This window comes from Cupressus sempervirens, chromosome 4 (genome assembly GCF_028749045.1).
Source record: "Cupressus sempervirens isolate cs-2001-9-10 chromosome 4, ASM2874904v1, whole genome shotgun sequence".
NCBI classification, from domain to species: domain Eukaryota; kingdom Viridiplantae; phylum Streptophyta; class Pinopsida; order Cupressales; family Cupressaceae; genus Cupressus; species Cupressus sempervirens.
Window position 1 is genome coordinate 93645238 of NC_143121.1, and position 72089 is coordinate 93717326.

Sequence of the window (72089 nt, forward strand, 5' to 3'; positions counted from 1 at the left end):
TCAGTGATCCTCCTTTACAATGCTTGATACATTTTAAGAGCAACCATATAGATGACAAATCAAAAGAAAAAAGATATCAAAATTTCACACGAATCCAACAAAAATGAGAGACCTGACTTGAACAGAATAGTCATGAAAGTGAAGACACAACAAACCAGTGGCCTGAGTAACATCCCTCTTAAGTTAAAAAATGATTCTTTTATGCATAATGGATTCTAGTTTGAGACAACTTCTATTGTAAAGCATCCGTGCAAGTCCACTTACCAAACGAGGGCCTACATTTAAGGGTAAAATATTGTCTCTTCCAGCTGAAGCAAGTGACATGGATAGAAAAAGATCATGTTTACACACTCTTCGCTCCCACCCAACTCTACCGTTTCATACCATGTAAAGTTTCCCTAGCTTAAGACTCCCAGATTTTTCGAACAATCTAGTTAAAGTCTTTCAAGGAGAATAACCTATCGACTTAAGAAGTATGCTTGCGATTAGGTTTCTGAAATGATTGCATCTGCATGAGAACTAAATAGATTGGTATCATTTCAATGCTAGTATGAGGTTTCTATCACAGGATCAATCCTAAGAGTAAGAATGCCATGGGCATTGTGATCAGATAAGAAAGACGGCCTCTCTCATTTTGGATTAGAGGTTATTAGATTCTATCGGCTATGTACTAGCCAGTTATGTGCAAAAACCTATATAACCTTGAAAGTAAAGAAAATTGTATAATAAAAATGCTATTTAATGACTCTAACCATATTGATTTATATTTATAACTAAATGGAAATATTAATGCTTATATTTCATTTAGAAACTACCTTATGGAAAATAATTCCCCCCAATTGATCAAATTCACCAAAAAAAGTTATTACATTTATTTAATCTAATATAAATATATTCTATACTAATATTCAAACTCAAACATTTCAATCTTATTACATTAATTTGAACAAGAGTGGAACACTGCAACACTTTTGGTCCTACATCATTGATGAGTTAAATTTAGTTTTGATGGTGCATCAATTGGGAAATTTTATAAATTGTGAGAAATTGTTCTAATTAGATATAGATAAGGAAAAATCCTTTATACTATATGATTGAGTTGGGGTGACTAATTTCCCATATAGAAGAGTTAACAACGTATTGTATTGACATTAAGTTGTTAGTTAATCATGGTCCCAAAAAATAAAAAATAAAAATCTTTGATGATTGTGCCCTCAATGCCATCATGAAACACCTAGAAGCAATTCCAATGAGATGTGAAATGTGAGATTTAGTTATCAAATGTGAAGCCTTTATGTACACATCATATACTATCATATGCCAACACACTTATGAGAAAGGTAATGAAGTGACTATTAGGTTACATACCATGAGTTTTTTAATGATACCTTACCTCCTTTTATTTTAGTATCTTCTACCATTTTCATTTCAATTTATGCTATCTCTATCAAGAATTGATACAATGAAGGTAGTGGAGGAGACTTCATTCGCAGAAATACATATAACTATGGAATGCTCACTTTCTATGAAAATCACATTTTGAACTTGACAAGTTAAATCAAAGAGTGAAAATAGTTCAACCACACATTCTCATTTCAAATAGTTTGACCACATTTCTGATATTTCATGAATAATTCAAGAAAACATGCTTTTCTATATTGCAAGTTGTTTCTATCTCATATCAAGTGGGTCAATTTATTTTGGGATAAGACGTAACACTTTCTCATGATCATCAATATCGAGCCTCTACCTACACATTCTAGGTCCTTTGACTAGATAAAGAGTTAGACAAGTGACAATTACATGGCTACTATATTGATAAACCTTGTTTTTAGGTTGATAATTGGTGAAATGTATCCCATTTTAAGAACTCTTCTTTGCTTCAAATATGTTCCCTATACAACAAGAGAACCTGCATACACATTTAAAAATGTCATAGGTTAACTACTGACTAAATATATGTATACATATCCATGTACATCAATAAAACAAGTCAATCAATTTTTAATAATAAGAAACATAGATGTATATATTCAACTACACTAACCTAAAAAAAGCATAATTCCATTCATTATTTTAGTCTTTGTTAGCTTCTCTCTTTCCATTGTGTAATGTAATATATAATAGGCAACACCTTCTACATTGTCAGACTCTTCCATGACCGCAAAAACATTGCCTACACAAAGCATATGTATAAAATCCATGAACATGAGTACGAATCAATAAATTAAAAAAATTTATGAAAAAAATATTTATATGTACATACTAAGTCTAATCAATCCTAAAATATGCTTATAATCACTAGAAATCAATGGAATATCATCAAAGTTTTCATCCTTAAACCCATTCATATTAATAACATCTACTTGCACCAAAGTACATTCACCCACATATGCACATTCTTTATTAATGCAACCACCATAGTTTTTTTCAACACAACCAAGACAAAAATGTAAGTATTTTCTATCATACAATGACCACACATTACTTTCTATACTTATAACTGAATGCAAAGATCATGTCTTATGTACTCTATTGTATGAATTTTCAATGATCTTATATTGACACCTAAATATAAAGTCCATCTATATACATATTAAAAGTAATTTATTCACCTAAAATTTTAAATTCAAAATTCTAACATGTCTTACATCTATACCTAATACCTCCCAAAACACTTTGAACAATATGACTTGATCTGCTCATCATGATGTGTTATTTGTATTTTCCAACATAAAATGTATTTTTCACCACTCAACCACACCATGAGCATTATTAATGTGATATCCTTTATAGTCAATTTGATACTTTCTTAAAGAATGTTTGATACAAGCTCTTGAACCATCATTCTCACCCTTTCCAATACCATTCTAAAAAAAACTCCAAATATGTGATATATTTTTGTATCGAGGATGTCTACATAATGCATAAAATAGCCTAGATAACTTTAAATTGTGTTGTAGATCTATTTGAGCCTACAAACTAGTTTTCTATTTTTATGCCTTTGTTTTTCAAATATAAAAAAAATGTCTAAAAATAATATTCCACAACATGTGTGGCATGCTCTTTATCATCACTAATGTAGAAATAGTACTATTTTTTAATAAATTGTGCTTGATGTATAATTTCAGCAGCATCCAAATCAAAATTTGCATGTCAATAAGACAGATGGACCATAATATAACCTTCTATGTAAACTAGTATTCTGCTTGATTTTTTTTTTGTGAGATAAAAGAGTAATTCTCTGCTATGTCAACAATACATAAAATGGTTCCAACTGGAAAGGTTTCTCTTAGTGTTTGAAACTTATTTTCTTATCACAAGGGAAAAAAAGGCATGAGGTATATATGGTTGAAATAATTTACAAAAATTTGACGTAATTCCTTCAATAGTTATCTCATCCTCTACTTATGCCGACCTTGCTAATGCTTTTCCAAGTTTTGTTTTAGACTTTATGTACTTATATCTCTTACATTTGATCATCCTCATCATATTAGTATTTTCATTTCTCAAAGAAAAATTTGTCAAGTTACTACATATTTCACAAGTTCCTCTAATGCAATATATTTCACCTATTGCACAATCATCTGATTTATCACATAAGATAGACATTATGAATTGGCTTTATCATTTGGGAAAAGCATTTGGGGAACCACCACTTTCTTCTATCATCTTTGAAAACTCTTGATAGTATAGATAAAATTAAGCATGATATCAGCAACAAAAAGTGTCAAAATAAATTTTTATCCTTACAAAATTGGACTTTAATCTTTCAAATATTGTTTGTCCAATCTTTATGACACAATTTAAATTACAGAATGAAATATACAATTGATGTCATGTGACATCCAATGAATGTTTTCTGTGTTGCACATATTCCAAGCTAGGCTCAATCCTCTTCTTTATGACGTCCCCTCTATTTCGTAAAGGATGAGTATTATCAACCCGAAGTTGAATAACCAAGTTATTAACCATTTCCTCAATCCTATTAGATAGAGAACCTCTACACATTAGTGCCCAATTGCTTTGTAATGCACTATCATCCAAATTGTTTCTCCCTTTTAGATAATGTAATATTTTCTTCTAGATACATACCCTATATCAGATGTAAGTGAACATATCTTTGTTGGGGGGACATTGTCTTTTTTAAAATAGATTTTATTATCACTCCTCCTGTAATGAATCTATTTGCAGATCTAGTTATTTTCTCAATGGAATGCAATATTTCCTTAAGGCTCTCAAGAGTATTTTTTTGTAGTTGAGAAGTCCTCATCTTTTTCATACTTTTATCTATACCCAACAGTTTTAATGCCTCTATTAATTCATCTTTAAGAAGTGAAATTAATAACAATTAAGTTTTCTCCATTGTATCAAGATTATCATATTATCCAAGTATTTCCTTATACTTTTTATTCAATTTCCTCTTCGTAGTATGTGTAGGTTGAATAGAAAGTTCTCTAATTTTTTCCACAACCATTTCAACTAAATGATATATGTTTCTATGATTAATTTTCCTCTTCAATCTTTAAGATAGACTAACATTCTCATCTATTGATTGATCTTGGGCTACAAGATTTCTTTATTTTAAATGCCTTAAGATACAATCTTCTTCGCAAACATATGTGTACACATACCTAACTTGAAATATTATATCATTTTATCTAAATACAACATAGATACAAATATAATAAATTTAACTTTTAATGAACTAAAGAGCTCAATGAACATCATTCTTTGACCTTGTGATGGACCTTCTTCAATATGCATTTCTTCAACTTGAATTTCCTATTGTCCAACATTTACATCATTGACTAATGCACACACTATAACAAATAAAATCAAGTACTTATAAGGGGGAAGTTCTTTAAAAAAATTATACTTGGAAGAGATGATTGTACTTGTTTGAGCTTAGGATGACCATTCTCAAACCTTGAGAATTTGTCCTTGTTGAGAACATTTTAAACATGTTCATGTTTAAATATAAGTATACTAGCCATTAAATAGCTTTTAATCTTAACTCTATACATTGAATTAAACTATGACCTAACATTTTTAATCAAATTATCTACCCTCACATAAATTATGTGGACCCCTAACCATCACTCTTAGGTCATTTACTACAAATATAATTAAACATATATATCTAAAATAATAAACTTGTGATAATTATTTAGATTAACTAAGAGGGGTAGCAGGTGCCATGTGGGGGAGGGATGGGTTAATCAATTATCCTTAGGTCTAGATGTACCAATTTAAATTTTAATCACTTCAAAAAAATTTAGGGCTTGAGAGCTAAGAAATTAGGATCACTCTGTATAGTTTTTGTGGTCTAATTTCCACATCTTGTATGCTTTACCAAATCTTTAGAAATTGGTAATTTTTGAAGTTGTGAGATCCTCTTTCTATATCTAGCCAATATATCATGGCAATTTTATCTTAAAGTGAAGTTGAATTTTTTTTCAAATTTCCATATTTGATTGGTTTGTTAGAAGGGCTTGGAAAAACTTATCATTATGTATCATAAGAGCAATAGATTTTTTTTTCACATCTTCCTTCATTTCATATAGTACTGCGTAGTTACTTTAATCTTTTTTCTCTTCCCATCTTTCTCCATTTTTCTTTGATGGAGACTTACTATGCTCATGAAGTTATGGATCATTGTAATGAAATTTCATTATTGAACTATAGATTAGATGAATGAATTTTGGATTTTGATTCAAGTTTGAGCGAATGGTCTTTTTGGAGAAACCCATTTGTTCAAGACAATATATCACTGATACCACAACTTGTAATTGTGGATGGGAACTTCACTAACCACAAAGAGCTTCCAAGTACCAATCAGTCTAAATTCAAGGCAATGGTCCTTTTTCACTTGAATACTCTTTAGTGCAAGAGGATTTAATGGAGAGACTAATGAGTCAGGAGATATTTAGAAGCACTCAAGGCAGCTGTTGTTATGATAAGTATGTTATGAGAATTGGAGCTGAAAAATTCTATAATGTAGATCACTACCCTCCAATGGTATTTTCATGATAATGAAAATAATGATGAGCTCTTAATGTGTACAAGTAAACAAATTGGAAAAATGTTGTCTGAGGATGCAGCCTCTCTAGAGATTCCATTTTCTTAAGAGCAGACAATTGTGGAGAATTTGAAGAGGGACAATGATGAGGTTTTTATAGCTGTGAATTGTATGTGGGAATTTTCGTATATGTGTGAGAGAAGAAAAATCTCCAATTTCACTAAGGGGAGATGCTAGCTTGATCCAATGATCCTAATCATTAGAGCAAGACCTCCTGATGGGCCCAATCAAAACAATAAATTCTTGGACAATTTTGATGAATGTCTATAAAATCTTTGATTTTTCTAAAGTAGGTTTTCCTAAACAATATGCCTTTTCTTGAATAAAGGTGGAGTTTCTATTTTTGGCTCCAATGATTTGTGGACCATTAAATTATACTAGGTAATCATAGTCAATCATTAAAGTTCTAGAGATCCCACCCAAATGCGGCTTCATTGAAGGAGAGATTAGCAAGAAGAATGTGATGTATGTGAATTAGATGCTTGTCCATTTAGGGTTTCCAATGTAGTATAAAGTGAAATGCGTGGATTCTCAGCTGCTGCTTCTCCAGTTGCATTCAACAATTTTGTCTCGCCTCTGCATTTTGAAACTACTTACCTACTACAACAATATTATTCAGGATGTTTACTTTTGGCAATTAAAATTGTAAGATTATATTGTCAATATATCCAAAAGACAAGTTTGGTGTAATACTATCTGAGTATAGTATGTAGTGTTATATATATACAAAACAAAACGGTTGAAGTCAATTGATTTCCCTTTTTTTATATGAATATGAAGTATGGTTTAAAATATTGGAGATTCACAATTTAAAAGTTATTAGTCATAAGGATAGATTGTACATTATTTATATTTTTTTTTATTAAAAATATAAATTCAAGATTTGAGAAATTATTATAATAATTAATTTAGTTAATGTTAAGGTGGGTGGAAAGCCACTAGCTAAACATCATAAATTTTCATAAGGGGATGTAGATATCAAATTGGAATATAAAAAAGAGCTAAGAACCTTGTAATGCTCAAAGCTTGTAATGACTTTGGTGTTTTTCATACTTTTCAAGAAAGGAATAGGTCCACAAATTTTTTATTTTTTTTTAACCAAATCTTGGTCTCTATTAACTTAACATTTTTTTTGGGGGGATCAATGACCATGCTCATTTGAAAATTAAAAAACTTATTAATGATGACATATGTACATGTTGAAGGGAGACATTTTGGTCTGATGATGATTTCTCTGTCAAAATTCTAAGATTGATTTTGTGTAGAGGCCATTATGAGATGTAAAGTTCAGAAATACAAGTGGAAGATTTATTGTGAAAGCATTCAAGGCCAACCTTGTGATGACACAATTTTTGAGCATTTTCTCCTTCACTTTTCCCTAGTTCTTTACTGACTTTGTGTTTTCATTTGGCATCTATTACCATTTTAGTAGGAGGAGACAAGATTGGTAACTTTCTCATTTCTTTTAAAAAATTTACAAAGTTTGAATTTTCCTATTGGCATATATGTTTCTACCAGTTAGGATAAATTTTTGACTCTAGGTCTTTGTTTTCTACATGGTTGTGCAATATCCAATGCTCAATAGGTGAAAGCCTTAATTTCTACCACTGAAAATAAATTTTTGACTCTAGGTCTATGTTTTCCACACGCTGAATAAGTGAAAGCCTTAAGTAAATATTTAATCAAGAATAAATATTTTCATGATTCACATCTTTTGGTTATTTTTCAAGGTAGGTTGTCATCTCCAATTAGATTATCAATCTTCTCTACTTATGACATTGATGTTGTCCAATATTTTTTATAGTCCAAAACCAATGAGCAAACTTTACTCGAGTTTTATGAGAATTTTTTGTGACCCCTAAATTCTTCTAAGCATATGTTCAGACTTAATTTCACTATTATTTAATTTTTAAAAATTTCAAATATTTATTTTTTAGATTAAGAATGCAATTAGAGTTGTAGACAAACAAGGTTGTTTAAAATAGTTGCAGATTTATAAGGTTGTTTAATTGATTTTTTAAGAGAAATTTAATAAGGTTATTTATTTATTTTTTAAGAGAAGATTAATGTATAATGCCTCTATGCTAGTTTTCATTTAATTTTTATTTCTTGAATTCATAAGATAGACTGATGCTTTTCCACTTGATTGCAACCCTTTTATATGTCAAATTGACAGAACTTGTGCTAAGACATCTATATCTTCCTCCTACCCCACCATAGGTAGGGACTCGAGTTGCACGCAACACTTGTTGGTACTATAGTTTTTTTAATAGATTTTGATGTACTTGAAATTAGTGAGATGTAAATATGTGATCTTCTCAATGGAATAATCAAATAAAAAGAAATAAGAAAATGATTTTTCTTCCATGCCTTTTCATTTAATCATTTTTTTATTATATGAGTAATATTTTATCAATGTTATTTTATTATAAATAATATTTATCAGACTACATAAAGTATTCCATAATAAAATAAATGATACAATTATTATTTAATTATTTGTAATTAAATTTTTCACTTCACTAAGAACAACCAAACATAATTTTGCAATCTTATATCTTCATAACAATCTTATAATCATATAATTTGAATTCTCTCCTATGGTTTATATTTGTCGCTTGCATTTCTTAATTTTATGCCTCTTATTTTGGTTAAAGAACTATTATTTTATTTTATTTTATTTGGAATATCATTCACCATAGAATATCTTTGATCATTTTTCAATACAATTTAGAAGCACAGATAGGATGAGATTTTAAAAAAAAATAGGAATATGAGTTAAACTAAAAAATTAGAACATGATAGCTTCATAGTTTTTATAACAAGATAGATTAATATAATCTCAAGACACATTTAACCTTTACGGACTTTTTGATTTTTCAACGTTTTAAAACGGGTGAGGCTTTATCGTTGAATGTTCCAGACAATTCCACGTATACATCTCAATTATTTGCATAAGTATCTTCTTCATATTTGTCGTAAGCTATTCGACTTCGTCATATTCGGTTGAGCCATTGTATAACGTAATTCCTTGAATAGATATATAACAAGGCCCGCAAACCTTGACTATTGACTATGAGGAGCAATAGAGGCATCTCTCCCTACATATAAATAGAAGCCCGCGAGCAGAGGAGTATTCAAAGAAAAGCTTGTGTGTGTGCGTGTCTGCTAAGTTCAGTTCACAATGGCAGCTTCCTTTGAATTTCTAGAACAACTTTGTGGCCAAATGATCACTGCTCTAGGGTTGGCATTTGTAGTCCTCGTGTGGGTATTATTCAAGCAGTTGAAGAGGGATCCTAAGTTGCCTCCGGGGCCATCCCCATTGCCCATCATAGGAAACATCCATCAGCTTGGGAAGCTTCCACACCGTAGTTTTCATGAGCTCTCAAAGAAATATGGGCCTGTGATGTACTTGAGATTGGGTTTTCTGCCCTGCGTGGTGGTCTCTTCATCTGAGATGGCGAGGGAGTTTCTGAAGACACACGATTTAGTGTTCGCCAACAGACCCTCTACTGCTGCTGGAAAACACATCGCTTACAACAACAAGAACATGGGCCTGGCTTCTTATGGTCCTTACTGGAGAAACATGAGAAAGGTCTGTGTCATGGAGTTGCTCAGTGCAAAGAGAGTTGTGTCCTTTCGGTCCCTCAGAGCAGAGGAGGTTTCTCTCGCTATGAAATCCATGTGGGAGAGAAGCGAGCAGGGGACTGTTGCTGTGAATGTCAGCAAGTCTCTGCTGGATATCACCTCGGCCATTATTTGGAGGATGCTGACTGGGACGAGATTCGACGTTGATGATGTGACTGGGAAAGGGGGTGAGCTCAAAGACATGGTGAGGGAGATTATCAGCACCCTTTCTGCTGTTAACATTGGGGACTTCTTTCCTTCCATAGATTGGATGGACCTGCAGGGCCTCAAGAAACGCATGGTGAATGCCCACAACTTCTTCGACAGGATTGTTGGGAGAATTATTTACGACCATATTGAGCACAAGAGAAGGGCTCTGGAGGAGAAAAAGGAGTGGAGTAAGGACATTCTGGATGTGCTGCTCGACGTGGAAGAATCCCAGTCTCTCGACGTGGAGTTCACTAAAGATAATATCAAAGCATTGCTCTTCGTACGTCGCTTTCTCCGCCCCCTCTCTCTTGATCTTTGCTCGATTCTGTTTTAGGGTAGAAGTTTTGTAAAATAGTTTGTCTAGATAAGATGATGATCTCAACCCAACTGGAGAATAGGAAAAATAGATCATAGAGTTAATGTCAAGAATCAAGTGAATATTCATTTTATTTGTACTTTCTTAGATTTGTTTAAAGTTCTTCTAACAATTTAGTCCTACAATATATGTTTGAACAGGATCTGTTCATTGGTGGGATGGAGACAACGGCAACTATGATGGAATGGACAATCACTGCTCTGCTCAGGCATCCCCGGGTGGCCAAGAAACTGCAGGAGGAAATTGACTCTATTGTAGGTGAAGATCGCATGGTAACTGAATCTGACCTTCCCAAGATGCACTATCTGCAATGTGTGATTAAAGAGTCGCTGAGGCTATACATGCCAGGACCGTTGTTGCTCCCCCATGAGAATAGCGAAGCTGTGACTGTAGGACCGCAGGGCTATGTCATACCCAAGAAAACAAAGCTCTTTGTGAATGCGTGGGGCATTTCAAGAGACCCAAATGTGTGGGAAGATCCGGAGGAGTTCAAGCCCGAGAGATTCGAGGGAAACAAGAGCTTTGAGTACCAGGGGAAGGAGTATGATATGCTGCCGTTTGGGACAGGGAGAAGGGGCTGCCCGGGTTGGCACATGGCAATCGGGCAGATGTCCTTTGTTTTGGCTCAGTTCTGGCACTGCTTTGACTGGAGGGTCGAATAGAACATAAAAATGCAAACACATCTCTCATGCATAAACATACACATATCCTTTGAAATTTCCCATCTCCTCCATGTGTGTCTAGTTACCCTTTCAATGGTGTACCCTAGCTTCCTTTCCTATAGAAGTCCACATCTTTCCTAAGTGTATCCAACACCTTGTCAAGTGTTGCAATAATAATCTCTCCTCTACTACAAATAACAACTACGAACATATGCACATGGGAAGACCTTTATTTTAGGATTCCAAATCTTCTCCAAATATAACGAATATATCTTCAGGTGTGCAAAAAAATCTTCATCCTTGCTCTTTGAATGGATAAATATAGTTTCCTACACCACATTTTCTTTTCCCATGCAAAATAAGTTCTTTTACTTGCAATGAATCCTCCTTGAAGAAGAATCTAACTTGGAATTATAACCATTCTCCTTCCTCTATTGGCCCCAATTTTTAACGATCATATTATTCCTTGCACGTTAAAAATAGTATGAAAAGAAATAACAAACTTTTCTGACCAAAATTCTTACATTCTTCTTGTCAATGAGAATACCTTATGCTCTATGCTCAAATTGGCTTTGATCTACTTTGATACATAAGAAAATCAATCTATATGCCAAAATTTCATCTTTCCTTTTAAGAAACATTTATAAAATATCTAAATATTATATTTGTGTTAGGATTAACAAGCTAATTTATTATTTAGTAATAGCATTCAACTCAAACAATATCAATATCTCTTAAGGTTGTTGAATGCTATTTAAAGAAGCATCTTTGGCCATTTTCACCGAGGCATAATGCCCACTTTCAAAAATAAGGACCCAACATTTGCCATAATAGCTCTCACATAAACAAATTCAACATTGAACATTATAATCTTTGTCAAAGAGTGTCATGAGCCAAATTAATAGCTTGAATAACTAGTGTTGGTAGTGAAATAATCATTAATAAATTTTGTTTAGAATAACTAATACACTATCCACGTTACTTGTCAAAGTAGAAATTCCTTGAACAACTCAACTTTGACCATGTGTTGCCTATCCACTTCAATTATCTATATTGTTGCATATAAAAAATGATCACCTATTGAAGATAAAAATGTCTCTATCACAAGGTTTGTGTTAGAAAACTATGGGTTAGTATTTTTTTGTGTTTATTTTTATTGTAATTAATAGCAATGACTTCAAACATTCATTACACAAAAAATTCTCCCAATAAACTATGCTTGACTAGCCATTGTATCTGTTTTATTTATCCACTTACCATTCACATCCAATTTACAACCACATACATTGCTGTTGGCCTCTCATGTATCTTTTCTTAAAGGCAAAAGTGGACTGGCCACAATATATTTTATTAATAAACCCTGATTCAAAGTCTTAACTAGGAAAGAATGAGGAAAGAAAACCCAACATCATTGATTTTACATAAAATGAGTTAGAAAGTATTCATCTATTACAATATTGGCTACAAGAAAGCCAACAACAACATCTCAAAACAAAATCCCCCAGACCTATACACCAATGCCCTTTTAATATAGTCATACACCATTATAAATTCATGTTTTTTGAGAAGAAAATGACAGGAAAACAAACCCCCTACAAAACAATTCCCATGCCATAAATCATACTTATGAACCTCAAGCATTAATTTATTATCCGCAATGAACTGAGAGGGAAAAACCTCATTTGCAATTAAAAGGAGTAACTCCACGGATTGCAGCAAGTCCATAACATTAGATAGGAAAATAGAGACCATATACAAGGGGAAAAAAATTTGTTTTGATCTTGTTGAGAGGATATAATCACCAATTAATCTCTAGATTCTCATGTATCTTACAATCGTAAGTCACAAGAAATTATGAGTACATCTCTCCTAGTTGTGTAGAATACAACCTTACTATCTTCCACACTATTTGTGTTCCCTACACCACATTTCCCAAGTATCTCAAGTGCATTTAAAATCACACTAGTCACAATCCAAACTACTTCATTGTAAGCTATATTTACTTTGACAAGACTCTTCATAGACAATTTAGTTTTCCACTCTCTTTTCCCTCCCTTGTAGCCATATTTTTCAATCAAGAGAATAAAAATAATTAGGGTTTTGATATTATTTGTGAATGCTAAAGCTAAATTAAAAAAACCATGAAGCATAGGAAATGATAAAAAAAATTAAAAGTGTTCAATGTTACTACATACACTAATAGAATTGGCATTGATTTGCAACAGCTATGTGTTGCAATTACGACAGCAATGTGTCGCCACTACGACAGACATAAACATCATAGTTATTTAGTCATAGATTACGACGTCTATTCTTTGCCATCATAATTACGATGCCTATCCGTCGCTATGCAGCCACTTATATTGACATCAATCCCATCACAATTCTTGTGCTTCCCATCGCAATTGCGACGGGGTTGCCATCGCATCTACAACAACCCTGTCACAATACTTGACCAAGTCATTGCCTTTGCGACACCAACCCCAACAATTGCGACGGGGTTACTATGGATGTGATGACAATCGCGTCGTAATTTATGGGATTGGCGTCGCAATTGCGATGGTAAGAGAAGTAAAACAAAAAAAAAGATTCCATTTCTCATTAAGCCCACACCACTCCTTCCATTGGTCTTGATCTTCTATTCACTCCTTCTCTCTTCCCTAGGTCACTGTATTGATGATGGATCATGGTGTATAATTAGGAAGCAAAGAGTGCACATACTTATTCAAATAGGTTTCTAAACTTACATGCCAGTCTATATGGAAAATATTAATAGCATTTACACCTCAAAATTGGGCTTGATGACAAATCATCATATTTTAGGAGGCCAAGGTAGGCTAGGCAATTGATGTTAGCTAATGTAAATGTTCCTCAAGGAACCAATCAAATACATTCTTCAAGCTCTAGAGGTGCACAATTATTGTCAGGTTGTATGATTCAAATACGCACTCCTAATTTTTGGGCCATTTCATTGGAAGGGAACCACGAGATATCTATAGATGACTAGGTATTTTGTTCGAATACTATTAAATTAGTAGCATTTATGTGTATGCCTAGAAAAAAAGATGGAAGATAGCCTTAGTGATGCTTCTGATGTTAAACTAAGATTATTGAGAACATTAACAGGAAACCCAACAACTAAATTAGTCACTGTCGGAAATCTAAATTGCCTTCAATAAAAATAAAGAACTACTGTAATGTAAAAAATAGTACAATTATAGCACTGCCACCCTAGTTGACAATAGAATTACAATTTAACAACTCCATCTGACAGAATATTTACTGGAAGACCTAAAAATGTTTCACACTCTAAAATAACCTTTAGAAAGGTGAGTATGCAATCTTTGCATGAAAAGTGAAAATGCATGTTGAGAGATCTACCTCTAAATTCCCTAGCAGTATGCTATGCGTACAAAGTACAGATGTTGAATCATATGATCTTAACAAAGTAGATCTAGTTGAAGGTGTAGACTATAATAATTGCTGATAGGAAAATATAGTGATAAAATAGAATATGTCAAACGCAATCTTGCAGATCTAACTCCCAAAGTTTCACTTTTGAAATATAAGCTCTTCACAGCTACAAAAATACACAGAATCATGGACACATCTACCAGATATTTAAATGCATGTAGTTCCACAAATGGATAAAAGTGGCAACACATAATATCCATGTAAAGATCTCATGGTGTGTACATGTAGACAAGCTTGCTCAAAAATGAACGCCACGAAAAATGATAGGCAATACCCCAAGTACAGGATGTGAAAATTGAGCTTAATTCAGCAAAATATTTAATTAGAGCATAGAGCTCATGAACCAAATCTAAACCAACTTAAAGTATGAATAAAAATGAGGGTATAGAATATGATGAATGTGTGCATGTTTGCTGACAAATAACATAAACACAATTAAATAATCCCATGTTTAAAAATGATTTACCTGTAAGAAAACATATACACCAAACAAATAGGTAATTGAACCAAGTTATATATAATAGTAAAGTGGATTACAATCTCACCAGGACAGATGTCATCAGACCAAGAGATCCGAATCCTAAAAACAGAAAATCTAGTCAGGTTTGCTTCTAAAGAAAGTAATCATGTTTCCTTCCTTACAAAAACAATAGATATGTGTAAGATTAGATATAATGATCAGTTCAAAGCCAGATTCAATGAAAAATAGTATTTTGCACCACTAACCTTGCGCAAGGAAATCACTTTGCACATCACCATCATAATTTTTGCATGCCCAAACATAGGAACCATCACTCTTCAAAGAATAGGCTACCATGTCATCAATAAGCCTATGCTCATACCTGTTCATGAATCAATCATTGAAAAAAGTTATTGTGTGCCCAACTGAGTCAAGATAATCAACATTGCAATCTTCATATTATTGTGCCAAGAAACAAAACTAACTAGATTCTTGTTGTGTCATATTTAGCTTTCCAACTGGCCTCATATACCTCATGGAGGAAATCTTTAAACCTACCAATTTAAGTCACATATAAGAAGAATCTCTGAGAATATGAGGATCCTTAAGCTAGAGAATCATAAAGAATGATAACATGGGAAGGTGTGTTAGAGAAAAAGGTAAAAATAAGATCATCAATACTTGTATTGATTTGAAAACATACCTTCCATCATATTTTTTTAAAATTGTGTTTTTAGTACTTAGGTAAAGTGGCCATTTCTTCTCATAAGTTGTTGCCATTGATGCATCAACAAATGCACAAATAGAATGCACATAAATAATTAATCATAATTAAATATTTGAGATTTTCTCAATTAGAATTAGAATAGGAAATTATATTTTTCTTAAAAGAGAGGACTACATACCTCATTAGTATTGTACATAGCTAATGCTATTCCTCCATCTCCTTTAAAGTCATATACCTCCAACTCTGTAGTTTCACCTTCATTCTCTAGAACTACATCAATTGATAGAAATCACTGTTGCATGCTACAAAGAATACTAATGAAACAAAAAATAGATGTTTTCCAATCTCTGAGAGTGAAACCACAATGATAGTCACTAAGTCAAAAGACAATAATATTATAATTCAATGTGTTCACAAATTGTCTAATATGGAAATAATCCAAGTATCCTTAGAAGTGAAGTTCAAAATGAAACAAGCTCTTCACTTGTAGTGATAAAAACCTCATTACCTTTTTTAACATCATTACCTTTGATTATCTTTTGTGACCTTTTCTCGGCTAAAGACTTATGACAACTATAATTTCATTCCTAAATGACTCTAAAAGACCTTTTAAAACACTCTTCACACACCTATAACCTTAACTAACCCCATTCAAGCCTAAGTTGGCTTATGTTGCCAATGTTGGCAATTTTATGAGATCTTGCACTTTGAGTGCATTTAACATCATTTAGGGGCTTTAATAGCCTATTACATCATGTAAACACTACCATCCACCCATGACTCTTCCTAGGACACCCTAGGACTTCAAATGACCCCTTACATCATATTGACTCCCTATTTGTGCCAATTTGAGCTTCACTTACATCTTATTGAACTTCACTTTGTTTCGAGAATAGTTTAATATTCTCTACTAAATAGGGCCAACCACATGAAGGTGGAAGATCATTTGGCCCCACCCCTCTCCCTGTAACATCACTCTACATTCCCCGTTAACATCTAACATTCATTCATTCTTTCAACTATTAATAAAATGTAACATTCAATCAATATCACATGATACCATTCATTAACACATTAGATTTATAAAGATGCAATATTAATCAATATTTTGCATTAAGACATAATTCATGAACATTCATTAGCACAAAATTAAATTCATTGAGACATGAAATTTAGTCATTATCAATTAAGGTATGTAGATGACAATCATTTCTTTTTTTTCTTTCTATTTATTTTTTCTATGTAAGCTCTAAGAGGAGCATCGGTGTCATCATCAATTCCCCCCTCATCAGTTCTTTTCTTTGTTCTTGATGATCTCAAATTCCTATGCTCTTGCAAAGGGGGGTCCTCTACAATAACAAATAAAAGAGTTAAATTAAAAATAATTTATTATAATTGTTACAAGTATTTAATTATTTTAAATAACATAACTATGGCACTCTTTACCTAATCTGACCACATCATTTTGTCTAGACTCAACGTCAACATGCTCATGAACATCAACCCCTCAATCCTCTACAGCTGCTATACAAAATGTTATGTTAATCCGAACACCAATTGCAATTACATATTAGATAATTTAATAGCAAATGTATACCTCCAGCACTGGGATGCACATCATGTGAACCTTCAGCATTCACAGATTGTGTAGAAGGATTGTCAGGTTGCATTCCAACATCCTACGCATTGTTATCATTGCTTGCTTAAAAAAGATATACTCACTTTATATTGGAACTTAACATCAAATAGACTAATTGGTAAAGTATTCAATTTGAAATAAATTTCATTTAGCTTATTTACCTGTGGCTTAGATGCATCATTATTAGAACCTTCCACACTGATTTCAGCTCATAGCCATTTAGCCACAGCTCTATAGCCTTGTTGGAAGCCAAGTCTCTTATCCTCTTCTATGAGGCATCTCTTGAACTTTGAGCCCTGTATTTTTGCATGGTATGGTGAATTTTACTTGCATTGTTTCATCAACCAATGGAGGGTAGTTAAAATATCAAAAGGAAATACAAAAGTTGCAAAAGTTGAGGATCAGGAATACTTACAACTTGTGCTTGAAGAAGTTTCGAAAAACCACTAGAGCCGATCTTGTGTGTCCCGTGCTTTTCTAGTCTTGCCTTTGTTGCCTTTGATGTGTCAGGCAATCTATGAAAAGTTTGAAATATGTTAGATAGTATAAATATAGAGGTTAATTAGTACATAATTACATTCTCAACAGTATCACATACCTTGGTGTACTCTCTACTGGTGTAATTGTATTTTTCTTGTCAGCTTTATACTTTCCATCCAAAATCAGAGCCTTCCACTCAACCTCAGGAACATAGGACGGACACTCGTACCTAGGGTTATCCCGTAAATTTTTTCTATACTGGTCCATAATATACTTCAAACATAAACCAACTTTTTCAAGGAGCTTGTTTCTCTCAAATGCAAAAGGTCCAAAGAGTTGGGTCATGCTCTCTATAAGATCATCCTTCAACTTTTTGTCTTGGAGATTCCACCTTTTAAGTAAAAAAAAAAATGTTAGACTCATAAATGAAGTGAAGCTACCTTTAATATGGTTCAAGAAATTGATGAAAAGGAAAACTATTCTAGCAATGATATGAAATCAAAATAGTGGTTTGGGGTTTTCGTTAGGATATGATGTTCCACCAAGTACGCACGGTGGGCCTGAATATTCGCAAACACTCATCACCAAGGTTTTTCCAAAAACATCATTCTCTACAAAACAATCATGGGATCATTAGTCGATGAAGAGTGATCAAAAACTAAATTACTATTATATCACTATAGAGTAATAACTTTAAAGTACCTGGAACTTTGGCTACTTTTAATGGAATGCCTTCATTGTCGTTGATGATCAATATGACATCCTTCACTGTTCCTGTACTAGGAACATAGGAACATCCAGGGAATGATATTGCAGCTCCTATTGCAAAAAGTTTCATAATTTTCATAAGTTCATATAAATTAACCTATTTTAGATAATTTAACAGTTCGGTATGCTCTGTTTAGAGGAAACTGCCATTAGCATTTTTGTACAGGCATATATTGGCAAATTAGAGATGCATCTAAGAATTGTAGAGACTAAGGATAATAGATCAGACATGGCATCCATCATTGATTGCATGTAATAGATAGACATCCAAAATAGCATCAAATTAACTTTACAAGAATATATATATCCATATTTGACACTACAACTCAATCTCTATATTAGACATTGCAAGTACAAAACTCTGTATCTAAAAGAGCAATATCATTATTATAAGCAACATATCACACTCCATTGCATAAACTATAAAGATAAGATAAGATATAGAAATTGTATCACCATAGGCAACATCATCTTATCAATTGTTGGGTATATACTTTGTCCTATCAGATATCACAGCCATTGTTGAAAGCAATAAATCATTTGCATAAGATTGTTAGCTACATGAGATACAGTAGCACATTCATATCAATAAAGTGGTAAACCATATCCATAAGGATAAAACACTTTTATATTAGTTATCGCATTTATTTCAATTTGTATATAGAAGTTTATCTAAGCGTAACTTTCATTACTTGCTTCTTTTGCATTTATTTGACATAGTGAAAAAGGAAGTAGAGGTAATTATGCCTATTTCCTTGCTTATCCAAAAATGGGATATTACATCTATAATTAATCAATAAATATGAGTGTCCATATTTTTAGAATTCCCAAAAAATCTTTGCATAATGTGTCCAGTGCCTATTTCAGGCCACTATGTTGGTGTCCATATGTGCATTCATCCTCTTTTGATGAATAATTTTTGCAGGCATAGTGGTTAGTGTAAATCTATTCAGGCTACATTGAAAAAGTATAATTTGTGCAGGCTTGGTGTACTCATTGAAATAGCAACTAAATAGGAGTCGGCAATTGTAACAGTCAAAAGAAGGTGATGATTCATGCAAGAACATGTGAAAAATACATGAAAAAGTAATGTTTGAGTTCAAAGACAATAGACATGTGAGTCTAGTTAATCATTCACATGAATTATAAAAACCAAAGGCATATCAAATAAATAGTTGTAAAAAAATTGTGAAAATTTTTAAACGTTGAGTGACTACCGAAGGGGGGTCATTACAATCTACATCGTAAACACATAACAAAAGAGAGGAAAAGAGGGATTTGTGTACCGATAGATGTTGCAACAGTTGATGCTTGTAAGTTGTGTGTTGTCGACTCAGCACTCAGAAAGAGATTTGTGGTTGTCCTGGATGGAGGCGGTATCATCATAGGATCTAAAGCTAAAGAATAAAATTGTTAGAGCATGCATAAATATAGAACGCATGCATAAATTCAGTCTTAATTGCATGTATTGTCAATGATTATGATAATTCCTATCTATATTCAATGGAAAACACAAGTGGGGAATGTCACATTTGATCTACTTGAACCACCTGCAGCACCCTCATCATGGGAATGGGGCTCAAAATCACACAAAAAACTCTGTAAAGACAACGCATCCATATTTTAAATAATGTCGTAAAAGAGCATAACATAAAAACCATTATTGAACTCTTGTTATAATTAAAAATTTCATTAATACTTACTTTTAAGGTTTCAGAGGTGTGCAACAATTCAAATGCCCTATTTTTTATTTCTTGAGTAGTAGGCTTAATGGTTGCCAAACGTATAATTTCTCTGCCAATTTTCTTTAGTAACTTTTTAATTGAACCGATTGGGTCATCGGTCTCTACTAAATCAATATAAAATGGGTCCTCCTCAGGGGCTAACTGCTAAGGGAGTGCTGGTTCCTTTCCCTCCGTCCGACCACTAGCCCTCTGTGACAACAATAGTATTAGTATTATCAAAATTACTCCAAAAAAATGAAGAAAACAACATTAAACAACATTAAAAAAATAACATTTTTCTTGTATCTAGTTTGCACAATTACATTGAGTCTTACCTGCTCATGTGTAGATGAGTTGGGAACATCGCCAACATCCCCTCTAGGTGGTTGCTCCATATTGTGCCCCTGTGTCAAAGATCAAGTATAAAAATGTTAGCCAAAAATTTATTGACTAAATCGTATGTTGGAATCATTGATTAGAAGTTGGTTTAATATTATGTACCACCCCGTGATAGTAGCCTCGTTTGTATCTATGCGGTTCAAATTGTAATCAATAAGAAGCTCTTCCCCTGTATGTATTGATTTTATCGCACAGATGAATACACAATTTCCCTCGCGTGCCTCAAATATACAATTGGGTTTCTTTATAGTTGACCTGGGTCATGTACTATTTATAAAAACTGCAATATTCCTTGTTGCTTTTGGCCTTCCATCAATATATATAGCCACACTTTTACTTTGATTATTGTCTTGTTGTTGTATATAATTTTTTGAGAGGGCATACCTACACATACTTTTTTTATATTGAACAATATGCATCCAACTTTTGTAATCATAACATGGTCCAACATACTCCATCAATTTAGAAACTTTTTTGTAAGACACCTTTATGTTGTCCATAGAAAATAGGCCCAAACCATCTAATGATGATGGTGCTATGCGATATATCCTCTTGTTAACACAAAAATTAGTGTTTATTGGAGGAAGTTCCTTGGGTACCCAATGTTTTTGTAGATGTTGGTACCTCAAGGGCACCTCGATGTCGCCTTTTGTCTCATCATCATAAGAACATGACCCCCCTTGAGAAAGGAAAAATTTCATGCATTTATTGAATTTCCTTCTAGTCCTTTGACCTCTAGTTAATCTCCCTATTCTAGATAAACTGCATGTGTCACTTTCCTCTTCTATTTCTATATTTCCCTCACTTGAGGAAGAGACTTCTGAAAAATACCTATTTGCTGCTACCTACAAATGGGAGAGATCTGAGAAGACATCAATCTTACTATTGATAAGTGTATTAAATAGACAGTCTATAAGGAGTATTAACTTATACCTGTCGATCCATGAGACTATGCGAGATGCTCCTGAAAGGGGTTCAGTTTCTTGCAAATGTAATTCAATTATCATGAGTATAATCACATCATAACCATAATCACATCCATCATAAGCATGACATAAAAATTAAAAACATTAAAAGGTACACAATATAACACTTAAATCAAACTCACATTATAAGCCTACTAGGGAAGTAAGCGTAGTGAAGGGCTAAGTACTTATATTATGTTTTCCCTATGAATTTTATTCTAGGTACAACTCCCTTTTATAGATATTTAATGAATTCCCTTTTCTAAACTAAACACTTACAAATGCTTTTGACCTGAAAGAAAATAAGGCTCAATACATTCACACATCAATATGTATTTTAAATAGTTTTATTTAATTAATTTAGATTAATAGTTAATTTAGATTAGCAGTATTCTATTTCTAGTTGAAATTTGTAGCTTTTAAATAGATAATGAATAAACTATGTAACCATATAAGACAAATATATTTCTATCAAAAAATGAATATTAAATAGATTAAGGATTGATGGCATACCTCTAAATTTCGTCAACATCCTCGTCGTCGTCATCATCATCATCATCATCCTCACCATCATCATTGTCGTTGTCATTGTTGTCATCATCAACATCATCATCATCAACATCAACATCAACATCAACATCAACATCAACATCATCTTCATCATCATCAGTAGTAGCATCTACATCATCTTCTACTTCTTTGGTATGTTCTACTTGCATCACATTATACTTTATTGGCCTTCCTCTCGGTTCATGTCTAACAAAAAATGACCAACCCAATTTATGTGGAACCTCTGAGTAAAATACCTGCTCACATTGGTTTGGAAGAACATAGGGCTCATCCCCAACTGGCTCAAATGACCTTGTATTAACCATTGTAAATCCATTATCATGTTCAATCATAGTTTTGTCAGGATCATTTGGATTAAGCCATAGCCTATACCATTTGACAACAAAGAGTACTAATTTGAAGGAACTAAAGTCACACTCTAGTATATCATCCGAAATGCCATAGTATCAATTTTTAGACTCTCGAGGATGTAATTCATTTCTAGATGAAATATTAGTCACTTGAAAGACTGTAGTTATTCCTGAATCACAAGTTTTCTTCATGTCATCCAACACTTTGACAAAAAATTTATGACAATTACATAACATAACCTTGTGGTGTTTAACCTGCAATAATATGTAAAACATGTAAAAATTATTGTATCATGAGTTGATAAACATATGGGTGATTAATAAATTTGTACGTACCTAGAAACCTCTTAAACCACGTGCTAAATCTATTTCCCTTTGCCTAACATTGGAATCTCCATTATGATGAGCTTCTTTAACCAATCAAGATACACCTCCCCATGTTAATGTCTGACTAGAATGTTGACATCGTTCAATCCATACCGTCATCCAATCAAGATTGTTTGCAATATACAAATGTAGTGCATCCCACTCTTGAGCACCTATACAAAAAAAAATAGACAAACTACAACCGATTTATTTTGAAAATTAAGAAATAATTTATTACAATAACAGCTTATAATTTATTACCTCTCACTTTCCTCAATGTACCTTTCCCCATCAAGTACTCCCCTTCTAATTTTTTAAAAGGCTTGAGATTCTTAATGCGATCTACATGGTTATTTGATGTAAACTTAGGAAAATATTCAGTAATGTACACCATAGTCTGGTATACCATATATCCCTCTACCATAGAACCCTTAGGATGTGCTCTTTGTTGAACCAAAGCTTTCAAAAATTTCAAGTGCTTCTCAACCATCCACATTGACCTAGTGTGTATAGGTCCACACAATTCAATCTCCTCAACTAGGTATATGAGGTAGTGTTCCTGTGCATTGAAAAAAGTTGAAGGTAGACACTTTTGCATTTTACACAGTAAACGAGTAATTTTTCTCTTCCAATAGTTTATATCTTCTTTATGGATTTCTTTAGATGACAACCACCTACATTAAGAGATTCAAGTCACAAAAAATATATAGATACGAGACTTTACAAAATAATATACAATAGATTACATAGCAAGAAAAAAAAATCACGAATATAATAAATATATAAAATAAATTGAACAAATATTATTGCTTACCTCATGTATTTTCCAAGATCGTATCACTTTTTTGATTTTATTGTTGAAGGGCTCTGGGAGAGATAGAGGAAGCATGTACTACAGTAATTATAAACCAATCATTTCATTGTTTTCTAACATAACATAACGAATAGTACACATAGTTTATGAATATATTGTAAATATAGAAGAACATAACTTACCTTGATGAAAGTATGCCAATCATGCATTTTGAGCACTGGCCCAAATTCACTTTTTTTTGATATGACATTGTTTATGTTCGTAGCAAATCCTATGAGAATTCAAATTTTTTGTATGACTTCTTTTATGGCATCACTTTGGTGCTCCATTAATAACCAAGGAAGGGCACTTATATTAATCTGATCTCTGTTGCTATTTGAGTGAATGAAATTCTTCAATGCATGGTTGGATTCATGAATGTCATTACAAATTTTGACAATTTTTTCTTTGTCATGCCTTCCATCCAATATTTTCACAATGTCTCTGTTATATTCTTTCCAATATGCATAAAATCAAACAAATGCACAATTTGTAAGTGCTCGTAGTAGGGCAACCTGCTAAATTGTCTGGGATAGCTTTTTAGTCCCTTTGGAAGGTTGTCAGTACTGCCTTGACAACCTTCATAATCATCAATTACACAATTAGTAAACAAAAAGCACAATAGAAATATATAAATTACAAACATAAACCATTAGGTGGAACGATATTACCTTGACGATTAATTCTATTATATTCCAACTTCCATAGGCGAGATGTAATTCTTCGTGGCTTTGATGTAGTCTCTTCTTTCCCATTGAAAAGATGTTTTTGCATACTCCAATACTTATGATTCCTATGGAGGAAGTGTCTACACTCATCAAAGACCTGCTTTCCTAAAATTTTTGAATGACAAGATTTCATTTTTCTACCACAAACTGGACATGCAAATTTTCCCTTTGTTTGAAGACCTACAAAATAATGATATAATTGGATTATTAAATATGTTGATTTTTATAATTATAATTATCATGCCCAACTTGAATTCACTATAACATACCACAAAAATGTGTTAGCCCTGGGGCATCATGTATTGTCCATGCAAGTATTGCATGGAATTGAAATTGTCTTTGTCCTATTGGTCTAGACACATCATACATAGTGACACCATTTCATAACTCCACCAACTCATCGATAAGAGGCTCAATATATACATTCATATCTTTAACTTGATATTTACCTACTTGAATGAATAGCAACATTATATAATTATTGTGACCATTTTACTGCAAGATTTGTAAGTACATGTAAATTAATAACTATCAAATGATAAGATACCTAGAACAATCATTGCCAACATTATGTGCTCCCTCTTTATTGACATCTACGGAGGAATGTTATTGTTGATAACAAAAACAGGCCACACTGAGTAAACAGATCTCATCTCTCCAAATGGATTGACAACATCCACTGCCAATGAAAGCTTGAGATTACAAGATTCTTCGTTGAAGTGTTGCCACTTTTCCTCTATGTGCATAAATGTCGAACCATCCGTAGGGATTCAAATAATGTCATCTCTACTTCTATTGTGTGCATGATAATTCATAAATTGAGCCAAGCTACTGCACCTGAATAATTGTCGCATCCGTGGAATAATGGGGTTGTAACGAAGAACCTTTTGAGGCACCTTTTTTGTTAGTCAATTTGTTTGATATCATATGACATACAGGGCATTGTGTTCCTAATTGATGTTCTTTATAATATATAATATGATCATTGGGACAAGCATGTATTGCTTGATACTCCATTGCAATATCTTTCATAACAGTAGATAATTCTCGATATGAACGAGGTAGAATATTTGATGATGGTAACAAAAACTCGCCTATCAATCTACAACAAAAAATATAAGTTGTTAATATAAACAATATTAGTGGTACATTATTCACTCTTTGTTAACTATAAAGACATATATGACATACCTTAACATACATGACATTGTTATGTTTGATAAACCATTCATAACCTTCAAGTTCAACAACAACAATACAACAGAGAGAAGAGTTGTTTGGGAGTCTTTATATAGGGGCGCGTATGCCTTCTCAAGTAGAGGTACATCAAGGCTATCATCATCATCATGATAAGATATGCTTGGACTAAATGTGTCATGGATCAATGTATTTATACCATCATCTTCAATTGTTTTTTCTGGCACATGATCATCATCTTCCATGGGATCATTATCTTCACCTTGGATATTCGCACCTCCATGTTCCTCCACTTTGAAAACCATATTCTTTAGATTGTTGTGGTTCATATCATGTGCTTCCTTGGGGAGATCAACCTATATAAAATTGATCAACATAAATAAACCATGATCATCAACTCATCATCAAGTGATTTCATATGCATATAAATTGTTAAAATGATATAATGTATGACTTACCAGTGGATGATAGTCATGCCCCCCCTCAATGTGACCATTCTCCCTACAATGTCTCTTAGCTGTTTTGATTAGCAGTCTTCTACGATTTAATCCCTTACAAATTTTGCAAGGACAGTAACATTTTCCATGATCGTTCTTTGCAGAAAGCAAAAATCAAGCTATGAAAAATTCGGTCTAGAACTTTCACTATCTAAGAAAAACTATCAAAAGTACACAAATCTTCTTAGACCTAGCTAAATAATTTAATATTTAAAAAATACTTTCTATGACTTTATTCCTAAGACATTTAATCCAATCACCTTTTATAACATTCAGTCAATTGCTCTAGGCAAATTTCTGGATAAGATTATTTGTAAAACTTTGACCAACCACTTGAAGGTCTTATTTAAACAGACTTTACAACATTAAGCCACTAAAAGCAATTTCAAAACATATAAGCTAAAAGTCTAGTTAAAATATACATTAGATTAAAAAATATTCAATTTTCATACCCGAGCGCACGGCTATATAACTCATGCAACGGTCTTCTTGCTTAGCTATAGAAGCACTCCAGCAATCAAATCATACAAGCTACAAGGCCTAACAACAATTTCAAAAAATATAAGCTAAAAGTATAGTTAAATTATACATTAGATTAAAAAAATACAATTTTCATACCCGAGCGCGTGGCTATATAACTCATGCAAAGGCCTTCTTGCTTAGCTGTAGAAGCTCTCCAGCAATGAAATCAAATAAGCTACAAGGCCTAACAGAAATTTCAAAACATATAAGTTAAAAGTCTAGTTAAAATATACATTAGATTAAAAAGTATGCAATTTTCATTCCCGAGCGCGCAGCTATATAACTCGTGCAATGGCCTTCTTGCTTAGCTATAGAAGCTCTCTAGCAATCAAATCATACAAGCTACACGAATTAATAGCAATTTCAAAACATATAAGCTACAAATCTAGTTAAAATATACATTAGATAAAAAAAAATATACAATTTTTATACCGTCTAAGTGTGCGACTATAACTCGTGCAACAACCTTTTTTCTTAGCTGTAGAAGCTCTCCAGCAGTCAAATTATACAAGCTACAAGGCCTAAAAACAATTTCAAAACATATAAGCTACAAGGAAAGACATATTACATGACATGGAAAAGGGAAAAAAATTTACAAGCTTTAGCAAGACATATTAAATGACATCATAGTGCTAGAGAGATCACAATTATATGAGTCAAACATAGTCATGAAAAAGCACATAAATTAGTTATTATATGCAATTAAAAGATATATAGGTAGATAGGGACATCCATAGGGCATATTGAAGAAATTAAATGGTCATATAGATTTCATATGGGATTTTGAAGATGTTAGTGTTCTAAGGCAAAGAATCCATTCATATAACCATAATGACTCTATTAAGGTTGATTCTAGTGAAAAAAGACTTGAAAATTTTGAAACTCTCGTGCAACAAGATATAACTGAAGAGGTTGAGATGCACCTGGTGGAAAAGAAGGAAACACATACCTAACCCCAATAAAATAAAAATTGAACCCTTAAAAACAAAAAACATTTTGAAGTTTGATCCCATGCCAAATCAAGATTTTTTTTTTTATGGTAAATAGCTGAAGTTGTGTTGTAGGCTCTTGCTGCCAAATCAAGAACCTAACATTAAACCACATTAAACTTGAAAACCAAATGAAACAATAAACTAGATTGAACCCTAATATCACCACCAAGTCTAATTGAATGCTGAATCATATTGAACTCTACACTTACAACTTAACCAATATGAACTTTAACCATAAATCCTGTATTGAAACTTCACTAACTATATATCAATAATATTTTAAATAATTTACAATATTAATTATTATCTTATCAAATGATTACATATACATCTTTATTTATTTATTTTTCACAATAATTAATATACATCCTTATTACATATAAACCTTACACCAAATCAAATCTCAACCCTAACACTAAACTCAATTCTATATTTAAGTTGAACACTTAAAATAAAGATTAAGACAAATAGAACCACCATATGCCAAATTGAACTTTAAAATAAATTTCAGCCTAAACCTTACAACCATCATCATCAAGCTTATCTACTATAAGGTTTAGAGTATTTGGCATTCTTAAATTTGTGATATTGCTATCAGGATTTAACTATGTGATTTTGAGTCAAACTCATTGACCCGTGTTTCATGAGTAGTGATTCAACATGAATCCATCTCTCATGAGAATAAATGGAACACTTATCACTCATTGGAACAAGTATTTTTCGAAAGGTTTTAACTCATTTCATCAAAAATCTCTTGATTTCAATTCCATATCCTTGATTAGTTTAGCCCAACTCTTGGTCACACCTTCACACCCTAGAAAAACTCAACTACTTAGTAGGGAAAAGTTGCCCAAACTCATCTTTTCAACTTGGAGATTTGGAAATTGCCACTGAGACCATCTAAGATCAATTAAGAGCACTAGCTCCACTGCTAAAGCAAAAAGAGGGTGGTTTCCATTTGCAATGTGGCAATGATGTGTAAATCTCACAACAGGGGTATTACATACATTATGATTATATTATTATTATCAAATTGATTGGAGGTTCCAAGAAAAGCTTATTTCATCTTTTTTTTAGGTTAGAGATATATCTCTGACTATAATTTGTTTATTATCTAATTTGGATTTGTGAATTTAGGGCGAACTATAAGGCAAACTAGGAAAAGGATATTACACATTGCAAAGGGGGAAAACTTGATGAAGAGGTGCGACTCTCCCTCACATGCAAGGTATAAAAAAGAGAATGTTTCATTTGAAGAGTACACCCAAGGGAGATCAATTTGGGGGATAATATATTACTCTCAAAGGAAAAATTGAAACATAGTAACTCAATTAATTAAAGGTGGTGATCCTTTATTCCTTATACCAATAAAGCACAAAGGACAATTCATTCCAAGCTTGGAAGGGTGACTTATCAATCATCGCTCATGGCTCCATTGAAAGAAATCCTTAATTGATCCATCAATCATTAATCCCTCAAGAAATCAAGCATCAATCAATCAGCAAGATCAACCAAAATATCATCAAATCACATCAATCACAACTTCATCTTGGGACTACAAAATAAAATAATTCAGCAATTAAGCATCTCTCTATCAAATTAGCATTCATTCAATCATTACTAAAAAATGTATCAGACCAGAATTTATTACATCATCACACATCAATAATCTAATCAACAATCGCTTAAATCATCACTCAGTAATAGCTCAAATGATAGAATCAAGTAATTGGATTAGATCAGTACTAGATAGAGCAGGGATTATGTGTTCTAGAAATTATTAAGATATGTATGATGAAGATGCAGTCTAACTTATAATATCTTATGGATTTGGTATAGTTAATGATGTGAAATACTAAACAACTTAGATTCTTTATTTGTTTATCAAATTTTGATATTCTCCAACAAAAAAATCATGTATAGGTTAGCAAAGAAATACAAGGGGGGAGGGCAGATATAGGTTCCCCTTTTAAATAGACCACCCCATGTTGGATGGACGTATTCTTGCCACTCATGAACCAATGGGAATTGTATCATGCCCTTGGGCTTTGTTGTGGCAAAAGTTCCAGAGCAACCTATTGTTCTTTCCTTTCTAGTGTCTACAATGGTTGCTTGTAGAAGTTAACTAAAGGTTGGAATTTATCATATATGGCTTAATAAGGAGGCATGAGTAGTGAGGGCAGAGATAGATTCCCCTTGTAAGTAGACCACACCATGTTGGTGGATGTGTTCTTGCCACTTGTGGGCCTAGAGGTGTTGTATTCTACCTTTGGTATTAGTTGTGGCAAATGTTCTAGGGCACCCTATTCAAACCCTAATATGGTTGGCTATTCTAAATAAAACTATAAATTATGTCTACATATGAAATGTTAGTAATTTAGTTGTTTATTTACTTTAAGTTTCAACAGCTATCATATGTTTAATTATAGAGAACAATTTGTATACAAAGTTTGTTTTAAAATTCCTACTTTGGGTAAAAATCAGTAGGGGACACCATTACACTTTTAACATGATAGTTTTTAAATATTGCATGGGAGGATATTGCAATTACATCCAATCATCCTTACCTAACAGAGAGCTACTACGTACACTTGTGTGCCTGTGCACACAATTATGTGTGTATGGAAATATAGGTTTTGGTACTCTGGATCTTAATATCAAAGCTAAATTTATGTTGTTAACAGCGTTATCAAAAAAAATTATAGGAATTTTATGAAGATGAGCTATCTATCTTATGTGAAAAGTGTCTTAAATGCTATGCCATATTGCTTCTTTATATTTTCCCATAACAGATTAGTTGTGATTGTATTGCAAGTGAATTAAAATATTTTCAGTGAGTTACTCATTTTGGAAAGCTAATTCTAGTTGCTTTTCTTAGGTTTGGTCCATACTTTTGTCAACCAGTGATTGCTAGATTAGGGGATGCCAACAAACCATTTATCTGCACAATGGATTCTATTGGAGCTAAGTATGTATTCTTTTTCTTGTATAAAGTTCATTTAATTGTTATGGAAGCTGTATTTTGCACATTATTCATGCATAATGGAATTTTTTTTTGAATAATGTTATATTTTAAAAGGTTGCATGAGCAAGATCATATGTTGGAATGTAATCTATTATATTATTGCTTTGTATGCACAAGTGTTAATGGTGACCTCCTAACATCCAACTTTCACTGTCATCAGATAGAGAACTTGTAACATTTTAGGGTCAGGAGATACTTTGTGAAAAATGAACACTATTTTGCTATGTCTGGGGACATGGTGGGGATCAAAGCTCAATTTTTGATTCAGCGAAGGCTTATTAGGTCAAGATTGATTAGATTTAGAACTTTGTAAAATATTTTTTAGAGTTGGGTTTGTTTATTACTTGAAAGAGATATATAAGAGAGCTGAGATAGAATTTTTTTTTTTTACCCAGGTCAAGGCTCATTTGACTAAAATTGAATGGGGCAGTATACCTTGTATTTTCTAGAAGTGTAGTTTGATTTGATCTTTCTTTTTATAGAGGATGTCCTGAAAGAGGTATATGTAGAAAGGCAAGCTAAATAGGGGTTTGCAACACAAATAGTTTATGGGAGAAATCAAATAGTTTATGGGGTTTTCCCTCATATATCTAATCTATATAGGGGTGCACCATATAAAGAAGTGAGAGATCGAAGGTGCCAAGATCCTCCATTTGATCTGTTGACCTATGAAAAATATGCAAAATTCAACACAAATTTCAAAAGATTTAAACAACCTAACCTTTTTCAGATGCATGACAGAGGCTTTACGCACTTTAATTGGCTGTAGGTGAGTAGACAAAGATTTGAATACTTAATTTTTTATACTGCTGCTAGATTTTGAAGAATAGCTTTTACTTCTAAGACGATTCCTTGTAGCCCACTTGCCATGGTCAACAGATGTTTTTTAGATTACGAATGAAACTGAGGTAGCCATAAGCTAGTCCAATTTAGGTCTTGAATCACATCTTACCTAGGATACATACTTGTACAACCACTTCAAGTGAATTCCTTGGAAAATCTTTGTAAGTTTGTGAGTCTCCATTTGTTAGAACACAGATAGCTAGGTATGCTCGGCTACTAGAGCGTGCTGGTCGTAGATAACGTGATGAAAATGTTTGAAATGCACGCATATATTGTATGGCGCATATATATGTTTTTGTTTTTCAATTAGAGCCCAACACCATCGTAATTACAACACCTAAGTTGCCTGACATCGCAATTGTGATGTTGTCAGGCTATATTTGAAAAAAAGAAGCCAAAAAACACATTGGTGTCACAAATTGGCCCCTAATGTATTAGTGATATGTTTACATTGGTATCTAAATGACTTTATATTTCCTTGTATAAACTATTTGATAATATACAATCATTCTTAACTAATTACAACCAATTGAGTAACTTCTTGGAAACAAAAATTTTGCAAAAAATTAGAGTTCCAAATGGTATGCCAAAGGAAGAACATCACTATGAGACAGGTCTTTATACATAGAAAAGGTACTTGATGTCTAGGTACATATGTGTTCATAATAACTTTAAGTACAATCTCTTGGAACCCTTTATATTTCACTATAATTCTTGCATATTTTCTCAAAATATCATTTGCCTTATTCAAAGCTTTGTCAAAGTGATCATCAATATATTTTCCCAATCGATCTTATCCTTTATGAACAAATCTAACAATATCCCATTTATTTATGGAAAGAATATTAGTAAGGATACATAGTATACTATTTGATTATTAATGCATTCATGACTTAGAAGTACACTTATTTAGTACTGTGGGCATAGTACTATTGTAATCAATTTCCTATAACTAGTGATTAAAATTTATGATTTCAACAAATCAAAATTAAGTAATTTTAAATATTACTATATTGTAAATATTTTTTTATAGTTAAAATGTACATTTCATACATTTCTAAATTAAGAAAACTAATTTTGAGCTGTCTCATTGGCTTGAACAATTTGGTATTATAGATGAACTTTCAGCATTCCTCTTCAAATTTTTAGCCAACTTTTGAGGATACGTTGTCCAATATTTATGTAAAGTAAGACATACAATAATAAAATTATACAAAATTATAAAACTTATTTATTTCTATTTCTTAAATTAATTGCAAATTTTCTCTTCATACCAAAATTCTTAATGTGGGAACACTTTCAATTGATGAAGGAGTATAAGGCCTTATATTCTATACAATTGTAAAGTTACCTTTCTACTATTAATAAAATGGTTATATTTTCATGCATGAACATAGTTTTGTCTAGTGAAAAAATATAAATCAATATGAAAATTATATGAATTTGTTCTAACAAATATTTGTTTCTTTTTCTCTTCTAAGTTTCCATACAAGGAATTATTAATAAGAAATTATTTTCATATCATTAAAAGTATTATAAAAATCTAATTAAATTTTCTAATTAATATAAATATTTCAAAATCACTTCAATATTCTATGTGATTGTTTAATTTTAGATCTAATTCTTAACATTAATCTAAAATCTAGATTAGCAATATAAATTTATTAATAATTATGTTCCTTCACTTCTTGTTTGTGTCTTTTTATTGGCTTTCATGTTTACTTTTCTAATTGTAAATTAAAATGGTGTTCTTAAAATTTTCTTCTACCTTTTCTTTTTTATCACCTCTACACTAATAAAATAAATTATTAAAAATTATTATTATACCTTCTATAACAAGGAACCACTATACCTTCTATAACAAGGAAGTACTAGCCACTACGTGGCACTTGTTGGTGATGCATTATGTATTTCAAAATATATCTAAACTATATTAAAGGGTTTTTATAAATGGTTGAAAGTAAATGAATTAGAAATAGTGCATCTCTCTCATAAAATATTTTCAAAAAGGAAATATATTTGTAACGCAAAAATATAAAATCAAATTTCCACTAAAGAAGCCACGAGCTTATTCAAATCAAATTTTTATTTATGACTATATCTATTCCTCAATTTTATGATTTTAGATGCATATGAAATAAATGCCAAAATTCATCAATTATATCATCGATAGGTTCCAAATCTTTTCTAAACCTCAATATATTAATATCACTATTTTGCAATGACTTTAAATTTGGCCAAGGAAATAGAAAATCAGGTCAAGCATTTAGATACTGAACAAATCTAAGGATCTTATAATAAGAAAAAAATGATCCAATGCATGAGAAGATCACTGCACATGACACTCAAAGACTTGAACTAAACAACAGATTAGATGGAGCTTATCAAAGATCATTGGATGATTGTTATGAAAGCTAGAGAGTATGATAACAATCTGGATTAGTAGTTCACTGTAGTAATAAAATTTTAATCAGGATTGGATTAAAGTGCCAATACCGATGATGAGAATGTGGAGAGTCCCTTTGACATTTCTTCAAACATGTTAGGAAAATAGCTTAAGGAAAAATCCTAGATTGTGTGTTCTAAATATTTTTTGTTCAAATCGGATGAAAAAGAAATGAACATGTGTAATGATCAGAACACACCTTCTGTGGATTCAATTTCAATGTTATATTTATTGAATTATTAAATGTGATTGAGGAAATTTATAGTACAGTTCAAGTATGTGGGCGATTAGGTTTATTGACTTACCAAGTGTAACAATCACATTTAACAATTATAATTTTGGTCACATTGTACTAGTGTCATGGAAAGTTTTCTTATAACATTTTGTGTACACAATAAAATAACGTAAAGATAATTTTTATTCTTATTATTTTCTCTTTCTTGGCACCCATTAAATACACTTTGTTAGACTCTTTCTTTGTCAAAGTTTATTGTAACCTTTGAGAAAGTTATCTTCTTCCCAAGTTCTACAAGTATTGTTGCACCCTTTTACATCTATAATGAGCTTTATAGGCTCTTGGTTAGAATGAGTTGTAGTTTGATTATCCCCCTCCAACAAAATGGGTCCTACAAAAACATTGACATTGTTATGAATGAAGTACAAACTATTGTAGTGGTTTTCATCATGATATGAGACATGGTGTGTGGGAGTATTTGAGCTATCAAAATTGAAGATTTGGAATACTTGGCCATTCAAGTGGTGCACATGAATGTTAGGTTCAAGTCACCATAGAGGCTACATAAATTTTGAAAATTTTTGCAAAAATTAAAACTTTTTTATATTTTCTCATAGTATTCTTCAAAATTCATGTCATCTTTTGGAGAAAAAAAGAACTCAAAGTCTGCACAATGCTTCATAAAGTACTCTACTATGATACTATGATACTTTTAATATTCATCTTGGTTACCTTCAACTTGATATGTTACAACCCTAAAAATCTATTTCTATCTAGTAGCATTTACACCATTCTTAGCTGCAGTACATTATGTTAAGCCTTAATTTCTTCTTGTCTCTACTCCTATATTGTGCGTCACCCATAGGGATGCTTAATTGAGAATGCTTTTCTTCTTCTTTGATGGGCATTTCAAACTAAGGAACAAATGGTTTTCGAAAATGAGTTGTTTAACATGCAATTCAAGTAGATAATGATATGTATAATTAAAAATGACATATAAATCATAAGAATTTTATTTCAAAACAACATAATTTTATATGTTCAAGAATTTTGTAATGGTCTCAACCTCTACATAAATTATCAAATTCATTCATTTGTAATCTAAGAAAACATCAAGATTACATATAGTGAATTCATTTCAATCCAACCCTACATAATATAAATTATATACATTTAAGGTCATGAACATGTAGACCACCTATAAAGGTGTAGGAGATAAATAGTAACAACCATAAGTTATGGGAGAACAAAAGCTAAGGATCTTACATTATTGTAAAATGTGAGAATCAAGTAACAACTTATCTTCATTATATACAAACCACTTATATGTCCTTGGAATAGAGTGAGGAGCATTTAATTTCATGTCTATGATATGTAGACATGATTTTACTTGAGACACATATAGATACTATTTTTGAGCTTTATCATGTTCACGTGCATAGTTGGTTAAATGGATGCATTGCCACATTTATTATCCTTGTCATGAGATTTTACCAGACAATGTTATTGATGCATTGTAAAAGACCACCAAACCTTTGAGAACTACAATTTTAATTAATTAAAACATATATGATTTAGACCTTAGGTTCTCAAAATATTCCCACATACAAAAATAATATTATCAACAATTAATTCTATGCTCTTTTTAATTCAATATTGGTTAATGAACTAAAAGGATTTATGTAATATGAAGAATAAAAATAAAATTAATAATAATTACAACATATTTTATAACATTATAGATAAATTTAAAAATTCGGATGAAAAAATAATCACATCTATAACACAATGTTTACAACAATCAATTTTTTTTAATAGAAACAATATAAATAGAAAATATAAATATAACTATTAAGATACATTTGGTATTCTTTAAAATATATTATAATTTTAGATCTTAATTAAATAAATAAACAACACAACATCATATAGACACTCGAGTTATATAAGACAACAATAGTTAGGCCAAAACCAACAAGATAAAAAAAAATGAAGTTCTCATACTCAAGAATTTCAAGAAGAGGATAATCTTTTAAAATTGGTTAACAAGATATCCATTAATACATTTTAAAATCTCACCAATCTTTTAAGATCCATACATATTCATAAAGTCAACCCAACGCTACAATTTTTTTTTAACATAAATCATCTAATTTCCTTTTTATTAGAGCGACGCTCTTTTAAGATTGATTCCAAGATATTCAATCATGCATTGTAAAAGGTCACAAAATCTTTAAGAACTATAAATTTGACTAAATAAATAAATCTAATTCTGACTCATCAATAATCTTAATTAAGTTTAAAATAAAAATACTTTAAACTTGTGTTAAAAAATAATTCACACTTCGAACAATATTATTAATATACTTAATTTCATAATTACTATGTTCTTCTTTTAATTTTTTTCATTTCATAAATGTGTGTCTAGAAAAGATTGCAAAATTGGAGATCTCTAATCCTTTGTACACACAATTTATACATACATTTTTTAAATCATTGATATTCTTGTTTGTCCACCTACTTAATTACATGAAAATACTATTTTTTTCCCATTCAAGTCAAGATCACCTCACCCTTAACAACTGAAGAAAATTTAACACACAATAGTTTAAGAATTGTGAGGTGGCACAAATTTTGAAATGTGTTAACATTTAAATTATATTTGTGTGTTACAAAGTATTATTTTTCAAGTTCTAATTTAGATTGTCTTGACTTTGGAAAACATATATTAATCACAAAATTATTAACAAATTCCTCAAAGGGTTGTGAATGGATATCTAAATATATAACATTCCACGATGCTAGAAGTTCAATCTCATCACAGCTTAAATCTCTTATTTTTAAAAAATTATGACATACTTTTGGGTTTCTCTTTTACTTTTAATTTTGTCCACAATAACTTCAAATCGAGAGCAATTGGATTATTTTTGCATACAATTACTTCTGCCATAGATTCTATAAATGACCTACATTATATAAATCCCACAACGTCTTCTACAAAGGACTTGCCTACATCTATTGTGTCTACCTTCTTTAATTATATGAAAACACTATTTTTTTTGTCTAGCCAAATCAAGATCACCTCACCCTTCATAATTGAAGGAATTTTAACGCACGATAGCTGAAGAATTGAGACAAGGCATGAATTTTGGAACATGTAACATATATATATATATATATATATCTATATATATATATATATATATATATATATATATATATATCTATATATATATATATATATATATATATATATATATAACTATATATATATATATATATATATATATATATATATATATATATATTGTACAGAGTATTGTTATTGAAGTTCTACTTTAGATAACCGAAACTTTATTATTAACAGCTTCTTCAAAGGTTTGTGAATGGATCTCCAAATATACAACATTCCATGATGCTAGAAGCTCAATCTTGTATTCTTCTCTTTTAAACATTACAATATACTTTTTGTTTTTTCTTCTTTTCATTTTACTTTTATCCAAAATAAGTGCAAATTGACATTGATTGCATGATTTCTACATAACAACTACTTCTTTCACAGTTTTTATGAGCAACATGACTTGTATAAATCCCATAATGGATTCTGAAATGCACTTCGCTACATATGTTATGAACATCAAGGGAAACAAATCAATTAGTTCAAGAATGAGTGTGATTTCCACAATGACAGGTGTTTTGCCACGCACAGACACATTAGTGTTAATATTAGGTCATGTAGTTTCTTAGGTGTGTGTGACTTTATATGTGAAGATGCTACTCTAACATTTTGATATGTTGAAGAGAGACTCAAGATAATCCCAATCCCCTACTATGTTAATTGAAAATCTTATTATAAGATAATACACACCATAACTATAACTATAGATCATACATTGTATATTAGACAATGATAAGTTGTAGGGCCAAATCCATGAATGTTGACTAAAAAATTTAAAGCTTATCAATTAATCATTTCAATTGTATTTATAACAATAAATTAACTAAATGAAAATTATAGAGAACCTTTGCATTAAGAAAACAAAAACCTATGTGAACCATTGTAGAGATTGGGGTACACTGGCTAATGGTGGACATAAGTAACACAACTCCAAAAGATTGTTCAAAATTTAATCAAATATGATATACAACTACAACTTTGATTTCAATTTGTGGTGGACATTCTTAAGAATCTAACTCGCACATATATGTCAGTCTCATTCTAATACCTCTCCCATGAATAGAGGAAGGATCTCAAACACCATTCACAACACTTTTATCAAGCTCACACTTGATGAAATATTGTATGCATAGTTTTTCTATCATTGGTGAGAAAAAATAAATTTGAGACTTGGTTGAAATAATTATCTCTCCTTCTCTTATAGCCTCCATAAACAAGGTTATTTGTTGAGTACATTGTCAGAAAAATGGTTTATTGACATATTTTAATTTACATACTCCATTAATTTTTTATCATCGCAAAAAGATTTGATTGCAGCTCTCAATACTCCTCCCTTACAATGCTTGATACATTTTAAGAATGACCATATAGATGACAAATCAAAAGAACATAATTCTCGTGAAGATCGTATTACAAACTCCTTGTTGCTACTAACCAAAATAATCACAACCTTGTGCAAAGAAGATATCAAAATCTCACACGAATCCAACAAAAATGAGAGACCTAACTTGAAAAAATTAGTCATGAAAGTGAAGACACAATGAACCAGTGGCCTAAGTAACATCACTCTTAAGTTAAAAATTGATTCTTTTATGCATAATGGATTCTAGTTTGAGACAACTTCTATTGTAAAACATCCATGGAAGTCCACTTACCAAAAGAGGTCCTACATTTAAGGGTAAAATATTGTCTGTTCCAGCCAAAGCAAGTGACATAGATAGGAAAAGATCATGTTTGAACACTCTTCAATCCCACCCAACTAGCTGACATCTATTTTAATATTTTCCTATTTCTACCATTTCATATTGTGTAAACTTTCCCTAGCTTAAGACTCCTAGATTTTTCAAAAAATCTAGTTAAAGTCTTTCAAGGAAAATAACCTATCAACTTAAGAAGTATGTTTGCCATTAGGTTCCTAAAATGACTGCATCTGCATGAGAAATAAATAGATTGGTATCATTCCAATGCTAGTATGAGGTTTCTATCACAGGATCAATCCTAAGAGTAAGAATGCCATAAGCATTGTGATCCGATAAGAAAGACGACCTCTCTCATTTTGGATTAGAGGTTATTAGATTCTACCAACTATGTACTAGCCAGTTATGTGCAAAAAACTATATAACCTTGAAAGTAAAGAAAATTGTATAATAAAAATGCTATTTAATGACTCTGACCATATTGATTTATATTTTATAACTAAATGGAAATATTAATAATTATATTTCATTTAGAAACTACCTTATGGAAAATAATTCCCCCCCCCCAACTGATTTAATAAACCAAAAAAGTTATTATATTTATTTAGTCTAATATAAATCTATTCTATACTAGTATTCAAACTCAAACATTTCAATCTTATTCCATTAATTTGAACAAGAGTGGAACACTGCAACACTTTTGGTCCTCCATCCTTGATGAGTTAAATTTAGTTTTGATGGTGCATCAATTAGGAAAATTTATAAATTGTGAGAAATTGTTCTAATTAGATATAGATAAGGAAAAACACTTTATACTATATGATTGAGTTGGGGTTACTAATTTCCCTTATAGGAGAGTTAACAACGTATTGTATTGACATGAAGTTGTTAGTTAATCATGGTCCCAAAAAATAAAAATCTTTGACGATGATGCCCTCAATGCCATCACTACACACCTAGAAGAAATTCAAATGAGATGTGAAATGTGAGATTTAGTTATCAAATGTGAAGCCTTTATGTACACATCATATACTATCATATGCCAACACACTTATGACAAAGGTAACGAAGTGACTGTCAAGTTAGATAGCATGAGTTGTTTACTGATACCTTACCTCCTCTTATTTTAGTATCTTCTACCATTTTCATATCAATTTATGCTATCTCTATCAAGAAATGATACAATGAAGGTAGTGGAGGAGACTTCATTCACAGAAATACATATAACTATGGAATGCTCACTTTCTATGAAAATCACATTTTGAACTTGACAAGTTAAATCAAAGAGTGAAAATAGTTCAACCACACATTCTCATTTCAAATAGTTTGACCACATTTCTGATATTTCATGCATAATTCAAGAAAACATGCTTTTCTATAGTGCAAGTTGTTTCTATCTCATATCAAGCGGGTCAATTTATTGTGGGATAAGATGTAATACTTTCTCATGATCATCAATATCGAGCCACCTACTACACAATCTAGGTCCTTTGACTAGATAAAGAGTTAGACAAGTGACAATTACATGGCTACTATACTAATAAACCTTATTTTTAGGTTGATAATTTGTGAAATGAATCCCATTTTAAGAAGCCTTCTTTGCTTCAAATATGTTCCCTATACAACAAGATAACCTTAATACACATTTAAAAATGTCATAGATTAATTACTGACTAAATATATGTATACATATCCATGTACATCAATAAAACAAGTCAATCGATTTGTAATAATAAGAAACATAGATGTATATATTCAACTACACTAACCTGAAAAAAGCATAATTCCACTAATTATTTTAGTCTTTGTTAGCTTCTCTCTTTCCATTGTGCAGTGTAATATATAATAGATAACAACTTCTACACTGTCAGACTCTTCCATGACCGCAAAAAAATTGCCTACACAAAGCATATGTATAAAATCCACGAACATGAGTACGAATCAATAAATTAAAAAAATTTATGAAAAAAATATTTATATGTACATACTAAGTCTAATCAATCCTAAAATATGCTTATAATCACTAGAAATAAATGGAATATCATCAAAGTTTTCATCCTCAAACCCATTCATATTAATAACATCTACTTGCACCAAAGTACATCCACCCACATATGCACATTCTTTATTAATGCAACCACCATAGTTTTGTTCAACACAACCAAGACAAAAATGTAAGTATTTTCTATCATACAATGACCACACATTACTTTCTATACTTATAACTGAATGAAAAGATCATGTCTCATGTACTTTGTTGTATGAATTTGCAATGATCTTATATCGACACCTAAATATAAAGTCCATCTATATACATATTAAAAGTAATTTATTCACCTAAAATTTTAAATTCAAAATTCTAACATGTCTTACATCTATACCTAATACCTCCCAAAACACTTTGAATAATATGACTCGATCTTCTTGTGATGACATGTTATTTGTCTTTTCCACCATAAAATGAATTTTTCACCACTCAACCACACCATGAGAATTATTAATGTGATATCCTTTATAGTCAATTTGATACTTTCTTAAAGAATGTTTGATACAAGCTCTTGCACCATCATTCTCACCCTTTCCAATACCATTCTAAAAAAAACTTCAAATATGTGATATATTTTGGTATTGAGGATGTCTACATAATGCATAAAATAGCCTAGATAACTTTAAATTGTGTTACAGATCTATTTGACCCTACAAACTAGTTTTCTATTTTTATGCCTTTGTTTTTCAAATATTCAAAAAATGTCTAAAAATAATATTCCACAAAATGTGTGGCATGCTCTTTATCATCACTAATGTAGAAATAGTACTATTTTTTAATGACTTGTGCTTGATGTATAATTTCAGGACCATCCAAATCAAAATTTGCATGTCAATAAGACACATGGACCATAATATAACCTTCTATGTAAAGTAGTATTCTGCTTGACATTTTTTTTGTGAGATAAAAGATTAATTCTCTGCAATGTCAACAATACATAAAATGGTTCCAACTGGAAAGGTTTCTCTTAGTGTTTGAAACTTATTTTCTTATCACATGGGAAAAAAAGGCATGAGGTATATATGGTTGAAATAATTTACAAAAATTTGACATAATTCCTTCAGTAGTTATCTCATCCTCTACATATGCCGACCTTGCTAATGCTTTTCCAAATTTTGTTTTAGACTTTATGTACTTATATCTCTTACATTTGATCATCCTCATTATATCAGTATTTTCATTTCTCAAAGAAAATTTTGTCAAGTTACTACATATTTCACAAGTTCCTCTAATGCAATATATTTCACCTATTGCACAATCATCTGACTTCTCACATAAGATAGACATTATGAATTGGTTTTGTCATTTAGGAAAAGCACTTGGGGAACCACGACTTTCTTCTATCATCTTTCAAAACCCTTGATAATACAGATAAAATTCAGCATGATATCAGCAACAAAAAGTTTCAAAATAATTTTTTATCCTCACAATATTGGACTTTAATGTTTCAAATATTGTTTGTCCAATCTTTATGTCACAATTTAAATTACAGAATGAAATATACAATTGATGTTATGTGACATCCAATGAATGTTTTCTATGTTGCACATATTTCAAGTTAGGCTCAATCCTCTTCTTTATGATGTCTCTTCTATTTCGTAAAGGATGAGTATTATCAACCCAAAGTTGAATAACTAAGTTCTTAACCATTTCCTCAATCCTATTAGATAGAGGACCTCTACACATTAGTGCCCAATTTCTTTGTAATGCACTATCATCCAAATTGTTTCTCCCTTTTAGATAATGTAATATTTTCTTCTGGATACATACCTAATATCAGATGTAAGTGAACATATCTTTGTTGGGGGGACATTTTCTTTTTAAAAATAGATTTTATTATCACTCCTCATGTAATGAATCTATTTGTAGATCTAGTTATTTTCTCAATGGAATGCAATATTTCCTTAAGGCTCTTAAGAATTTTTTTTTTGTAGTTGAGAAGTCCTCATCTTTTTCATACTTTTATCTATACCCAACAGTTTTAATGCCTCTATTAATTCATCTTTAAGAAGTGAAATTAATAACAATTGAGTTTTCTCTATTGTATCAAGACTATCATATTATACAAGTATTTCCTTATACTTTTTATTCAATTTCCTCTTCGTAGTATGTGTAGGTTGAATAGAAAGTTCTCTAATTTTTTCCACAACCATTTCAAAGAAATGATATATGTTTCTATGATTAATTTTCCTCTTCAATCTTTAAGCTAGACTAACATTCTCATCTATTGCTTGATCTTGGGCTACAAGATTTATTTATTTTAAATGTCTTAAGATACAATCTTCTTTGCAAACATATGTGTATTATATCATTTTATCTAAATACAACATAGATACAAATATAATAAATTTAACTTTTAATGAACTAAAGAGCTCAATGAACATCATTCTTTGACTTTGTGATGGACCTTCTTCAATATCCATTTCTTTAACTTCAATTTCCTATTGTCCAACATTTAAATCATTGACTAAGTAAAAATAAAATCAAGTACTTATAAGGGGGAAGTTCTTTAGAAATTTATACTTGCAAGAGATGAGTGTACTTGTTTGAGCTTAGGATGACCCTTCTCAAACCTTGAGAATTTTTCCTTGTTGAGTACATTTTAAACATGTGCATGTGTTTAAATATAAGTATAATAGCCATTAAATAGCTTTGAATCTTAACTCTATACATTAAATTAAACTATGACCTAGCATTTTTAATCAAATCATCTACCCTCACATAAATTAAGTAGACCCCTAACCATCACTCTTAGGTCATTTACTACAAATATAATTAAACATATATATCTAAAATAATAAAATTGTGATAATTATTTAGATTAACTGAGAGGGTTAGCGGGTGTCGTGTGGGGGAGGGAGGGGTTAATCAATTATCCTTAGGTCTAGATGTACCAATTCAACTTTTAATCACTTCAAACAAATTAATCAATCTCAAATACCCACTCTTTCTCTATAGCATATCATCAAAATTTTAACATTTCATGTAATATCTTAACTCCTTATCTCTATAGGTGTTGATTATGAGTAAATAGGCTACAAAGTGTAGAACATTGCAATTTTAGGGCTTGAGAGCTAAGAAATTAGGATCACTCTGTATAGTTTTTGTGGTCTAATTTCCACATCTTGTATGCTTTACCAAATCTTTAGAAATGGGTAATTTTTTAAGTTGTGAGATCCTCTTTCTATATCTAGCTAGTATATCATGGCAATTTTATCTTAAAGTGAAGTTGAATTTTTTTTCGAATTTTCATATTTGATTGTTTTGTTAGAAGGGCTTGGAAAAACTTATCATTATGTATCATAAGAGAAATAGATTTTTTTTTCACATCTTCCTTTATTTCATATAGTACCGCGTAGTTACTTTAATCTTTTTTCTCTTCCCATCTTCCTCCATTTTTCTCTGATGGAGAATTACTATGATCATGAGGTTATGGATCATTGTAATGGAATTTCATTATTGAACTATAGATTGGATGAATGAATGTTGTATTTTGATTCGAGTTTGAGTGAATGGTCTTTTTGGAGAAACCCATTTGTTCAAGACAATATATCACTAATACCACAACTTGATAGGGTGGATGGGAACTTCACTAACCATAAAGAGCTTCCAAGTACCAATCAGTCGAATGCAATTCAAGGCAGTGGTCCTTTTTCAGTTGAATACTCTTTAGTGCAAGAGGATTTAATGGAGAAACTAATGAGTGAGGAGATATTTAGAAGCACTCAAGGCAACTGTTGTTATGATAAGGATGTTATGAGAATTGGAGCTGAAAAAGTCTATAGTGTAGATCACTACCCTCCAATGGTATTTTCATGATAATGAAAATAATTATGAGCTCTTAATGTGTACAAGTACAGAAACTGGAAAAATGTAGTCTGATGATGCGGCCTCTCTAGAGATTCCATTTTGTTATGAGGAGACAATTGTGGAGAATTTGAAGATGGACAATGATGAGGTTTTTATAGCTGTGAATTGTATGTGGGAATTTTCATATATGTGTGAGAGAAGAAAAATCTCCAATTTCACTAAGGGGGCATGCTAGCTTGATCCAATGATCCTAACCATTAGAGCAAGACCTCCTTATGGGCCCAATAAAAACAATAAATTCTTGGACAATTTTGATGAATGTCTATGAAATCTTTGTGCAATCTTTGATTTTTCTAAAGTAGGTTTTCCTAAAAAATATGCCTTTTTTCGACTAAAGGTGGAGTTTCTATTTTTGGCTCCAATGATATGTGGACCATTAAATTATACTAGGTATTCATAGTCAATCATTAAAGTCCTAGAGTTCCCACCCAAATGTGGCTTCATTGAAGGAGAGATTAGCAAGAAGAATGTGATGTATGTGAATTAGATGCTTGTCCATTTAGGCTTTCCAATGTAGTACAAAGTGAAATGCATGGATTCTCAGCTGGTGCTTCTCCAATTGCATTCAACAATTTTGTCTCGCCTCTGCATTTCGAAACTACTTACCTACTAAAACAATATTATTCTGGATGTTTACTTTTGGAAATAAAAATTGTAAGATTATATTGTCAATATATCCAAAATACAAGTTTGGTGTAATAGTATCTGAGTATAGTATGTAGTGTTATATATATAGAAAACAAAATGGTTGAAGTCAATTGGTTTCCCTTTTTTTATATGAATATGAAGTATGGTTTAAAATATTGGAGATTCACAATTTATAAGTTATTAGTCATAAGGATAGATTGCACATTATTTATATTTTTTTTTATTAAAAATATAAATTGAAGATTTGAGAAATTATTATAATAATTAATTTAGTTAATGTTAAAATGGGTGGAAAGCCACTAGCTAAACATCATAAATTTTCATAAGGGGATTTAGATACCAAATTGGAATATAAAAAAGAGCTAAGAACCTTGTAATGCTCAAAGCTTGTAATGACTTTGGTGTTTTTCATACTTTTCAAGAAAGGAATAGGTCCACTAATTTTTAAATTTTTTTAAACAAATCTTGGTCTTCATCAACTTAAATTTTTTTTTGGGGGGATCAATGACCATGCTCATGTGAAAATTTAAAAACTTATTAATGATGACATATGTACATGTTGAAGGGAGACATTTTGGTCTGATGATGATTTCTCTATCAAAATTCTGAGATTGATTTGTGTGGAGGCCATTATGAGATGTAAAGTTCAGAAATACAAGTGGAAGATTTATTGTGAAAGTATTCAAGGCCAATCTTGTGATGACACAATTTTTGAGCATTTTCTCCTTCACTTTTCCCTAGTTCTTTACTAACTTTGTGTTTTCATTTGGCATTTATTACCATTTTAGTAGGAGGAGACAAGATTGGCAACTTTCTCATTTCTTTTAATTAATTTACAATGTTTGAATTTTCCTATTGGCATATATGTTTCTACTAGTTATGATAAATTTTTGACTCTAGGTCTGTGTTTTCTACATGGCTATGCAATATCCAATGCTCAATAGGTGAAAGCCTTAATTTCTACCTCTCAAAATAAATTTTTGACTCTAGGTCTGTGTTTTCCACATGCTCAATAAGTGAAAGCCTTAATTAAATATTTAATCAAGAATACATATTTTCATGATTCACATCTTTTGGTTATTTTTCAAGGTAGGTTGTCATCTCCAATTAGATTATCAATCTTCTCTACTTATGACATTGATGGTGTCCAACATTTTTTATAGTCCAAAACCAATGAGAAAACTTTACTCGAGTTTTATGGAAATTTTTGGTGACCCCTAAATTCTTCTGAGCATATGTTCGGAGTTAATTTCACTATTATTTAATTTAAAAAAAATTCAAATCTTTATTTTTTAGATTAATAATGCAATTAGAGTTGTAGACAAACAAGGTTGTTTAAAACAGTTGCAGATTTATAAGGTTGTTTAATTTCTTTTTTAAGAGAACTTTAATAAGGTTATTTATTTATTTTTTAATAGAAGATTAATGTACAATGCCTCTATGCTAGTTTTCATTTAATTTTTATTTCTTGAATTCATAAGACAGACTGATGCTTTTCCACTTGATTGCAACCCTTTTATATGTCAAAGTGACAGAACTTGTGCTAAGACATCTACATCTTCCTGCTACCCCACCATAGGTAGGGACTCGAGTTGCACGCAACACTTGTTGGTACTATAGTTTTTTTAATAGATTTTGTTGTACTTGAAAGTAGTGAGATGTAAATTATGTGATCTTCTCAATGGAATAATCAAATAAAAATAAATAAGAAAATGATTTTTCTTCCATGCCTTTTCATTTAATCATTTTTTTATTATATGAGTAATATTTTATCAATGTTATTTTATTATAAATAATATTTATCAGACTACATAAAGTATTCCATAATAAAATAAATGATACAATTATTATTTATTTATTTGTATTTAAATTTTTCACTTCACTAAGAAGAACCAAACATAATTTTGCAATCTTATATCCTCATAGGAATCTTATAATCATATAATTTGAATTCTCTTCTATGGTTTATATTTGTGGCTTGCATTTCTTAATTTTATGTCTCTTATTTTGGTTAAAGAACTATTATTTTATTTGGAGTATCATTTACCATAGAGTATCTTTGATCATTTTTCAATACAATTTAGAAACATAGATAGGATGAGATTTTTTAAAAAATAGGAGTATGAGTTAAACTAAAAAATTTAGAACATAATAGTTTCATAGTTTTTATAACAAGATAGATTAATATAATCTCAAGCCACATTTAACCTTTACGGACTTTTTGATTTTTCAACGTTTTAAAATGTGTGACGCTTTATCGTTGACTGTTCCAGACAATTCCACGGATACATCTCAATTATTTGCATAAGTATCTTCTTGATATTTATCGTTATTGTTCGTAAGCTATTCGACTTTGTCATATTCGGTTGAGCCATTGTATAACGTAATTCTTTGAATAGATATATAACAAGGCCCTCAAACCAAACAATTTAGTCCTACAATATATGTTTGAACAGGATCTGTTCATTGGTGGGATGGAGACAACAGCAACTAATATGGAATGGGCAATCACTGCTCTGCTCAGGCATCCCCGGGTGGCCAAGAAACTACAGGAGGAAATTGACTCTATTATAGGTGAAGATCGCATGGTAATTGAATCTGACCTTCCCAAGATGCACTATCTGTAATGTGTGATAAAGAGTCGCTGATGTGAGAAATATTAAAAATTTAAGTTTAAACCTTTGAAATATTTCACTCGGCACCCTAAAATTGCTTGGCACGTGAAGGTGTCTGAGTGCCAGTTTTACTCGGCACTTGATGGTGTTGAGTGATAGATTGCTCAGCACTTGATGGTGCCGGAGTGCCAATTTTCTCGGCACTTGCTCGGCAACAATAGATGTCGAGTAAGCTCGGCTCCAACAGAAAAAATAAAAACTTAATGCAATTTTAACGTGAATGCTTTCACCATTAAAACCAAAGAGCCATAGCTTTAACCTTTCAAATAAATTATTCAAATGCAATGAATAGAAGAGGAAGAAGAATGGATTCGAGTATGCCTGATTTCTTGTATTCAACTGAGATTAAAAACATTACAAATCTAGGAGCATTCGGCTTCAACTAGAAAAGCCTAAATTTACCCTAAAACTAGAACAACTTTAATAACTTTAAAACTTTAAACTTGCAGCTCTAATGGTTGCATACAATAATGCTTGGAGCAATCACTGCATCAATAGGACGAATCCAATAACCATGAACTTACAGTATGAGTAGAGGAAAAATCACGTGCAGCTACAGGCACAAACTTCTTTTCTTCTTGTTCACTGCTCTTCTTTGCAACTTCTAATCTGATCTGCATGATCTACTCTTAATAGAATGAATGTTAAAACATTCCTTTTATCATATTCTTCCTTTTCCTCTCAACGTTCAAATTTCAAATTCTCACCTACCAAAATGAATGCCTGCCGTCCATGAATGCTTACGGTGACCTGACAGGGTAGATGGGTGTGGGGCTCGAGGACAAGCCATAGACGTTGACATTAATTTCCAAAACTCCCCCTTTGTCCCGAGACGCACAAAAAAGGATCACTACTGATCCAAATCAACTACACCAAGACTCTATCTTAGGTGCACAAAAGTTCCAATGCCTAATGGCTTGGTAAAAGTGTCTGCTAGCTGCTGCTCTGACTTGCAAAAATTCATTTTGATATCTCCATTCTCCACTAACTCTCTGATGAAGTGATATCTGATTTCAATGTGTTTTCTTCTCCCATGGAAAACTGGATTCTTGGATAATGCAATAGATGAGATGTTGTCACAATAAATTATGGTTCCATCTCCTTGCCTTTCATTCAAATCTGTCAAGATCCTCCTTAGCCAAATTGCTTGACATGCTACTGTATTTGCTACTATGTATTCAACCTCTGCTGTAGATTGAGCAATAATAGGTTGCTTGTTGGATGCCCAAGAAATTGCACCTGATCTCATATGAAACATGTATCCGGAAGTGCTCTTTCTATCATCTATACTTCCAACCCAATCACTATCAGTGTAACCAATCAACTTGAATTCATTTGATGTAGTATACAAAATTCCAAATCCCTTGGTACCTTTCACATACCTTAGGATCCTTTTTCTCGCTTGCCAATGGGAATCCCTTGGGGTTTCCATAAATCTGGAAATCAGACTTACTGCATACATTAGGTCTGGCCGATTTGCTGTCAAATACATTAGACTTCCAACCATGCTCTTGTATAGTGTTCAATCCACTCTCTTGCTAGAGTCTTCCTTGCTCAACTTCAGACCTATTGTTGTTGGTGTGGGGGCCGCCTTACTGTTCTGCATTTTAAATCTCTCCAAGATCTGCCTTGCATACTTTTCTTGAGAGATGAAGATGCCATCATGCATTTGTTTTACTTCTATGCCTAGAAAGTATTTCAAGAGACCTAGGTCTGTCATTTCAAATTCACTTTTTATGGCCTCTTTGAACTCACCAATTAGAGCCTTGTCATTTCTAGCAAAAATCAAATCATCTACATACAAGATAACAATCAATACATTACCATCTGCTGCCTTGATGTAAAGAGTGGGCTCACCATTGCTTTTGCTAAAGCCATTTCTCATCAAATATGAGTCAATCCTACTGTACCATGCTCTTGGAGCTTGCTTGAGCCCATAGAGAGCCCTCTTCAATCTATAGACTTTATTTTCTTCACCTGCAACTTCATAACCAGGTGGCTGCTCCACATACACTTCTTCCTTCAATACACCATTTAGGAAGGCGGACTTCACATCCATTTGAAATACCTTCCACTTATGTTGAGCTGCAATTGCTATAATAGCACGCACGGTTTCCATTCTTGCAACTGGGGCAAAAGTCTCATCATAATCTCTTCCATACTGTTGTTTGTAGCCCTTGACTACCAACCTTGCCTTATGCCTATCAATCTTGCCTTTAGCATTGCATTTGGTCTTATACACCCATTTCACTCCAATCACTTACTTCTTGGGAGGCAAATCTATTAGCTCCCATGTCTCATTCCTTTCTATAGCATCTATTTCCTCATCCATGGAATTACACCATTTCTTCTCCTTGATAGCTTCCTCAAAATATACTGGATCACTATGAGAAAATAATGCAAAATTAACACTCTCATCATAATTTTCATACCTTTCATCTTGGTATATCTCCCTAAGACTCTTGGTCTTTCTTGGTAACAGGGAGGAGAGTGTGGGATTAGAATCTTCCCTACTATTGTTTTGCCGACTAGCTCGGTCTTCACTGGTACTCGACACTAACACTCGATCATGCCTAGAGGAGCTCGGCAATGTCTGAACCTGCTTTCCTTTTCTTCTATCTTCTCCTTTTTCTTATTGTTCATCAACATCCTCTTCATTCATAAATGGAACTTTGCTTGAAGTTCTTGGTGACTCATCAATTTGTCCATACCAAGATTGATTTTCAAGAAATTCCACATCTCTTGAAAGCATCATCTTATTGTTCAATGGGTCATACAATCTGTATGCTTTTGATTCTGGGCTGTACCCTATGAAAATGCATTTCACACCTTTGTCATCAAATTTCTGCCTTTACTCTTTAGGCACATGTGCATATGCAACACATCCAAACACCCTTAGGTGTTCAACTGTCCATCTTATTCGTGACCAAGCTTCCTTTGGAATTCTGTCACGGACTGCCTTTGTAGGAAACCTATTAATTAGGTAAACTGCTATTGCCACAGCCTCTCCCCAAAATTTAGTTGGGAGACCTTTCTCTTTCATCATGCTCCTTGCCATTTCAATAATGATCATGTTCTTTCTTTCAGCCACTCCATTCTGCTATGGTGTATAGCTGACTGTGAGCTCTTTCTTAATGCCATGTTTCTTGAAAAATTTTACAAAAGAATTGGAGGTATACTCCCCTCCTCTATCTGATCTTAGGACCTTGATATAGTGTCCACATTCTCTTTCAGCCTGGGCTTTAAATTCTAAAAATTTATCAAATGCTTCAAATTTATTCTTTAAGAAATACACCTATGTCCTACAACTGAAATCATCAATGAATGTCATGAAATAAGTACTCCCCCCAATGGAAGTAACTTGCATAGGATTGAATAGGTCAATATGCACTAACTCTAATGGATATCTAGCTCTCCTAGAATTTTCAGAATTAAAGGGAAGCCTATGTTTCTTACTCAAAATACAAGCCTCACACTTGTCATAAGAATTTCCTACATGTGGCAAACCTTCTACCATTCTTTTATTTGACAATAAATTTAAACCAGCATAGCCAACATGACCATACCTGAGGTGCCATAGCCATGAGGGGTCTTCAATCACACTCCTTAGAGTTGATTGTGTGGGAGGTGCATCAAAAACTTGAGATGAGAAACATGTCTCTATCCTCAATGGAAACATTCTATTCTTTTTCATTTGAACTGCTGCAAGTAGGTTTTTGCTCCCATCATTTTCTTGAATGACACACATGTCATTCTCCATTAGCACTTTGTATCCATTTTGAATGAGCTGACCAATGCTCATCAAATTGTGCTTCATACCAGGGGTGAAATACACATTTTGTATTTCCCTTTTCTCACCTTTCTTGGTGCGGACCATAATAGATCCTTTGCCCACAACTGGCAGGGTTCCATTGTTACCCATCTTAATTTCTGATTTGAAACTCTTGTCAATGAATGAGAACAAGGTTTCATTACCACTCATGTGGTTGCTACATCCATTGTCGAGGTACCAAACCTTAGGGCTTCCTTCTTCACCAATATTACACATGATGAAGGCAGTGTTTTCACTTCCCATATTCACATCAGCCACATTTGCTTGTCCTGACTGATCTTTCTGCTTCTTCCAACATTCATTTACATAATGCCCATATTTATGACAGTAGTAGAATTCTACATTACTCTGATTTGAGTTGTAGTTTTTCTTACCTCCTCTTGAAGTATTTTGTGAGCTACTTGCTCCATCTGTTCTATTTGAGCCTTCTGCTGCAGCATTTCTTTGTCCTCCATTACCTCAACCTCTACCTTTGGAGTTCCTGCCTAAGCCTTTTCTTCCTCTCCCCTTTCCTCTTGGATTTGACTGAGCCTTGAATGCTTGCTCTTGGGAAGATGAAGAAGTAGATCTATTGATCCTGTGCTCATGGGTTTGAAGTGTACCCATCAACTCATCCATTGTGAAAACAGTGAGGCCTTTTGCCTCTTCTATGGTCATGACCAAGTTGTCATATTTATGAGGTAAACTCCTCAATATCTTTTCCACTATCCTTTGCTCTTGATAGTCTTCTCCATTTGACTTCAGTTGGTTAATCACATTAGAGGTCCTTGAACTAAAGTCTACAATTGATTCATTTTCCTTCATCTGAAGGTTCTCAAACTCCCTCCTTATATTCTGTAGCTTTACAGTTCAAACTTTATCAGTCCCCTTGAAGTTTGTCTCAAGGATATCCCATGCTTCTTTTGCATAATTTGCTGCTGCAATCTTTGGGAAAACTGTCTCTGTCATTGCTGCCTCAATCAAACTCAATGCCTTAGCATCCTTCCTCCTTGACTCTTTCAAATGAGTCTTCTATGCATTTATGAGGGCAGCTTACTGAGTTGGATCAGTCACATCATTGAATCTATTAACCACAAACTCCCACAAATCATTTGCAACCATTATGGTCTTCATCTTCTTTGCAAATATATCATAATTCTGTCCATTGAATAATGGTGGTTGTTGCCATATCTTTCTTGCATCTCCTACCATGTCAAATATCCCAAGAAAAAAAAATGCCCTAACTCACTGTGGATGTGGGGCCTCAAAGCTCTAATACCATGTGAGAAATATTAAAAATTTAATTTTAAACCTTTGAAATATTTCACTCAACACCCTAAAATTGCTCGGCACGTGAAGGTGCCGAGTGCCAGTTTTACTCAGGACTTGATGATGCCGAGTGACAAATTTCTCGGCACTTGATGGTGTTGAGTGCCAATTTGCTCGACACTTGCTCGGCAACAATAGATGCCAAGTAAGCTCGGCTCCAACAGAAAAATAAAAACTTAATGCAATTTTAACGCGAATGCTTTCACCATTAAAACCAAAGAGCCATAGCTTTAACTTTTCAAATAAATTATTCAAATGTAATGAATAGAAGAGGAAGAAGAATGGATTCGAGTATGCCTGATTTCTTGTATTCAACTGAGATTAAAAACATTACAAATCTGGGAGCATTTGGCTTCAACCAAAAAACCCTAAATTTACCCTAAAACTAGAACAACTTTAATAACTTTAAAACTTTAAACTTGCAGCTCTAATGGCTGCATACAATAATTCCTGGAGCAATCACTGCATCAACAGGACGAATCCAATAACCATGAACTTACAGTATGAATAAAGGAAGAATCACATGCAGCTGCAGGCACAAACTTCTTTCCTTCTTGTTCATTGCTCTTCTCTGCAACTTCTAATCTGATCTGCTTGATCTGCTCTTAATAGAATGAATGTTGAAAAATTCCTTTTATCATATTCTTCCTTTCCCTCTCAACGTTCAAATTTCAAACTCTCACCTACCAAAATGAATGCCTATCGTCCATGAATGCCTTTGGTGAACTGACAGGGTAGATGGGCGTGGGGCTTGAGGACAAGTCAAAGACGTTGACATTAATTTCCAACAGCTGAGGCTATACATGCTAGGACCGTTGTTGCTCCCCCATGAGAATAGCGAAGCTGTGACTGTAGGACCACAGGGCTATGTCATACCCAAGAAAACAAAGCTCTTTGTGAATGCGTGGGCCATTTCAAGAGACCCAAATGTGTGGGAAGATCAGGAGGAGTTCAAGCCTAAGAGATTTGAGGGAAACAAGAGCTTTGGGTACCAGGGGCAGGAATATGATATGCTGCCATTTGGTACAGGGAGGAGGGGTTGCCCGGGTTGGCACATGGAAATTGGGCAGATGTCCTTTGTTTTGTCTCAGTTCTGGCACTGCTTTGACTGGAGGCTCGAAGGTGATCCTACTGACATGGATATGGAAGAAGAGTTCAGAGCCACCGTCTTAAGGAAAAACCATCTCTATGCCATCCCTTCCTTAAAAGTTGACCCCAAGCTTCTAGCTTAGACTCTTTTTAATAAGAAATGTATTGTTTTATTCGTTGCAGCTCCCGCTATCCAACCACCTGATAAGATAGCAATTCATCAAACTTGCAATAATGGTGGTTTTTTACATAAATAAGTTAAATATGAACTCAACTTCTCTACATGGGCCACTTAAAATTTCTTTGATGACTAGAACAGAAGTTGTGGGAAAATAAGAAAATGTAGAGATAGTAATTAAAAGGTTTTATATCTTATTGAAGTTGTGAATGGTAAAGATACATTATATAATTTATAAAGTAAAGAAAATAACAATAGAATTATTATTTTATGATTCCACTTAGACATTGAATTACATAATACCTAAATATTTATAATAAACCTTACTTTTTAAAAATTAATCTTCATACAAACATTAATTCACCTTAACTAACTATAGCTAACATAATACTAATTTAATTTATTTAACCTAATCTAAAACTAGCGTACACTAATTTTAAAATTCTACCATCGCCCATTATTACATTATTTTCAACAAGAGAGGAACATACATATGGGTTTTTATTGTAATCTCTCTAGTTTGTTGAAGTGCCCTAACTAATCTTTTATGCTGACCCAAGAAGCATCAAATTGACTCCACTAGTGAATGTCTAAATCATAGATCCTATAATAGTTTGTAAAATGAGAGAACATAAAAATGCAAACACATCTCTCATACATAAACACATACATATCCTTTGAAATTTCCCATCTCCTCCATGTGTGTCTAGTTACCCTTTTAATGGTGTACCCTAGATTCCTTTCCCATAGAAGTCCACATCTTTCCTAAGTGTATCCAACACCTTGTCAAGTGTTGCAATAATAATCTCTCCTCTACTACAAATAAAAACTCCAAACATATGCACATGGGAAGACCTTTATTTTAGGATTCCACATCTTCTCCAAATATAACTAATATATCTTCAGGTGTGCAAAGAAACTTCATCCTTGCTCTTTGAATGGACAAATATAGTTTCCTATACCACATTTTCATTGTCCATGCAAAATAAGTTCTTTTACTTGCAATGAATCCTCCTTTAAGAAGAATCTAACTTGGAATTATAACCATTCTCCTTCCTCTATTGGCCCCAATTTTTAACGATCATATTATTCCTTGCAAGTTAAAAATAGTATGAAAAGAAATAACAAACTTTTCTGACCAAAATTCTTACATTCTTCTTGTCAATGAGAATCCCTTACGCTCTATGCTCAAATTGGCTTTGATCTACTTTGATACATAAGAAAATCAATCTATATGCCAAAATTTCATCTTGCCTTTTAAGAAACATTTATAAAATATCTAAATATTATATTTGTGTTAGGATTAACAAGCTAATTTATTATTTAGCAATAGCATTCAACTCAAACAATATCAATGTCTCTTAAGGTTGTTGAATGCTATTGAAAGAAGCATCTTTGGCCATTTTCACCGAGGCATAATGCCCACTTTCAAAAATAAGGACCCAACATTTGCCATAATAGCTCTCACATAAACAAATTCAACATTGAACATTATAATCTTTGTCAAAGAGTGTCATGAGCCAAATTAATAGCTTGTATAACTAGTTATGGTAGCGAAATAGTCATTAATAAATCTCATTTAGAATAACTAATACACTATCCACGTTACTTGTCAAAGTAGTATTTTCTTTTGTGTATTGTTATTGTAATTAACAGCAATGACTTCAAACATTCATTACACAAAAAATTCTCCCAATAAACTATGCTTGACTAGCCATTGTATCTGTTTTGTTTATCCACTCACCATTCACATCCAATTAACAACCACATACATTGTGGTTGTCCTCTCATGTATCTTTTTTTAAAGGCAAAAGTGGAATGGCCACTATATATTTTATTAATAAAACCTAATTCAAAGTCTTAACCAAGAAAGAATGAGGAAAGAAAACCCAACATCATTGATGTTACATAAGAATAGTTAGAAAGTATTCATCTATTACAATATTGGCTACAAGAAAGCCAACAACAACATCTCAAAACAAAATCCCCCAGACCTATACACCAATGCCCTTTTAATATAGTCATACACCATTATAAATTCATGTTTTTTGAGAAGAAAATGACAGGAAGAAAAACCCTCTACAAAAGAATTCCCATGCCATAAATCATACTTATGAACCTTAAGCATTAATTTATTATCCACAATGAACTGAGAGGGAACAACCTCATTTGCAATTAAAAGGAGTAACTCCACGGATTGCAGCAAGTCCATAACATTAGATAGGAAAATAGAGACCATACACAAGGGGGAAAAAAATTGTTTTGATCTTGGTGAGAGGATATGCTCACCAATTAATCTCTGGATTCTCATATATCTTACAATCGTAAGTCACAAGAAATTATGAGTACATCTCTCCTCGTTTTGTAGAATACAACCTTACTATCTTCCACACTATTTTTGTTCCCTACACCACCTTTTCCAAGTATCTCAAGTGCATTTAAAATCACACTAGTCACAATCCAAACTGCTTCATTGTAAGCTATATTTACTTTGACAAGACTCTTCATAGACAATTTAGTTTTCCAATCTCTTTTCTCTCCCTAGTAGCCATATTTTTCTATCAAGAGAATAAAAATAATTAGGGTTTTGATATTATTTGTGAATGCTAAATCTAAATTAAGAAAACATGAATCATAGGAAAGGTTTAAAAAAAAAAAATCTTCAATAACTCAATACTACATATATTTACATTGGTATCTAAATGACTTTATATTTCCTTGTACAAACTATTTGATAATATACAATCATTGTTAACTAATTACAACCAATTAACTTGCTGGAAACCAAAATTTTGCAAAAAAATTAGAGTTCCAAATGGTATGCCAAAGGAAGAATATCACTATGAGACAAGTCTTGATACATATAAAAGGTACTTGATGTCTAGGTATGTATGTGTTCATAATAACTTAAGGTACGATTCTCTTGGAACCCTTTATATTTCACTATAATTCTTGCATATTTTCTCAAAATATCATTTTTCTTATTCAAAGCTTTGTCAAAGTGATCATCAATATATTTTCCCAATCGATCTTGTCCTTTATGATCAAATCTAACAATATCCTTTTTATTTAGGGAAAGAATATTAGTATGGATACATAGTATACTATTTGATTATTAATGCATTCATGACTTAGAAGTACACATTTTTAGTACTGTGGGCATAATACTATTGTAATCAGTTTCCTATAACTAGTGATTAAAATTTATGATTTCCACAAATCAAAATTAAGTAATTTTAAATATTACTATATTGTAAATATTTTTTATAGTTAAAATGTACATTTCTTAAATTTCTAAATCAAGAAAACTAATTTTGAGCTATCCCATTGGCTTGAACAATTTGGTATTATACACGAACTTTCAACATTTCTCTTCATATTTTTAGCCAACTTTTAAGGATACGTTGTCCAATATTTATGTAAAGTAAGACATACAATAATGAAATTATAGAAAATTATAAAACTTATTTATTTCTATTTCTTAAATTAATTGCACAATTTTCGCTTCATACCAAAATTCTTGATGCGGGAACTCTTTCAATTGATGAAGGAATATAAGGCCTTCTATTATGTACAATTGTAAATTTACCTTTCCACTATTAATAAAATGGTTATATTTTCATGCATGAACATAGTTTTGTCTAGTGAAAAAATATAAATCAATATGAAAATTATATGAATTTGTTCTAACAAATATTTGTTTCTTTTTCTCTTCTAAGTTTCCATACAAGAAATTATTATCAAGAAATTATTTTCATATCATTAGAAGTATTATAAAAATCTAATTACATTTTCTAATTAATATAAATATTTTAAAATCACTTCAATATTCTATGTGATTGTTTAATTTTAGATCTAATTCTTAACATTAATCTAAAATCTAGATTAGCAATATAAATTTATTAATAATTATGTTCCTTCACTTCTTGTTTGTGTCTTTTTATTGGCTTTCATGCTGACTTTTCTCATTTAAATTAAAATGGTGTTCTTAAAATTTTATTCTACATTTTCTTTTTTATCACCTCTACACTAATAAAATAAATGATTAAAAATTATTATTATACCTTCTATAACAAGGAAGCACTATACCTTCTATAACAAGGAAGTACTAGCCACTAAGTGGCACTTCTTGGTGATGCATTATGTATTTCAAAATATATCTAAACTATATTAAAGGGTTTTGATAAATGGTTGAAAGTAAATGAATTAGAAATAGTGCATCTCTCTCATAAAATATTTTCAAAAAGGAAATATATTTGTAATGCAAAAATATAAAATCAAATTTCCATTACAGAAGCCACGAGCGTATTCAAATCAAATTTTTATTTATGACCATATCTATTCCTCAATTTTATGATTTTAGATGCATATGAAATAAATGTCAAAATTCATCAATTATTAATATCGCTATTTTGCAATGACTTTAAATTTGGCCAAGGAAATGGAAAATAAGGTCAATCATTCAGATAGTGAACAAATCTAAGGATCGTATAATAAGAATCAAATTATCCAATGCGTGAGAAGATCACTGCACATGATACTCAGAGACCTGAACTAAACAACAGATTAGATGGAGGTTATCAAAGATCATTGCATGATTGTTATGAAAGCTAGAGAGTATGATGACAATCTGGATTAGTAGTTCACTGTACTCATGAAATTTTAATCAGGATTGGATTAAAGTGCCAATACGGATGATGAGAATGTAGAGAGTCCCTTTGACATTTGTTCAAACATGGTAGGAAAATAGCTTAAGGAAAAATCCTAGACTGTGTGTTCTAAATATTTTTTGGTCAAATCGGATGAAAAAGCGATGAATATGTGTAACGATCAGAACACACCTTCTGTGGATTCAATTTCAATGTTATATTTATTGAATTATTAAATGTGATTGAGGAAATTTATAGTACAGTTCAAGTATGTGGGCGATTAGGTTTATTGACCAAGTGTAACAATTACACTGAACAATTATAATTTTGGTCACATTGTACTAGTGTCATGGAAAGTTTCTTATAACATTTTGTGTACAAAATAAAATAACGTAAAGATAATTTTTATTCTTATTATTTTCTCTTTCTTGGCACCCATTAAATACACTTTGTTAGACTCTTTCTTTGTCAAAGTTTATCCTAACCTTTGAGAAAGTTATCTTCTTCGCAAGTTCTACAAGTATTGTTGCACTGTTTTACACCTATAATGAGCTTTATAGGCTCTTGGTTAGAATGACTTGCAATTTGATTATCCCCCTCCAACAGAATGGGTGCTACAAAAATATTGACATTGTTATGAATGACGTACAAACTATTGTAGTGGTTTCCATCATCATATGAGACATGGAGTGTGGGAGTATTTGAGCTATCAAAATTGAAGATTTGGAATCCTTGGCCATTCAAGTGGTGCACATGAATGTTAGGTTCAAGTCACCATAGAGGCTAAATAAATTTTGAAAATGTTGCAAAACTTAAAACTTTTTTTTAATTTTTTGATGTTATTCTTCAAAATGCATGTCATCTTTTGGAGAAAAAAACAACTCAAAGTCTGTACAATGCTTCATAATGTACTCTACTATCATACTGTGATACTTTTAGTATTCATCTTGGTTACCTTCAAGTTGATATGTTACAACCCTAAAAATCTATTTCCATCTAGTAGCATTTACACCATTTTCAGCTGCAGTACATTATGTTAAGCCTTAATTTCTTCTTGTCTCTCCTCCTATATTTTGCATCACCCATTGGGATGCTTAATTGAGAAAGTTTTTCTTCTTCTTTAATGGGCATTTCAAACTAAGGAACAAATGGTTTTCAAAAATGAGTTGTTTAACATGCAATTCAAGTAGATAATGATATGTATAATTAAAAAAGACATATAAATCATAAGAATTTTATTTCAAAACAACATAATTTTATATGTTCAAGAATTTTGTAATGGTCTCAACCTCTACATAAATTATCAAATTCATTCATTTGTAATCTAAGAAAACATCAAGATTACAAATAGTGAATTCATTTCAATGCAACCCTACATAATATAAATTATATACATTTAAGGTCATGAACATGTAGACCACCTATAAAGGTGTAGGAGATAAATAGTCACAACCATAAGTTATGGGAGAACGAAAGCTAAGGATAGTACATCATTCATAAAATGTGAGAATCAAGTAACAATTTATCTTCATTATATAGAAACCACTTATATGTCCTTGGAATAGAGTGAGGAGCATGTAATTTCATGTCTATGATATATATACATGATTTTACTTGAGACATGTATAGATACTATTTTTGAGCTTTATCATGTTCACGTGCATAGTTGGTTAAATGGATGCATTGCCACATTTGTTGTCCTTGTCATGGGATTTTACCATACAATGTTAATGATTCATTGTAAAAGACCTCCAAACCTTTGAGAACTACAATTTTACTTAATTAAAACATATATGATTTAGACCTTAGGTTCTAAAAATATTCCCACATACAAAAATAATATTATCAACAAGTAATTCTATGCTCTTTTTAATTCAATATTGGTTCATGGACTAAAAAGATTCTTGTAATATGAAGAATACAAATAAAATTAATAATAAGTACAACATATTTTATAAGATTACAGATAAAGTTGAAAATTTGACATCTATAACACAATGTTTACAACATTCATTTTTTTCTTTAATAGAACCAATATAAATAGAAAATATAAATATAACTATTAAGATACATTTGGTATGCTTTAAAATATATTATAATTTTAGATCTTAATGAAATAAATAAACAACACAACATCATAGAGACACTCGAGTTATATAAGACAACAATAGTTAGGCCAAAACCAACAAGATAAAAAAAAAATGAAGTTCTCATACTCAAGAATTTCAAGAAGAGGATAATCTTTTAAAATTGGTTAAAAGGATATCCATTAATACATTTTAAAATCTCACCAATCTTTTAAGGTCCATATATATTCATAAAGTCAACCCAACGCTACAATTTTTTTTGAACATAAATCATTTAATTTCCTTTTTATTAGAGCGGTGCTCTTTTAAGATTGATTCCAAAATATTCAATCATGCATTGTAAAAGGTCGCAAAATCTTTAAGAACTATAATTTCGACTAAATAAATAAATCTGATTCTGATTCATCAATAATCTTAATTAAGTTAAAAATAAAAATACTTTAAACTTGTGCTAAAAAATAATTCACACTTCAAACAATATTATTAATATACTTAATTTCATAATTACTATGTTCTTCTTTTGATTTTTTTTCATTTCATAAATGTGTGTCCAGAAAAGATTGCAACATTGGAGATCTCTAATCCTTTGTACACACAATTTATACATACATTTTTTAAATCATTGATATTGTTATTTTTCCACCGACTTAATTACATGAAAATACTATTTTTTTCTCGCTTAAGTCAAGATCACCTCACCCTTAACAACTGAAGAAAATTTAATACACAATAGTTGAAGAATTGTGAGGTGACACAAATTTTGAAATATGTTAACATTTAAATTGTATGTGTGTGTTACAAAGTATTATTTTTCAAGTTCTAATTTAGATTTTCTTGACTTTGGAAAACGTATATTAATCACAAAATTATTAACAAATTCCTCAAAGGGTTGTGAATGGATATCTAAATATATAACATTCCACGATGCTAGAAGTTCAATCTCATCACAGCTTAAATCTCTTTTTTTATATTATGACATACTTTTGGGTTTCTCTTTTACTTTTAATTTTGTCCACAATAACTTCAAATCAACAACAATTGCATTATTTCTGCATAAAATTACTTCTTCCATAGATTCTATAAATGACCCGCCTTATATAAATCCCACAACGGCTTCTACAAAGCACTTCCCTACATCTGTTGTGTCTACCTACTTTAATTATATTGAAACACTATTTTTTTTTCCAGCCAAGTCAAGATCACCTCACCCTTCATAATTGAAGGAATTTTAATGTACGATAGCTGAAGAATTTATACAAGGCATGAATTTTGGAACATGTAACATATAAATTAATTTTATATATATATTAATTGTATAGAGCATTGTTATTGAAGTTCTAGTTTAGATAACCTAAACTTTATTATTAACAACTTCTTCAAAGGGTTGTGAATGGATCTCCAAATATACAACATTCCATGATGCTAGAAGCTCAATCTTGTATTCTTCTCTTTTAAACATTACAATATACTTTTCGTTTTTGCTTCTTTTCATTTTGCTTTTGTCCAAAATAAGAGCAAATTGGCATCGATTGCATGCTTTATGCATAACAACTACTTCTTCCACAATTTTTATGAGTAGCATGCCTTGTATAAATCCCATAATGGATTCTGAAATGCACTTCACTACGTCTGTTATGAACATCAAGGGAAACACATCAATTAGTTCAAGAATGAGTGTGATTGCCACAATGATAGATGTTCTGCCATGCACATACATATTAGTGTTAATATTAGGTCATGTAGTTTCTTAGGTGTGTGTGACTTTATATGTGAAGATGTTACTCTAACATTTTGACATGTTGAAGAGAGACTCAAGATAATCCCAATCTCCTACTATGTTAATTGAAGAAAACAATTGAAAATCTTATTACAAGATAATAAACACCGTAACTATAACTATAGATCATACATTGTATATTAGACAATGATAAGTTGTAGGGCCAAATCCATGAATGTTGACTAAAAAATTTAAAGCTTATCAACTAATCATTTCAATTGTATTTTTAACAATAAATTAACTAAATGAAAATTATAGAGAACTTTTGCATTAAGAAAACAAAAACCTATGTGAAGCATTGCAGAGATTGGGGTATAGTGGCTAATGGTGGAAATAAGTAACACAACTCCAAAAGATTGTTCAGCATTTAATCAAATATGGTATACAACTACAACTTTGATTTCAATTTGTGGTCGACATTCTTAAGAATATAACTTGCACATATATGTCAGTGCCATTCTAATACCTTTCCCATGAATAGAGGAAGGATCTCAAACACCATTTACAACACTTTTATCAAGCTCATGCCTAATGAAATATTGTATGCACATATTGTCTATCATTGGTAACCATGTCATGAGAAAAAAAAAAATTCAAGACTTGGTCAAGAGATTATTATCTTTCCTTCTCTTATGGCCTCCATAAACAAGGTTATTTTTAGAGTACATTGCCAACAAAATGGTTTATTGACATATTTTCATTTACATACTCCATAAATTTTTGATCATCGTAAAAGGATTTGACTATAGCTTTCAATACTCCTCCCTTACAATGCTCGATACATTTTAAGAATAACCATAGAGATGACGAATCAAAATAATATAATGCCCATGAAGATCGTATTTCAAACTCCTTGTTGCTACTAACTAGAATAATCACAACGTTGAGCAAAAAAGATATCAAAATTTCACATGAATCCAATAAAAATGAGAGACCCGACCTAAAAAAAATAGTCATGAAAGTGAAGAAACAATAAACTAGTGGCTTGAGTAACAACCCTCTTATGTTAAAAATTGATTCTTTTATGCATAATGGATTCCAATTTGAGACAACTTCTATTGTAAAACATCCATGCAAGTCCACTTACCAGAGGAGGGCCTACGTTTAAGGGTAAAATATTGTCTCTTCCAGCTAAAGCAAGTGACATAGATAGCCAAATATCATGTTTACACACTCTTCACTCCAACCCAACTAGCTGACATCTATTTTAATATTGTCCTATTTCTACCGTTTCATACCGTGTAAACTTTCCCTAGCTTAAGACTCCTAGATTTTCAGAACAATCTAGTTAATGTCTTTCAAGGAGAACAACCTATCGACTTAAGAAGTATGTGTGCCATTAGGTTCCTGAAATAATTGCATCTGCATGCAAACTAAATAGATTGGTATCATTTCAATGCTAGTATGAGGTTTCTGTCATAGGATCAATCCTAAGAGTAAGAATTCCATGGGCATTGTGATCCAATAAGAAAGACTACCTCTCTCATTTTGGATTAGAGGTTATTAGATTCTAAGATAACTAAGTTCTTAACCATTTCCTCAATTCTATTAGATAGAGGACCTGTACACATTAGTGCCCAATTTCCTTCTAATGCACTATCATCCAAATTGTTTCTCCCTTTTAGATAATGTAATATTTTCTTTTGGATACATACCCAATATTAGATGAAAGTGAACATATCTTTGTTGCGGGGACATTTTATTTTTCAAAATAGATTTTATTATCACTCCTCATGCAATGAATCTATCTGGAGATCTAGTTATTTTCTCAATGGAGTGCAATATTTCTTTAAGACTCTCAAGAATATCTTTTTCTAATTGAGAAGTCCTCATCTTTTTCATACTTTTATCTATACCCAACAATTTTAATGCCTCTATTAATTCATCTTTAAGAAGTGAAATTAAAAACAATTGAGTTTTCTCCATTGTATCAATATTATCATATTATCCAAGTATTTCCTTATACTTTTTATTCAATTTCCTCTTTGCAGTATGCATAGGTTGAATAGAAAGTTCTCTAATTTTTTCCACAACCATTTCAACTAAATGATATATGTTTCTATGATTAATTTTCCTCTTCAATCTTTAAGCTAAACTAACATTCTCATCTGTTGCTTGATCATGGGCTACAAGATTTTTTTTTTTTTAAATGTCTTTGTCATGTCCTATTTTCAAATAATTAAAAATAATAATCTTTTCTAAGGCAGGCAGGCCCAAAAAGGTGAAGTTTCGAAAAAAGGGGATAATCTTTGGAAGCTAATGGAATAATAAATGAAAATTATTATTAAAATATGTCTTATTAACCCCTCTTGGATGTGAGCTAGGGTTATGCCCTCTTTTAAGGGGTTTGGAGGCATTTTGGGCTAATTCCAGAACTTGATTTTTGCGCATTGCTTTGTTGTTATTCAGAGGCTGCCAAACCTGTGGAGAAGGAGACCCAAGAATGGGAGTTTCCAGGTTTCTAGGAAGGCTAAGGATGGGATTTTGAAGCCATTACATGTGCATGCTCATGCAGAGTTTTCTTTTGTGCTGAACAGTGCAGATTTGTGAGTTTTCGGGTGTGTTTTTTGTAAGAGTTTGGTGTTTTCGGTTGAGTATTTCATATCAGTTTGGGTTTCTACTGTATATCAGACATTTAGATGTTAAAATAGAGCTGAATATATTTATTTGGTCATGATTATACTTCTGTGATAGATTATTAGTGTTTTTGTGGTGTTTCCAGCCTATTCTATGTTGTTTTCGGGAGCCCGATGAGCATTGTTTTTATCCTCTGTTTGGGAGCCGTTTTGTAAATGTTATAAAGATCTGAAAATATAACTTTTTAGTCTTTTATGCTGCTGAAATTTATATAAAAATTTCCACTTTTAGATTTACTAATAATATGTGAAGCTGTGAAGTTTTTGGCACTATTTCCGACATACCCGATTTGGGGTTTATTGAGAAATTGGTGGATCTTTGAAAGATTGGTTGTTTGATCTTAAAGATCTGATTAGAGGCTTGAAATATCATATAAAATTAGAAAAGGGACATTTCAGTCTTAAGATATAATCTTCTTAGCCAACATATGTGTACACATACCTAACCTGAAATATTATATCATTTTATCTAAATACAACATCTACAAATATAATAAATTTAACTTTTAATGAACTAAAGAGCTCAATGAACGTCATTCTTTGACCTTGTGATGGACCTTCTTCAATATCCATTTCTTCAACTTCAATTTCCTATTGTCCAACATTTACATCATTGACTAATGCACACACTATAACAAATAAAATCAAGTACTTATAAGGGGAAAGTTCTTTAGAAAAATTATACTTGCAAGAGATAAGTGTACTTTTTTGAGCTTAGGATAACCCTTCTCAAACTTTGAGAATTTGTCCTTGTTGAGTACATTTTAAACATGTACATGTTTAAATATAAGTATACTAGCCATTAAACAGCTTTGAATCTTAACTCTATACATTAAATTAAACTATGACCTAACATTTTAAATCAAATTATCTATCCTCACATAAATTAAGTGGACCCCTAACCATCACTCTTAGGTCATTTACTACAAATATAATTAAACATATATATCTAAAATAATGAACTTGTTATAATTATTTAGATTAACTGAGAGGGGTGGCGGGTGCAGTGTGGGGGTGGGAGAGGTTAATCAATTATCCTTAGGTCTAGATGTACCAATTCAACTTTTAATCACTTCAAAAAAATTAATCAATCTCAAATACCCACTCATTCTCTATAGCATATCATCAAAATTTTCACATTTCATGTAATATCTTAACTCCTTATCTATATAGGTGTTGATTGTGAGTAAATAAACTACCATAAAATATAGCATGAGGAAAAATAACATCCACACATGAAAATAACACTTTTGACACTAGGATTTAGCATAGAAATTTAATTTAGGAAAAACCACCAGGTGACATCCTACCAGTCATAACTTTTCTAGAGTGAACCCAATTAAGATGCATGCATGTCAAAGGTTATACAACACACTATTAAATGTGACCTTGTTAAATTATTTAATCACCCTGTTAGGAGTGGCCTTGTTAGAGGCCTTTGGAACATTCCATTATTATGTCACCTTGATTAAATTTTTTACAAAATGACTATTAGGGTTAGGTTAGATTCATTGAATCCTTCTATCCTTTTTTCTCTACTTCTTCTTTAAACTGTTGATCAAATCCTTACCTCTGATCATGAAACAAAATATCATGCATTAAATATGTCAACTCAACAATTCTTATCTTCAATGTGCTTTGAGTAATTCAAAATCTAAAGTGTGTTGGCCTCAAAATCAAATCTTTCTCAAACTGTAACTTTTTCTATCACTCAACAATCATTGTGGGTTTTAGCTTAGTTGTTATTATGTAGCTCAATACACACTATAATTTCTCTCTTGGTACTAATAGGATTGTTCAGTCATTACTATGCTCTTTCTCATATACACTTATTTCATACATTTTCTTGCCAATAACCAATGCTCATCTTGAACTCTTTCACTCAGCTTCTACTTAAGTTCCTTAATCTTGTGCTTGATCATTGATCATGTAATAATGATACTCAGTCAAGCTTATCCTTTTGACATGTTTCAACTCTTAGCTTCATCGAACTATCTTCTACACTTCATGTATTGATTGAACAAAACATTATCTTGTCAAGATCTAATTTATCAAGTTCCCATTGTATTTCCATAATACTTAACATATCTCAACTCAATCTTTCACTAGGTTATCTCATGATCTCTTATTTTCAAATGCTCTTCATTAATAAAATGATATAGCTGATGTAGGAAGATCCTAGGTGTAAGAGAAATCTTGCATCACCCAAAAATATTTCCTTTTTGTTTCTTAAATAAGGGTTGTCTTAGTGTAGAGTTGTTGTTTGTGATGTCTTGTTACTTAGTAAGATAGGCATACATGTTTAGATTGTCCTAATTTCAGAGGTGGATGTTCATCTTGGATATATCAACCTACCAGTTGAGGCAAACTTTCATATAATGAGTATTTGTGGAATTATTTTTTGTGTTTGTAATTTTGGCATTAAAACTTTACGCTCACCATTGAAGATCTTAGAGGCCTCAGATGAGCTTCGAAATGGGGTTGACTAGAGCTTGTGGGATTTGGGCTCTATATATTGTCTTCTCCCTCTATGTTTGTGATCTCTCTTTCTTAGTTATATTTTGATTCTCATCTAATTAATTTCAAGATGATCCCTCTATCAATTCAATACATGCTCTTCTCTTTAGCAACCTATGTCCCCCTCTTGATAATAATCATTCTCTCCCTCTTATATGTGAATGCTAATGATCATGCAATAATATTCTCAGTAATACTCTCCCTCTTTGTATACGATACTCGCCCTCTTTATTTTGATAACTTATATGGCAACTTAATCATGTTATTCTCTCCCTTTTTTGCAACAATTCCAAAGACATACCATACACACACATCTTCATGTCACTACTCTAACTAATACACCAATGTCATCTCAAAAACTCCTTGTAGTTCTTTCTACTCATATGTTAGTTCCTTGCTTCTCTTTTTGAAAAATTTAGGTGGCTCCCAAAGTGTGACCTCCTTCATCAATTTGTAAGATATTATGCTTATAACAATTGATGCAATGCATCATCTCTACTCAATTTTCTTCAAGTAGAGGGATGATGCCTAACTTTATTATTAGATACAAAAAACCATCCTTAACAGTGCCATAGTGAATATGTCAAATAGCTATTCCATTGTGTTCACATATCCTAGTCTCACTTCTTTCTCTTATGTACCAGCTCTCTAAGGTAATGATATTTGATCTCAATATAAATAGTCTTTGTATGCATCATAGTATTTTTTGATTTTTTTGTATCACTTGTACTATCACAATAAATCACAATAGGTTCAGTGATCTCTTCCTTTATCACTTTCAACAATTGCTTGATCCATACAATCTTTGAATAATTCTCTGCATGAAAATCATATCTAGTATTTGTTATGGATGATGAAATACAAATCCACTTCTTTCTTGTCCATGAAATTAATCTTTTACTTAAGAAGAAAGCTCCTCTATTTGTTCTATTTTTGTTAGAGTAAGTGGTTAATTTAATTTAATTTATTAAATTACCTTTACTCCCTTCTTAAGATTTCACTTTATGCACGTTGCATTTCTGTTTAATAATTAATTAGTAATTATTAAATTTCATTTACCTCTTAGTGTTTTCCATTTAGATTTTCAATCTCCTTCATAACGATTGATTGGTTGTAAATTTATTCATTCTATTTTGCACAAATAAATTCAATCTTCTTGTACAGTGAGAAAATGCCTCTCTCTCTCTCTCTCTCTCTCTCTCTCTCTCTCTCTCTCTCTCTCTCACTTGTAATAGGTTATTTATATGCAAGATATCTAGGTATTTATGCATTTGTTCATTGTCAAATTCTACATGTTATTAGAGTCTTGCCTACAACTACTTATTCTTGTTTGAAGAAAAAGTAAAACATGGGTTTGATAGAACAAATCTAGAATTTTTTGTGTGTATTTTCCATGAAAGTAGGGGATCTCTAATTTTTGGAGCATTTCAAGGCCAAATAAACCTCATATTTGGATTTAGAAGGCATCAAAACCCCCATTTTCATATAAACATTGTCAATTTTGAATAATGTTAACTAGGGAGGCAAACAAAATTTGCATAGTAGGGTCGTACGACCTCTACACACAATTTGAGGCAGATAAATCACAATTTATTTTGTCATAAAATATAGTTTTTTGTTTGTTGCAGTCATACTAGCCACATTACTAGACGTTGTGCTATGTAAACCATAGCAAAACTACTTGCAATTAGTGCTAATTGTAGTGACCTTTGCGACTCGCAACCACAAAACTATCCTTGCACCACCATTTTGTTATTGTTGCTACACCATGCCACCAAGTCATACTATTGGAGCTCTACTCGATATTTTTTAATACACACATATACATATATATAAACACAAATATATATATATATATATATATATATATATATATATATAAACACACACACACACACACACACACACACATGGTGGGTGAACCATAGAAAAACTACTTGCAATCAGTGCTAATTGCAATGACCTCTATGACTTATAGACACAAAAACTATTGTCGCACTGCCATTTTGTTATTGTTGTTGCACCATGTCACCAACTCATACCACTTGAGCTCTAGTTGATGCTTTTTAATATATACATATATATGTATATATATCTATATACATATATATTTATTGTTGGAAATAATCAAGACTAGCTAGGTTACTAAGACTGGAGGGGTGAATCAGTAACCTCAAAAAATTTAAATCAATTCAGCACTTAATAGTATGAATCATCCACCATTCATTCATCTAATCTACTGCATGCATGAGAAAAGATAAAAATTCATAGCACATGAACATAGTATTTTGGTGACCTAGAAACCTTCCAAAAAGAAAGTAAAACTAGGGTGGGGATGATACCCACAAAACTTCATTGCTATAGTATAAAGTTGGCCTGTTAGGGCTTACATTGACCACTTCTAATGATCTACCCTATTAAGAGAAATTTGGACTACTAGATCCACCTTTTTAGAGGTTTTACAAACATACAATGAAGTATGCACTCTATTAGGAGATTTAAACAAAGACTGTTAAGTCTACCCTGTTAAAGGATTTGGAAAATTGATTCACCTGTCAAGAAGAAATAGTAGATCTAACTTACAACTTGATAGCTGATTATATCTTTGAATTACATACCACCTCTTGTGATTGATATATCTTTGCTACTCCTTGTAGACCTTGCTGAATACTTTGCTCTACTATTGATTCACATTCACTCTTCTCAAAACATTACATATCCATTGCTTGATACTCTCTTGCATATATTGCAAATGATACAATATATTACATATATACCATTCCAATATTTACAAATGTAAGGTTGGCTAAAACATAAGTAAAAAAAATATTACCAAGTCAGCCAAATTGTAGAAACTCGAGTTCTAAAAGCTGACTTGGTGAACTTCTAATACATGGTGTCCACCGCATTACTCGGCATCATCATGCACTTAGTAGAAGTAGAAGCTTAGTCCATACTAATCACACAAAATAGCTTCAAACTCGGTAACCATTGGAGATTCTGTAGATATAGTGTCACTCAATAGATATTGAATCCTTCATTTACCTTGAATTCACTCAGTAAACACTGGCTTTTCATCAAACAAACTGATGACTTGGTAGACACTGTAAAGCTCAGTGACCACTATCTATTCGATAAACACTGTAACCTCAGTAAACACTACTAGACTACATATTCACTTAGTAGCTTCAGGATTGCTTGGTGTGAACTACTTAACTGATGAACTTACTTGGCAACCAATGAATGCTCAGTATAAACTATAGACTAAGTGATGAGCTTGGTAACCATTCAAAATTGAACAAGTGTTGTCACTAATGAAAAATACAACATAATCCCAATAATCTCCCCCTTGGGCATTAGTGACAAAAACACTTATGAGCCAAAACTTGTGTACATTGACATATTGATTTTTGTAAAACTATTGTATATACATTTTCACATATCTCCCCCATACATATGGCATAATATATACATAGTCTTTCTCTTCCTTTTATTCTGTATAAATATCAATCTATTTTCTCCCTTATTGTCTCCACAAGTCTTAACTTCCCCTTTTTGACAATAATGCCAAAGAGATATGCAAAATATTCCAATAGAGACACCAAAAGGTGAGAGAAATTTGGAGTGTACTTAAGAATAAGAGCCAATGTGTTATCCCAGTTGTCTTGCAAAATTTTGTAGGTA

The 72089-nt window shown here is 31.8% G+C and overlaps 1 protein-coding gene across 1 annotated transcript; it reads left to right on the forward strand.

The window, feature by feature from the left end:
• Nucleotides 1–9328: 9328 nt before the first annotated feature.
• On the forward strand, nucleotides 9329–54704 carry LOC149560097 (cytochrome P450 750A1-like). The gene is made up of 4 exons (XM_089827564.1): nucleotides 9329–10199; nucleotides 10436–10880; nucleotides 21600–21619; nucleotides 54543–54704. The coding sequence occupies exons 1-4, from the start codon at nucleotides 9489–9491 to the stop codon at nucleotides 54702–54704; spliced, it is 1338 nt and encodes a 445-aa protein (XP_089683690.1). The 5' UTR covers nucleotides 9329–9488.
• Nucleotides 54705–72089: the final 17385 nt, after the last annotated feature.

What these genes read in the sequence shown, in the direction of transcription:
- LOC149560097 (XM_089827564.1), top strand. Translation starts at nt 9,489, where the DNA reads ATGTACTTGAGATTGGGTTTTCTGCCCTGCGTGGTGGTCTCTTCATCT. An exon ending in AGGGAGAAGGGGCTGCCCGG is followed by an intron (nt 10,881 to 21,599) that starts GTTGGCACATGG and finishes TGCTCCTGAAAG; the next exon opens with GGGTTCAGTTTCTTGCAAAT. An exon ending in GGGTTCAGTTTCTTGCAAAT is followed by an intron (nt 21,620 to 54,542) that starts GTAATTCAATTA and finishes GAAATTGGGCAG; the next exon opens with ATGTCCTTTGTTTTGTCTCA.